General features: G+C 47.4%; 5 protein-coding genes across 5 annotated transcripts; 3 read left to right on the forward strand and 2 right to left on the reverse strand.

Moving 5' to 3' along the window:
* Window positions 1–4299: 4299 nt before the first annotated feature.
* Window positions 4300–6844, reverse strand: LOC123060208 (thylakoid lumenal 17.9 kDa protein, chloroplastic). Its single transcript, XM_044482797.1, has 5 exons — window positions 6575–6844; window positions 5317–6440; window positions 5085–5211; window positions 4922–4991; window positions 4300–4750 (listed from the first exon to the last, which is right to left on the reverse strand). The coding sequence occupies exons 2-5, from the start codon at window positions 5547–5549 to the stop codon at window positions 4509–4511; spliced, it is 672 nt and encodes a 223-aa protein (XP_044338732.1). The 5' UTR covers window positions 5550–6440; window positions 6575–6844; the 3' UTR covers window positions 4300–4508.
* Window positions 6845–9817: 2973 nt separating this feature from the next.
* On the forward strand, window positions 9818–12108 carry LOC123060209 (non-specific phospholipase C6). Its single transcript, XM_044482798.1, has 2 exons — window positions 9818–11187; window positions 11584–12108. The coding sequence occupies exons 1-2, from the start codon at window positions 9894–9896 to the stop codon at window positions 11883–11885; spliced, it is 1596 nt and encodes a 531-aa protein (XP_044338733.1). The 5' UTR covers window positions 9818–9893; the 3' UTR covers window positions 11886–12108.
* A 4877-nt stretch (window positions 12109–16985) lies between these two features.
* On the forward strand, window positions 16986–17649 carry LOC123060210 (uncharacterized). Its single transcript, XM_044482799.1, has one exon. The coding sequence runs from the start codon at window positions 17206–17208 to the stop codon at window positions 17416–17418; it is 213 nt and encodes a 70-aa protein (XP_044338734.1). The 5' UTR covers window positions 16986–17205; the 3' UTR covers window positions 17419–17649.
* A 1119-nt stretch (window positions 17650–18768) lies between these two features.
* LOC123060212 (uncharacterized) lies at window positions 18769–19398 on the forward strand. The gene has a single exon (XM_044482802.1). It carries the CDS (start codon window positions 19054–19056, stop codon window positions 19270–19272), a length of 219 nt encoding a protein of 72 aa, XP_044338737.1. The 5' UTR covers window positions 18769–19053; the 3' UTR covers window positions 19273–19398.
* Window positions 19399–19563: 165 nt separating this feature from the next.
* On the reverse strand, window positions 19564–23758 carry LOC123060211 (uncharacterized). Its single transcript, XM_044482801.1, has 9 exons — window positions 23385–23758; window positions 23188–23275; window positions 22843–23093; window positions 22646–22733; window positions 22069–22547; window positions 21870–21957; window positions 20620–21776; window positions 19972–20076; window positions 19564–19880 (listed from the first exon to the last, which is right to left on the reverse strand). Exons 1-9 carry the CDS (start codon window positions 23661–23663, stop codon window positions 19806–19808), a joined length of 2610 nt encoding a protein of 869 aa, XP_044338736.1. The 5' UTR covers window positions 23664–23758; the 3' UTR covers window positions 19564–19805.
* Between the last annotated feature and the right edge of the window lie 46926 nt (window positions 23759–70684).

Here is a 70684-nt window from a genome sequence, read left to right on the forward strand (position 1 = left end):
CTAAAACCCAAAAATGCGTACAAAAAACACAAAATCTCGAGAGAACGCCCAGCATGCTACATGTGGCAGTGACTTAGAGCGCGCCACATCAAAAGTGACCGTTGTGGGAGCCCCACAACGAGTACTCCTTAGCTAGTTGATCCTGTTGTTCTCCTTCACAATGCCAGCATAAAGGGGAGCCCCTATAGGGCGCCTTCAGCATCGGCTCGAGGGACTGGCGCCTATGCGCCCGCGAATTGGGCCGACCCAGGTCGCCTTGTTTGATTGTCCCGCACGTCGCCCCGTTCGCTCGATCATGGCTGACTTTTGAAAAAATAAGGAAAAATATCAGGAATTAAAAAATGTTCACGAATTTTGAAAGAAAGTTCACAAACTTGAAAAATAGTTCACAAATTTAAAAAAAGTTCATCAAGTTTAAAAAAACTTCATCAATTTGAAAGTGGTTCGTTGGTTTTGAAAAGAAAGTACATTTATTTCGAAAAAAATCATCAAAATTTAAAAAAAATCACCAATTTTGAAAAAAGTTCAAAAACTTCAAAAAAAATTCACAAATTTGAGAAAAAGTTCATCAAATTTGAAAAAAGTTCACCGATTTTTAGAAAAGTTCATCGGATTTGAAAAATGTTCAATAAATAATAAAAAATCCATTGATTTTGAAAAAAATGTTCACCAAATTTTAAAACGTTCATAAAACTTGGTGAAATTGTTTCATCAAATTATAAAAAAGTAATAATAAAAAAAATAAAAGGAAAAAGAAAATAACAAAGAACAAAGGAATGAAAAGGATGTAAATAGTCACATCGGTTTGATTGGTCTAGTTGGTTATTTTAGGTAGCTTGCACGAGGTCGTAGCTTTGAAACTTGCCGGTCTCTCTTTTTTGCACCTTTTCAAAATAGAAAGAAAAGGGAACATGGCCCGGCCTAGCACGGCGCAGCGTGTGCGCCCCTTTGTGTACATTGAAGGGATGGGGGCAGAGGGTACCGTTTAGGATTTGCCAGCAAAAAGAGGAGCTCCTATTGGACGCGCTTTGTGTCAAAATGTCGTCGCCGCGCACAGGGGTGCAGCCTGACTGGGCCGGCCCATAGTGTTGTACCGGTGGTAAGAAAAGAAAGCAAAAAGGGGGGAGGGAAACGCGAACCTGCGACCTATAGATTCAAAGCACATGCTCCCAGCCACTCCACCTGACTAGCATTCCTTGTACTAGCATACAAACGCGCACTTATAATAACTTAGTACAACCGTACAACCAGAATTACACACTGTAGTGAACATCTTAAAAGAAATTGTAGATTTTTTCTGAAAGTGTATATTTTGAAAAAGTTCGACCATTTTTTTCATTTCTAAACATACTTTGTACACAGGAACATATTCTGTACAAAAAAAGTGTATATTTTTTGTACACAATGTTCTGAATCTTGAAGACAAATTTGAAGCACAAACATTTTTTGAATCTTCAGAACAAATTTAGAAATGGAGAACAAATTTGGAAGCGCGAACAATTTTTAAAGCACGGACATTTTTTGAATCTTGAGAACAAATTTTGAAAACTCCCGAACAAATTTGGAAGCGCGAACAATTTTTTAAAGCACAAACATTTTTTTAAACTCGAGAATTTTTTTTGAAATAGAGAACAATTTTGAAAAATCCCGAACAAATTTGGAAGCATAAATTTTTTTTGGAAAATGTGAACAAAACTGGAAGTCCAAACAATTTTTTAAAGCACGAACATTTTTTCAATCTTGAAAACATATTTTGAAATGGAAAGAAATATTTAAAAAACCCGAATAAATTTGGAAGCGCGAACATTTTTTGAATATGTGAACAAAAAATTGAAATTCAGTACATTTTATGAATTTTAGAAGTTTTGTACTTTTTTGTGTAACGAGAACAATTTTTGAATTTTGAGAACATTTTTTGGAAACACGAACAAAATTTAAAATTTTGATTTTTTTAAAGGAAGAGAAGAAAAGGAAAGGAAATAAAAACTAAAATCATAAACATTTTGTAAAACAAAGAACATATTCTGAAAAAAAAGTAAACTTGAAAAAGAAAGTGAAACAAGAAACAAAAAACGAAAAAATGAAAAAGAAACAGAAACGAAAAAAAGAGAAATAAAAAAACAATAGAAAGCCAAAAAAGAACCAGATAAAAACGATGCAGGAAAAAAACCTGGTTCAGGGAACCTTCTGGAAGGTTCCCAAAACCGGTTTGGACGCATTATGTGTGGGCCGGCCCATTTCTGTCGCTCGCTGCGCTGCCCCTGTGCGATCGCTCGACAGTTTGCCGCAGCGAGCGGCGAATAGGATTTTCCAGTAAAAAGTCCTAACCCACGGCCACGGGTGAAAAAGAAGCCTAAAGAGAAGCCATTCTATTTAAATGAGCAATGGGCCTGACAGCACAAAAACGAAGGTTGTCCTGTTGTCAACTAAAAATTAAGAAAACTGGTTGAGCGACCCAACGAAATTCCTAAGACAAGTTTCGAGTTCCTGCATGTGGCGCATAAGCCTAGTTAAACAGATTAATGGAGGAAATAAAAGTATCTATAGCTAAATTCTATATGAAATCAACATCCATCGCCAGTCAGGAGTTCGAAGAGGTCTGGATTATTCATGAAGGCAGGATGTCCAATATAAAGGCTCACAATTTTGTAAAAAAGCACTTTATTGTTATTCATGGCCGATATAACAGACTGCTGCAGCCGGATGACACTACAACTGTACAATATATTATCATGCAATAAAGAGACCATGATTTTTTCTAAAAAAAGAGTTCCTGCTTGTGAGTAGTTTTCTTTAAAACACCCCTTATATTAATTAATTAAACAAAAGGTTATTACAATCATTCATTACAGCATACGCCACGCAGGGCGGGACAGAGTTAACAAGCAACCCATCAGACCTACTAATAAAACCGAACTTAGCAATCTCATGTGCCACCTCATTGGCATGCCGCTTTATTTTTAAAAGCTCAAATTTTGGGACAACTTGGCGATGCACAAAGCCTCTCTCTTCAGGTCAACGAGAGGGGATCTATCAAACTTCTCACTTGCAAGGAAAGAATGAACGAAAGCACAGCCAGTCTCCAAAGTAATAGACTGGTGGAGGGTAATACCGATATAAAGGCCTGCTAGGCAGGCGCGGAGCTCGGCTTCATTGACACTAGTACACCGACAAATAAAATCCCACGAGGAAATGATGATTTCGCCAGTCGAATTTCTAGCAACAACCCCTACACTGGCTACGTTAATGCTCTCCACAAAACTGGCGTTGTGAGTAGTTTGATAATGCTCCGGAGGAACTCAATCCTCTCCTAGCAAACGATGTAACCATTATTGCATGGTAACGATGTGTTTTTTCTTTCTTCCACGTAAATAAAGAAAGTCACTCAAACATTTAGTGTTTCCTTGCCTCTCGTCAGCGCCGCCGCCGACCTGCCTCATCTGTAGATCCCGGCCCTTATCCGCGGGATGACTCATGCTACGTTGTCAGGTGCTTTTTTAGTCTGTTTAGGGTTTGTGTCCTGTCCATGAAGGTGACGCGGTGGGGATTCCCTGAAGATAGAATAAGGTTCTTCCCGTCTAGCCCCCATCCTGGCGGTGCATTTTACGTCGTCGGAGGCAGTTCGTCCGAGGAGCGCATGATAACCGCTACGAAATGGTATGATGTTGAAGATTAACTCTTCGCTTCGGAAGTTATCCGGAGTACCGAAGACCACGTCCAAGTTGACGCTGCCCGAGCATTGTGTCTCAACTCCTGGTATTATTTGGTTAAAGGTGGTAATGGTAGGGCTTGATTCTTGCCGGATCCATATGCATTTTCTTGATGGTGTCGGTGTATATCAAGTTGAGACTGCTACCCCCGTCAATGAGGACTTGTGTTAGGTGAAAGCCGTCCACTATGGGGTTGAGAACCAGGGTGGCGGTGCCTCCGTGACGGATGCTCGTCGGGTGGTCCCTTTGGTCAAAGGTGATCGGAATTTCCGACCACGGTCTGTAGGTTGGCGCTGCTAGCTCTACGGCGTAAACATCTCAAAGCGCGTGTTTCCATTCCTTCCTTGTGACGTGTGTGGCGTCGATCATATTCACGTCTTTGAAAAACCCAAAGGACGATGTTCTCCCCGGTGAGGAAGGGGCGATGATGGTGGTGCATCTCAGGATCACTTTAGTGATTGTAGCGTCGCTAGGTGGCCTACAAACATGAATGTGATTGTTACTTCTCATGCTCTTTATACTGCCATGATGTTTGAGAATAACTCAGAAGTTTTTCTAAAAATAAAATAAAAAATAGAGGGGCATTATGTCAAATGAAAAATTGGAGTTCCAAGTTTCCAAGCATAAAAATCCATAGTAGTACACATCGCGCGGTGGCTATTGGACGACAAATTATCTGAGCCAGTGACCAACTGACCATGATCGATCGATCTACATACATGCACCAATCTCATGCACGCATGCCGTTTGATCTTGAAATGCATCTCACAGTCGGCGCGTGTTACATACATAGCTTAATTATGTAGCAACGTCGTCGACGGAGGATCTTATGTCGGGCGCGTACCAGCCGAGCTCCTGCGCGACGGCGGCGACCCTCTGCTCCTGGCCCCGCGAGTCACCGATGGCGGTGGTGAAGGGGTAGACGAAGGTGACCTTGGTGGCGACGCAGCGGTAGGCCACCACGCCGGCGTCCTTCTTCACAAGGAACTCCATCACGTCCCGGCCGAAGCCGCCGTCCACCTCCGCCTGGATGTAGTGGCCTGCATACACACACATATGAACCCCGCAAAAAGAAAAGGCATACACACACATATGAACTCCATCGCATCTTCATTCTTGAGCTAAGTGTAACGGAATTCAGTACTATGTAGTTTGGTCCAGCTAGCTGACCGGTCAAGAAAGTTGCAACTAATTTAAATCCGAGTGCGTACCGTGGGGAGTTTGCTGATCAATGTTGAAGCTGACATTCTTCTGCGTCTTGAGGATGGCTTGCCGCAACAACTGAATGAATGGGTGGATTGAAATTTTGAATTAGCTTGGAATCAGTCAGTGAAAGACATATGCTACATTCAGCCACGCATGGTGGATGGATACCTGAGCGGCAGCGTCGGCGGAGGTGGACTCCGGGATGATGAGCGGGGAGGCGACGGAGGAGGAGGCGCCGACGGTGGGGTTGGTGCAGACGCACCCGGGATTGGCGGAGGGGCATGTCCGAATCTTCCTGCATCCATCCATCCATCGATCATACTCTACTCATACGCGTGTGGTGACTGGAATGGATAGCAAGAAGAGTGGACGGTCAACTAATCCATGGAAGGTACCTTACCCTTTGGTGTCGAGGCCGAGCTGCAGTGTCCGGGACTGGGAGTAGGGCGTGGAGAAGGGGTTGGCGGCGGCCTGCGCTACTGCAGGAACGACGGCAGCGAGCGTGAGGGGTGAGGTGGACAAGAGCAGTGCTCTCCTGATTGTGGCCGGAGGAGCAGAGGGGGAGGAGGAGGGAGCCGTTGCAGCGGCGGCAGCAATGGAAGAAGAAGAAGACGACGCCAGCGGCGGCCTCATGTCAGTCCAGCTAGCTGAGCTCGCCTCTTGTTTTCTTTTCAAGAAAAGAAAATGTTTTTGTTTGCAACTGCACAATTATCTTGGATCGTGGGCGGATCTTATCTCTCCAGGGTGAAGCTGGTCCACAAGCCACATGTGTATATACTCTAGCGATCTAGTCTCACTAAATGGATCTTTTTTTCTCAGCTCAACTCAGCTCGTCGGATTCGATCGTTCCGGACGGCTGACCGATCGAGCTCGTCACGTGGGATTGGATCGTCGACACGACATGCCGGCGGCCACACTAAGCGATCTACCACTAGCTAGCTAATTCATATATGCAGTGCTTGATAATTGTGTGATCGCAGTTTGGCCAGCACATGCATGCATGTACGCTACCGGACGACCTCCCGTGAGCGATCGAGCTGCCGGCTGGGACATCTGGTTCGTGGCTGGTCTCCGTCGTCTTCCTGCGCACCAAACTGTGGGCTCATACGGCGGTCCGAGGTCGAGCTTTCTAGCTAGGCGGCAATGTGGTTGGATTGAGAGCATCTACAGCCCCATCCTTCAAACTGCCCTTGCTCATCGGTCACGAAAACGCAACTCAATTACACCCCTCAGAAAATCATTATACATGTCCGGACTCTCCAGCATCCCTCAAACTCAGCACATATCTCTCTCTCCATTCGCACGGAACGCTAGCTACTTGCTAGTCCACTTCACTTTCGGTCCACTCCGCTTCGCTTCGATCCAACCGCAGTTCATCTCCGATGATCTTCGGCCTTCTCCGACATGACAGACAGTGGAACCGAGTCCGGCAACTTGGATCCATCGACTGAGACCTCGACCCGTGTGAGGACGGGGAGGAGTTTGCCATCCACATGGATCTCCTCATCATATTGTCAACATATACTATGTACAACAAGTATTCATCTCAAAACAACTCCATGATTTTTTTAAACAAACACAACATCCTACTACTTTGTACAACAAGAACAAGGAGGGGTGGGAGAGTAGAGAAGGAGGGAGGAAGGAGTGCTGACTACCTCATGTTTTAGCTCTGCTCCTCGGCATCGCGCCGGTCATCGGCGTCCGTGGTTGGACAGTTGGGCGAGAGCGTCTGCTTGCGGGAGGGCCTCCTTGTCTGCCGGGACGAGCAACTCGACGGGGGAGCAGAGGCTGGACTGGCGCGGGGGATGGAGGCGGAGGGTCGGCTAGGCGTACGGCGCTTGAGGGCCACAAGCAGCAGCTGCTAGGAACCCTAGCCGTCGGGGTCGGGAGTAGTGGTTTCTCTGCTCGTTTAGAGGCGATTGGCTAGTGGGTTTGCTCATGGTCTTCTAATCATCCCATCGTTTTTCGCTTGGGAGTGGCAAAAGTAGGTAAATACTCCCTCCGTTCCTAAATACTTGTCTTTCTAGGCATTTCAACAAGTGACTACATACGGAGCAAAATGAGTGAATCTACACTCTAAAATATGTCTACATACATCCGTATGTACTAGTCATTTGAAATGTCTAGAAAGACAAGTATTTAGGAACGGAGGGAGTAGTACGCAATTTCTAGAGGACGGCTGAACGGTTCGCTAAGAATCTCGAGAAGTTGAGGTAGATTGGCTGTGAGATTTGCACCACGTGGAAGTTATAGGTTTTACAGAAGCTGATGTCAAAATTTTCCCTTTGGTTAGCTTCTAGCTTTTTGAAAGCCGAAGTTACAAAAATAAGCTCAACCAAACACAGCCTAACTCATGCTTCAAAACTGTACTAACTCATATTTTAAAATTGTACTAACTTGTGCTCCCCCATTTTGAAGCACCACTGTGCTACCATGAAAACACAGTGTACTAAGTTGTGTTCCTACATATTGAAGCAGAATTGTGCTCCCAAGAAGAAACACGCATGTGTTTCGCAAAGTGTGCCAACTTTGTGCTCCCGTGATGCTTCGCTTTTGAAGGAGCACGGTTGTGCTTTCACGCAAAGAATCGGGCGAGGATTTACGGCACGCAAATGCGGGGGCACTCGGGTCCTGGTGGCGTCTTTTTATTTTGACTTTTGATTTTCAAAGTTTTATATCTTAAAAAAAATAAGTTATGTTTTTATATGTGTGTTTCTCGTGACTGACGCTTTGAAATAAGAATCATTTTTAATATATTTTGACGACTTCTAAAAATATATGTTAAGTTTCAATGTTGAAACTTAGTACGAGCGACCGATAAAAATCAATTATTTTGTGTCTACGACTGACAGGAAAAATTACTTAAAATTTATCTCTGCAACTTGTTGAAACTTGGATTTTTAGATGCAAAAAACCATAAGTTTTATCGTTGAAACTTTAAGTTTTTCAAGGGATTTTCTTGTTGAAATCAATTATTCCCATTTTCTCGTTCTTTCGGTCCTCTGCTCGGTTCCTATACATGCAATGCTAGTGCTTGCTCTTCCGATGAAGACCATCCATGCCATGAACAAGATCATCCGAGGATTCTTGTGGTGCGGCAAAGCCCAAGAAAATGGTGGAAACTGCTCTGTTGCATGGGAGACAATCTGCACGCCCAAATGGGCAGGTGGTTTGGGCATACCCGACCTTGCATGGTTGAATGTGGCCTTGGAGGCAAGATAGTCGTGGCTACAGCGAGTGGATCAGCAAAGGCCATCGCGCCACCGGTCTGATAATAGTAGGGGACGGGAATCTAACCCTCTTCTAGGAGGATCATTGCATGGATGGATCCTGTCTTAAGGAAATCGCGCCACCGGTCTATGAGGTAGTCACTCCACGCGCAAGGAAATCAAGATCGCTCAATGATGCCATCTCTTCGAGTGTCTAGGCAACTTATATCAAACCAAACATAGGGCTCGAGGGCCTCTGGCAGTACCTTCATCTATGGCAGAGGGTGCAAGAAGTAACGCTGCAGGAAGGCATGGATGACATCATATCTTGGTCTTGGAAGGGCGACGACAAGTTTTTAGTCCGTTCAGCTTATGCTGTGAAGTTCGTTGGTAGAAAGGTGTCGGCCACAGCGCAATTCACGTGGAAGTCTAAAGCACCATTGCGCTGCTGCTTCTTTCTATGGCTAGCCATGAAGAACAGGTGTTGGACAGTGGACCGCCTGGCGCCGCGAGGCCTACCGCATCCGGATGCATGCTCGTTCTGCAACGAGCAAGTGGAGACTTTGGACAACATCGAATTGACATGGGTCTTCGCAAGGACGGTATGGAGGACCTTGTGCACCACGATCGGCAAACCGTCCTGGACGCCCACGGGGGGCCACGGCACATGACACATTGGCAGGTTGGTGCATGAACAAGCCAAAGAACACGCGCATCATCGTAACCATAGTATTATGGGAGCTTTGGAAGCATCATATTATCGCTTCTCCCTCGCTTGACGGGCTCATTGAGAGGATAGTGGCGGAAAGGAACGACTGGCATCGTGCTGGATTGCTTAAGGGAGACTGGAACGGCGTAGCAGCCAAGCTATTAAGGTGGGCGAGCGGCGAGTAGTCCTAGATTATGTTCTTCTCCGAGTAGACATGGAAGCTTGGCTCATGATAGTTTATATGTACTCCCTCCGTTTTCCTTTACTCCGCGTATAAAATTTGGTCAAAGTCAAACTACACAAAGTTTGACCAACTTTATATCAAAAAATATGAACCTCTCCAATACTAAAACTATATAGTATGAAAATACATTCAATGGGGCATCTGATAATATTTGTTTCATATTATGAATATTGATATTCTTTTAATATATAAAGTTAGTCAAACTTTATAAATCTTGGATTTGACTAAACTTTATATACAGACTAAAAAACCGAAGGGAGTAACATCTATGGTGGATTTGGGTTCTCTACCCATCTTTTTCTATAAAATATGACACCCAAGTTGTGCGTGTTCAAGAAAAAATTTGGATGATTTTTGGAAAGATTTCTTTTTTGAAAAGAATGTTTTTATTTATACACTGGACCCAGCAATATAACTCCGGCATAAATTCACCCCAAACAACAGGGGTCTCGGCCAAACCATAACCATACCTCGCAAGAACATGCGCTACACTATTGCACATATGACGACAATGCTGAAAATGAAAGCACTCGAAAGATATAAAACAGCGACTCCTTGCTTCTCTAATCAGGTCCTCGATCTCTAATAAATCTGAAAGATTTTTTTGTCACACGAGATGAACGGCCGACTACTTACTGACACGGTCGTAGCACGGGAATACGCAGGGCCCAACAGTACATGGGCCCAACATATTAAAGTATTCTAGGAGTGTATACCGCCAAAAGCAGCCAGGCCAGCCCAACTTCCCTTGCTCTCCGTGCTCCGCTCGTCCACTCCCTCACTCACTCACCGCCACCGCCACCGCCGCGGCAATGCCGCCGCCGATGGGAATGCGGGCGCTGCTGATGCTCCTGCTTCTCGCCTTCGCCGCCGGCACGTCCAGTGCCGCACCTAGCGGAGCAAGCCCGATCAAGAACGTGGTGGTGCTGGCGCTGGAGAACCGGTCCTTCGACCACATGCTGGGCTGGATGCGCCGCCTGCTCGGCCTCCCCATCGACGGCCTCACCGGCGCCGAGTGCAACGTCGACCCCACCAACTCCTCCCTCCCGCCCGTCTGCGTCTCCGCCGACGCCTCCCTCGTCGTCCCCGACGACCCCGGCCACTCCTTCGAGGACGTGCTCGACCAGGTCTTCGGCTTCCGCCCCAACTCCACCGCCGGCGCCGCCGACCAGCCGGCTCCCCCCACCATGTCGGGCTTCGTCCGCTCCGCGCTCTCCGTCAACGCCCTGCTCTCCTCCGCCGTCATGCGGGGCTTCACCCCGTCCCTCCTCCCGGCCTTCTCCGCGCTCGCCGCCGACTTCGCCGTCTTCGACCGCTGGTTCTCCTCCCTCCCGGGCCCGACCCAGCCCAACCGCCTCTTCCTCTACTCCGCCACCTCCCACGGCGCCGTCGCCCACGACAAGTGGAACCTCCTCCGCGGCTACCCGCAGCGCACCATCTTCGACTCCCTCGCCGCCGACGGCCGCCGCTTCAACGTCTACTTCAAGACCATCCCCACCACCCTCTTCTACCGCAACCTCCGCACCGTGCGCGCCGCCGCCCAGAGCTTCCACTTCTACGACTCCGCATTCAGGGACCACGCCCGGAGGGGGCGGCTCCCGGCGCTGTCCGTCATCGAGCCCAGGTACTTCGACCTCACCGGCACGCCCGCCGACGACGACCACCCGGCGCACGACGTCGCCAACGGGCAGAGGCTCGTCAAGGACGTGTACGAGACGCTGCGGGCCAGCCCGCAGTGGAACGACACCCTGCTCATCGTCACCTACGACGAGCACGGCGGCTTCTACGACCACGTCGCCACGCCCGTCGCCGGCGTGCCCAGCCCCGACGGCCTCAGGGGCCCCGTCCCCTTCTTCTTCAAGTTCGACCGGCTCGGGGTCAGAGTGCCCACAATGATGGTATCGCCGTGGATCAAGAAGGGGACGGTGGTGGGGCGGCCGCCGAACGGGCCGACGGCGACATCCGAGTACGAGCACTCCTCCATCCCGGCCACCATCAAGAAGATCTTCAACCTCAGATCCGACTTCCTCACGAAAAGGGATGAATGGGCAGGCACATTTGAGCACATCTTCACCCAGCTTGACCAACCAAGGACAGATTGCCCAGGTACTGCTACGGAGGATCTCTCACATGAACACGATGGGGAAATTTTGGCAGATTTATAGTCAGAGTTCACTTAATTTAGAAGAATTATAGTCAGAGCTCACTTAATTTAGCAGAATCATACTAGTTCACATTTCACTTAATTTGGATCCTCTCTACTTAATACTACTGAGGATCTCTCACATGAACACAACGGGGAATTCATTTCAGCAGAATCATAGTCATCACAATTCCACTTATTCAGATGCTCTCTACATAGTTTGAAGCTCAAGAGTATGAATGAAGAATGGAAAATTTGGCAGAACTATAGTCACAATTCACTTAATTTGGATGCTCTCTGCTTAATTTGAAGCTTACAGTATGAATGAAGAAACTTTGTTCTGTTTTCATCCTTTACAGAGACTTTGCCAGAAGTGCCATTTGAGAGAACAACACCAGCGAAAGACCACGGAATTCTCTCGGATTTCCAGCGTGAGCTCGTCGAATTAGCAAGCTTCTTGAACGGCGACTACATGTTGACGAGCTCCGCTCAGGAGACGCAGAAAAAGATGACCGTGAAGCAGGCCGACACGTATGTGAGACGAGCCATCACAGGTTTTCTGCAGGCAAGCAGGCAGGCCAGACGGTTAGGCGCAAATGAGTCTGCAATTGTTACCATGAGGTCATCTTTGACAAGTAAGAGTACCACCTCAAGTCATTAATTAGATAAGTCAAAGGCTTAGCAAGGCTAGCATCTACAATGTTGTGAAATATTAGTATATATATGAAATGCCATGTAACACAGTTATAACCGAATAGGGGGCTGCAAGAACCTTAACTGTATAGCCCCTTTTGCCAATGTAATACTCATTTTTACCTCAAAAATGTAGAGTGCACATCTGGGGATCATTTCCTTGAATTTCGTTATGGAGGAACACATTATTATATAGTATTCATTACCGAGGAACATATTATTATATATATAACAAAAAATTACGGAGGACAATTGTCTTTGACAAATGATTACCTGCGGTGTTTGTTTGTTTTACAGTAGTTTATTGTTCACTGAGACTCATTGGGGGGATGCATAAAATTTATCTTCTTTTTTATTTATTTTAGAGTGGACATTGTTTGGTTTATATGGGCCATAACCCATTGAGCTTCTGATATCTCAACCTCTCTATGGCAAAGCCTATTAAGTAGTCAACATTTCGATCATTATTTGTACTTCTGTGAGCATGATCATCTGAAACACTAGTATAGCAGACACAGAAGAGGGGGAATCAGGAGTAGTAACTAGTTGGTTGACCCAGTGCTGGATGCCTGGATCGGTCAAGTACCTTGTGACATACCTATAACTGAATAGGGGCCTCCGGTAGCCTTCATGATACAGCCCTGTTTGCCAATTTAACTAACTTTTACATTGAAATGTAATGCACATGTGCGGACCATTTGCTTGAATTTTGTTACAGAGGAACATATTATCTCTATAACGATAAATTACGGGGGACATTTGTCTTTGGGAAAATGGTTACCTATGGTGCTTTGCTTTAAATTTGTTGTTCACTGAGAAAGTTAGACAGGCTGGAGGGATGTATGATTTCAAGTTATGGACATAATCAAGCTTAGCTTCTTACTTATTCATTTTTAATTGGCCACGGTTTGGTTCATGTGGATCATAACCCATTGGGCTTCTTATATCACAATGTTTCTTCTGCAAAGCCCAGCTAGTGCAGTGGCAGCTATTGAGGAGGGATCTATTCTGACAAGCATATCTGTTTGTTAATAGAGACCGGATTTCTTCCTCGAACATTTCAGTCGTTTGTTGTGTTTCTGTGGACATGATCATCTGCAACACCTTTGCTGATGCTGGATTCATCTTTGCATCTGTCTTTAAGACTCTGTTTTTGTTTTATCAAGTGATTGTGCTTGTTACTAACCTCATCGTTTAACCTGCAACCAAAACTTTCAGTTATATTTCCATTTTACTTTGTATTCGTGTAAGTCATAGATCACTATCATTGTGTAAAGCAGGGGACCTAGAGTAAGTAATGAAGTTCCTGATAAACCTGGAGTTGAAACAAGGTCCCTTTCATGCTTTTGATTCAGAAAGCAAGCAACCAAAGGCTTCATCATGCATGCATGGTCCATTCAGCACACCACTAGTCCATTCTTGTTTTTGCTTTGGCAGCCGACACAGACATCCCACTTACTCCCTAACCGATGCATATTCTCAGTCTCACCCACGGACACACACCGTGATCTAATCTTGTCAATATGACAGACCTATGAACAGCATGCTTTAACCTGTCAAGCCACGACAAGACAAAGACTTGGCATGAGATTTGCGGGGGTCCGGACTCTTCTGCTACTTCACCATCATCTTTCATGTTCTCGAACGCACGTCTAAATGCATGCCATTTTAATTATGATCATCTTTCATGCTTTTGCTTTTTTGCAAGAGAGGATTCTTATGAAGACAACGCTCAAATCGCCAGTAACTATTGCCTATCGGTGTAACTTGGTAACCCGGAACTTGCTTTTGCTTGCTGTTTATCAGGAACCATTTCTGCGTGGTCAGGAAAGTTAGTAAGACTTGGTGTGCGGCTATTTAGGTGTCCTCTGCCTACCCAGTTCATGGGCCTGCTTAAGTAGTTAGCTGTCCACCAAAACTAACCAATGGTTAACCTAGCTGACCTTCCTTTCTGAAGCCATGTACTCCTACATAGACAACTTTTTTTAGACAAATTCCCCTTACCAACAATAAGTATACTCTTATCAGCTCCTATGCATGCAGTAACCTGCTGAGTTTCCTTTTTCATCAGTCTTACAAACACATTTGAATTCTGCTCTGCATGTTTTATTGTGAGACACAAACATGAATGGCATGACATACTCCCACTGTAAAAAATATATAAGAGCGTTTTTAGATCACTAAAGTAGTGATCTAAACGCTCTTATATTGCTTTACGGAGGGAGTACTAGTTGGCAGTTACTACTGTTAACTACTCCAGCACCAATTATTGATCCATTTAGTTTACTGGACACCAGATTGCTTAGGAACAGAAAATTCCAGCCTTTACAACTGCCTCTTAACTGCTCAAGTGAGAAGTAGTCCATTTTTTGTGCTTATGAAAGACTTGACTCTCCTTGCCCTTGCCTGATGTGGTTAAAGAGGCCATGTTTCTTCCTGGAATGAATGGAATGTGCATGCATGAAAGCTCTGCTGCAACCTCCTTTCCTCCAGCTACTGGCATTGTATGGCCACCATATAGCTCTGCTGCACAAAGAGACCGAGCATCTTCTATTCTATCCAAGGAGGAGGCAGAAGGTAGAGAGGGGAGAAGATGCAGGACTGGTCCTGTTGACACTATCTTTAACTAAAGTGGCATTTTGATTATCAAGGAAATTATCAGTAACTTGGTGGGTAAAATGACATTTTAATTAGCAGTAACTGTTGAGATTTAACAAGGAACTTACAAATAACATGCTTTAACCTGTCAAGTCACGACGAAGATTTGCGGTGGTTTGGAATTTACTAGTGCATGCTTTTAACCATCTTCTTTCATTCTCTCGAACTCGCATCTAATCGCGGGTCATTTTTAGCTACCATCATCTTCCATGCTTTTGCTTTTCACCGAGACACATTTCATATTATCAGTAGCTATTGTCTAATTGTGTGAGTTGGTAACAAGGAACTTGTTGTTGCCAGCTGTTTTATCAGGAATCCTTTTTGTGTGGTCAGGAAATCTTTTTTGTGAGGGTATCTATTTAGGTGTCCTCTTCCTATCCAGTTTATTGGTCTGACTTTGAAGTGCCAGCTTAATTAATTAGGTGCCCTCACCAACCAATGGTTAACCTAGCTGACCTCCCTTTCTGAAGCCATGTATATACCCCTACACAGGCAACTTATTCCCCTTATTAGTGTCTCTTAGCTCCTATGCTTGCAGTAACCTGCTGCCTCCCTTTTCGATCAGTCTATTAAAACATCTGAATTACTGCTGTGTAATGCATGGTATGACAGGAATGAAGTCTGATACTGATAGCAACGGAAAGTTCCACTTTCCTCTCGCGACCGCGTTGCCCCCCCCCCCCCCCCCCCCCCGCGCGCGCGCGGGCGACCGGCCGCGCGCCAGGCCTCCTCCCTCCAGGCCCTCCCTCCCTCCTCCCTTCCCGCCGCCGGCGCCGGCGCCCGCGGCCGGCTTGGCCCGGGGCTGCTGGTGGCGGCGGCCTCCTGGCCCTTCCCCTCCCGGTCGCTCTCCAGTGCGGGCGGAGCTGCTCCGGGGGGTGCGTTTAGGCGGCGGCGGTCTGGCGTGGCGGGGGGTTCCGTGGCGCATGCAGGCGAGCAGCTGGGCGGCGGCGCTGCCGTTGGCGGCGGGGCAGCGCGGCGGCGAGATCTGGCGTCGCCCGCTCGGCCCAGATCTAGGCCCTTCAGGCCCCATCTGGGCCTGGGCGGGCCGGCGGCGGGGATGGTCTCCGGCGTGGCTTCTGGGAGGCGGAGGAGATGCGACGAGCGGCTGGGTGCCGGCGATGACGACGCCGGCCTGCTGCATCGTGGCCGGCGGGGCTTAACGGGCCCGCTTCGGGCCTGGCTGGGCCAGGGGTGGCCCGCCCCGCTGCCGCGTCCAGACGGCTACCGCGACGGTGCCGGAGGCACGGGCCTCCCGCACGATGGCGGTGGAGGTGGTTCCCTCCCGCTCGATGTCGGTGTTGCTGCTCCCGTCGTGGTGAGCTTCTCTCCGGTCCTCTTGGCCTCGTGGTGGTGTTCGTAGTGAGGCGGCGTGGGTGGCGGCGGTACTGCGTTGGCGCATGGTGGTGGGCGACGGTTTGGCAGGTCGGTTCCGTCCGGTTGGGCGGTTGGGGTTGGAATGCGGGAGAAATCCCTGTCGGCTTCGGCCCCGACGCGGTGACACCTGTAGGTGCCACCATTCCTTCCTGGAGGGTGTCGGTGGTATCCACCCCCCACCTCCCTCCGCGTGCCCGGGGAAACCTGAGGACTCGTCCGGGCAGCAGCGTCGTCGGCGTCGCATCCCTTCTTGGAGGTGCTGCTTGGTATGCGGCGGATCGGAGCCTTGGTCTGTGGTGATTTGTGTCCGGTGGGCGCCGCGGTGCCGGGTCATCCGCGCTTTGCCAAGCTGCCGTGGTTGGCATTTGTTTCTTCTTCTTTTTTCTTGGTGTGTTGTGCTGCTCGCCACAGCGTTATCTGTACTCGATGTTGGTTGCTTTGGAATACAAAGCGGGGGAAACCCTTTTTCGGTAATGCATGGTATGTTGTGAGACAGAAACAAGAATCAGTGCTACTACATCTGTTAAATACTCCAACACCAATTATTGATCCTTAATTTATTCTACACCAGATTGGCTAGGAACAGAGAAGCATGAATAGCATGTTTTGTGAGACAGAAAAACATGAATAGCATGAAAAAGCATGAACAGCATGCCATACTTGTTGCTACATCTGCCCAAATATGTACTCCCTCCGTTCCTAAATATAAGTCGTTTTAGAGATTCCAATATAGACTACATACGGAGCAAAATGAGTGAATCTACACTCTTAAATATGTCTATATACATCCGTATGTAGTTCATATTGAAATCTCTAAAAAGGCATATTTAGGAACGGAGGAAGTATCCATTTAATTTATTCTACACCATATAGATTGTTTATGAACAGAAAATTTCCAGCCTTTCTAACTGCCTCCAACCGCCCAAGTGAAAAGCGGTCCATTTTTGGTGCTCATAAAAGGCTCGGCTGCCCTTTGCCTGTTGTGGTTAAAGTAGAGAGGCCGTGTTTCTTCTTCCTGGAATGATGGCATGTGCAGCACGAATGAAAGCTCTGCTCCAACCTCCTCCTCCTCCTCCTCCATCTACTGGTATCCATTGTATGGCCATTATATAGCACTGCACAGAGAGATAGACTGGCTAGCTTAGCTGCTGCTATATAGACAGGCTCCTCCTCTGCAGTGTGTCAGAGCATACCCTGTTCTACCTTAGGAGTCAAGAAGAGTAGAAGGTAGAGAGAGAGAGTGAGGGGGGGAGAAGATGCAGGACTGGGCTGGAGTGTTCATCCCTCTGGTGCTCTTCATCCTGCTGTCGCCGGGGCTGCTGTTCCAGATCCCCGGCAAGTGCCGGATCATCGAGTTCGGCAACTTCCACACCAGCGCCGTCTCCATCATCGTCCACTCCGTCATCTTCTTCAGCTTCGCCGCCATCTTCCTCATCGCCGTCGGGGTGCACATCGACCTCGGCCCCTGAACCGAACTCGGTGTTTCGTGTTTTCAACATCCATCCATCAGCTGAACATGTAGCTGGGCTGGGTTCTCTGAAAGTTTAGGGTCTTTTTTATGTGGGTTCATGCATAATAGTGTCTCTCGCTCGCTCACCGTGTCGATCGGCAATGTCGCCGTGGTGACTGGGGATGAAACTGGTTCTTTGCTTGTAGCTAGATTCACTTACCTCAAGATAAATAAAGCTCTGTTTCTGTGACACTTTTTGTCATTCAGATTGTTTGCATTTCCCTTGTGCCTGAAGCTGCTTCAAGAGAGGACGAAGCAGGTTAGCAGTAGTAGTTACAGTGTCTGTCAGATACAAGGAGTGTTTGGTGTGGAGTCGCGGTAGGATGTGAGTGGTGCGGGAAAGGAACAAATTGGAGAGCATCCATCAAAGTCCCCAGCTGAGGGTGAGTGAATGATTCCTCGTCCTAAAAGAAACGCACAGAGCATTCAGTGAAGAACTGAGCCTGGTTTTCAGAGTGATTAAGAAAGAAATTTGTTCCTAGCTTCTAGCTAAGATTCAGTCACCTCTGAAGATAAATTTAATTTTGCAACCTCCATCCTTGTTCAGATTGTTTGCATTTCTTTTCTCCCTGAAACTGTTTCGGCGCAGCGAGGAAACAAGGTCAGTAGTTACAGTATGTGTCGGGTAAAATGTGCGTAGTTAACAGAGGGTTTGGTGTCGAGTCGCGGTAGCGCGCGCGGTGCTGTGTTGGCTTTTATCTACAAAGCGGGGCGAAAGCCTTCTTTCTGGGTAGTGACTGGTGCAGGAAAGGAACAAAATCCAGCTTATGTGAGTGTGACCTAAAAGGAACAGGAATAAAAACGTCGCTGCTACAGCTTTGGAACTGGTGTGTGTGTGTAAATTGGTCTGGAAGCAATTCAGAGAATGATGCAGAGCTGCTGCTGCTTCAGTGTATCCTTGCATTCAGGCTGCAAGTGATTCAGAGAGTTATTCAGAGAAGGATGCAGAGCTGCTTCAGTGAAGAGCTGAGCCTACTCTTGAGAGAGTGAGAGTGATGATATGGTGGACGGTGTCTGTCTTGGCTACTGTAGCTGGCTGGTGTGCTTGTTGTTAGCCGTGCTGACAAGTGAGCATGCAGGCTGCGTCTTTAAGCTTCTGACAGTGACACATTATCTGCACACGAACACACACATACACCAGTCAAATATACAGTAGTGGTTGGTTAGTAGCAGTAAAAAGATGACATGTTCAGCTGGTGGTGTAGTACACGAGGCTAAGGCAGGATGATGAGAGACACAAGTGATCTTCTTCCGGACTGCAAATAAGTTGTCTAGGTCTCACAGGATGTGGCCTTTGGGGTCTCAGAAGCCGTGATGTGATGGATGGGTTTTGTTTTGTTGCCTAGGTCCACCCAACACTTGAACTCGCCTGCTAGTGACAATTTCTCGCCGGCCGGCCGCCACGCCCTGGACGGCACGGCAGCTCGCCCGATCTGGTCACGCCAGACGCCACACTGTCATCACCGTCGTCGTCATCGTCCGGCCAACATCCTATTTATAGATGGAAACTTAGCTAGGAGAGCAGCACTGGCATAGATACACAGAGCTGTTGATTGACAGAGGGGCGCTCGAGCTCACCGTTGATCGGACGAACATGTCGGGCGACTGGGGCCCGGTGCTGATCGCGACGGCCTTCTTCGTGGTGATGCTGCCGGGGCTGATCTGCGAGATCCCCGGCGGCGGGGGCCGCGGCCGGCCCGAGTTCCACAGCATGCAGACCAACGGCATCGCCATGTTCGTCCACACCGTCATCTTCTTCGCCTTCTGCGCCATCTTCATGGTCGCCGTCGGCGTCCACGTCTACGCCGGCTAAACCTCCCGCACTCCACACACCACCAGCTAGCTAGTAGTGCTAGTGTGAGCAAGAGATCCATCGTGTGTGTTCCATGTTTGTATTTTTTACTCTATTTATAATCTATATGCTCAGGATTGTCTGTCAGTTCATCAACCTGTGATTTATTGAATGGTTGATTTGAGCCATACCCCAAAAAATATCTAGGTGCAATTCAGTAGCACCAGTCAAAGAGGGCTAAAATTGATGAGTGAATTTCATCGACCCAAGAAAAAATATCTCAGAAGGAAAAAAGTTCAAAGACAGACCAGATTGGCATGTTCCAGTTTCACAGCTTTGATTTTAAAAAAAACTTTGATTTACATGCGAACAGACACATCACAACCAGCTTTTGTTCCTTCTTCCTTCAGTGGAACCAACAGAGCTTCCACCTCTCTCTACATAATCTAATCATGAGACAACAATTGCACTGAACTGCGCTGAATTCCCACAAAATCCAGCACTACCACAAACATCCGGCAGCGAATCAATCACCGGCGTCTTCGCAAATGTGGTTATTGCCTCCTGCTGCTGGAAGGAGAAGAGGCCATCTTTCCCTCGACGTACTGAGCGAATTTCACCCTTGGGCCCTGAATCCATTCAAAGACACGATTGTTTAGTTAAACCGACTCCGGCGAGTTCTCATGGCAAACCGTTGCACAAGGTAGGGAGGCCACTCACAGGAATTTTGCAGTGAGAGTTGAGCTCGGCCAGCATCTGCTGCCGACGCTCCTTGGCCACCTCCTCTACCCGCAACGCCCTCTGGCAAGCTTCCATCTGCTCCTGCTGCAGATTTAACAGAAGTGTTTCTTCAGTACTGACATTTTTTAAAACAGAAAATTCAAATATATTGCAAGTTACAGTAATGCTACAGGCAGCTAAATCTTCAGACAGGATTCCCATCCATGATGAGTAAACAGCCAAAATAAATTGTAAGCTGAGAAAGGACAGGTCAGGTTACAGGCATTGCACTCCCAGGTTCTAATTTAGTGTTAAAAGCCAGTTTCCTAATATGTTTTACTAGTATGTGCTCACAAGAGTTGCACACATAAATAGAATACACAAGGAGTGCCATGCAGAGGGCTCATGACAGATATAACCATGATTTGAAAATTGCAGCCAAGTTTAAAAAATGCATGTGGGTGACAACCTGAATTAAGTCTTGGTCCTGGCAATGAATCTTCATTTAGGCAGATGATGATTCATTTAAAACAAGTAGCAAAGCAAAATATACTATTCAGCGTTTCTCTCCTTCGGAGAAAAATGCAAGTGTAGAACTTCATCACAAGGACGAGAAACTGAAAGTGAAGTGCCGGTGAATACACTTACTTTGCCAGAAGATTTCTCCGCCATACTCCTAAGACTTGCCACCTCCTCCAGTAAGTTCACTATTATATCATCTGCCTCTTGCATCTGCTTCCTAGAGAACTCAAAAGCTCTATCAGCACGTAGACGAAACACACTGCAGTCCAAGCACATGCAGATGCCCCTGCACCCCATTGTATGCCTCTTAAGTATTCCCTTCTTTGGAGAAAGTTTCTTCGGAGAAAAGCGCCGCTTCTTCAGAAAAGAGGCGCCGCTGAAAGCGCCACTGCTAGGGGAGGGTATCTTCGGAGAAAGGCGTTGTTGTTCCAAACAAGGAGAACCCAATGGAGACGGTGTGCCCACTTTACTCAGCCCTGATTCAGCATGTGCAACACAACCAGACATTCCCTCTGCTGATAAGGGTGAGCCAATAGAAGGTTCAGAAGGCTTGCAGATCATTCCCACATCAAGCAGTAGGCCACCAAGAGAAGCCACAGAATCATGTCTCTCTGGTGAACCGTGTGGATCAGCTCCACCATCCACCATTACTGTCTTGATAGAACATCCTGACTCTGGGCTCTGGCATTGTTGTGCTAGAGCAAGATCAGCATTGCATTGTAACTTCTTTGAGTCACATGCCTGAGGCTGATCTTCCATCAGAAACTCACCCTTGTCTGATGCTAATCCACTTGACTCATCTCTGTCATTAAGTACAGAATTCTCATCTGATTTTGTTGCCTTTTCTTCAACTATCCTCTCAGCTTCAGCTACATCACTTTCATTAGCAGAGCCATCTGAGACAGCAAGCTGACACTGTCCACCAGCCAGGACATCATTCCTCTCTGATGTTAGCTCACGCTTGTCTGGGGATAATAGGTCTCCATCTGAAGCCAACACTTCTTGTGTGACTTTCTGCACTTCAGCTGTACTGACATCCAGAGAGACTTCTGCAACTGGAACAACAGACTGAAGCTGTACACCCTTCAAAAGATAGTTCTCATCTGTTGATGATATTTCTTCTACAATTCTGTCAAGTTCAGCTTGGTAGCATGCTTCAGGGGAGCCTTCTGAGACAGAAAGATGATTTCCACTAGCCAACACATCATTTTCAGGCAATGCTAATTGCTTCTCTTCCGAGACTGTTTGAAGTTTGGCCATGTCTTCTTTCTGAGAAGAGGTTTCTGGTACAGAAAGACAACAGCACACTATAAGAACAGGCAACTCTAAAATAAGTGTCACAGATCATGAACAGCAAATCACAGCGATGGACTCACCATTCTCCATGAGAAATGGCAGCATCCTCTTGTAGCTAAATGAGCTTCGATGGGGAACAAACTTTGACCTCATGCAGCGGGGAAGGGACTGAAACAGGCAGAAGAATACATGATGTCAATTGTCACAACTATACAGGAAATGCAGTTAACATTGTTTAATTTACACGTGCAAATAAGAGACATGGTCTCAAGAGCTCACCAGCTTGCTGCTTGCAAGATCAGCAGGTACAATCTTGGTTTCCTCTTTCACACTGTCACAGCAATCCTTCACCTCCTGAGTTCCTTCAGCCTTCCCAACAGGCAGGTCTACAGAATCCATAGGAACAGGCTTCTCATCTGATTTTGATGCCTTCTCTTCCACAGTGCTTTCAACTTCAGCTGCATTTCCTTCACCATGAGTGTCTTCTGAAACAGGAAGCTGGTTCTGTCGACCGGGCGGAACAGCATTCACGCCTGATGCTAATTCACCACTCTCTGAAGACAATGGGTCTCCAACTGAAGCTGGCTCTTCTCCTTGTGTGCCTTTCTGCACTTCAGCTGCACTGCCATCCAGCAAAACTTCTGCAGTGGCAGATTGAATCTGTCCACTGGCCTGGACATCAGTCTCATCAGATGTCATTTGCTGCTCTTCTGATAATCTTCTAAACTTGGCCCTGTCTCCTTCCTGAGAGGAGATGTCTGGTACAGAAAGACAATAGGAAACTATCAAAAAGCCGAACTTGAAGAGAACTGCGGCAAGTAGGATCACAATCAGCTGCACGCAGCAGTCGACTCACCGTTCTCCATGAGAAATGGCAACATCCTCTTGTAGCTGAATGAGCTCGGGTGATGAACAAACTTTGACCTCGTGCAGCGGGCAAGAGACTGAAACGAGCAGAAGCACAGATTATCTCACTGCTACGCAGGAAATCTAGTCAACCCTGCTTAATTTACTGACGTAAACAAGAGACGTAGTAGTATCAAGAACACTCACGGGCTTGCTGCTTGCGAGATCGACAGGGGTAGACTTGGTTTCTTCTTTGACACTGTCACGGATCTCCGTGTCTGCTACAGCCTTCACAACAGGCGGCGGCTCCACGGAATCCAGAGGAGCAGCTCCGCCTTGACTCCCACCCACGGGAGGTATCTCATCAGCCAACCCGGAGTCAGATCTGCTGAGCTCCTTGCTTGGGATGGGAACCTTGTTTTCGGAGGGCATGTCCTTGCTGCTTGAGATGTCTGAACCTGTAAAACACATCCGAGGAAATGGGGAATGAAATGCGAGCCCAAGCACACGAACACGGGGGAGGGAAACCAAGTAGAGGGTGGGTGGTGCTACCTTTGTTGGCCATCTGGTTGAGGAAAGGGAGCAGCCGCCGGTAGCCGAAGGAGCCCGGGTCGCGCACGAGCTTGGACCGCGGCAGCATCTGATCCATTCACCAACGAAGCGGGGTGAGATGGGGAGCAGCAGAGAGGTCGAGAGACGCGCAAGGTACGAGACGGATCAAGAAACTAGCGGGGGAGGGGGGGACTGACCGGCTTCCTCTCGCGGTCTTCGGCGGCCGCCACGGGCTCCGGCGGGGTGCTCTGGATCTGGACGGATCCGGGCTTGGCGGCGGCCGCGGCGCATTCGGGGGAGACGTCGAGGGTCGCGGACGCGGGAGGGACGACGCGGCGGAGGCGGAGGTCCTTGACGGACGCGCCGCCGCCGGCGGCGGCACCCCCGTCCCCTTCGACGAGGTGGAGCAGGAGCTTGGCGTGGCGGCGGGAGGTGATGCCGCCGACCGGCGTGGCCGGGATCTGCTGGCTCGGCATGGTGGTGGTGGGGGCGGCGGCGGCGGCTGCGTTCGCGCGCGCCTCTGGCTCGGGAGCTGTCTGGGCGGGATTGGACGATGGGAGTGGGGGAGGGTTTGGGGGGGGGAGAAGAGGACGGGATTCGGCGGCAAAGTTGGGATCTTTTGGCGCCAAAACGGGTTGGAGGCGGGGAAGCGGGGGAGAGGGAGAGGGACAGGCTGGTGAAATTGAATTCTTTCTTTTTACTGAGAAAACCGCGTAGGATTTTCGAAGTTTGAACGGTAAAAATGCGGGGTGCCCCGCGGGAGTTTATTTCTTTCTAAAAAAATAAACGAGATCGTGTTTCTTTCCGGTTTTAGAGGATTTTTTTGTATGATCGAACATCAATTTCAGCTCTTGTTCCTGCATGAAAACTGCCAAAAACGGTGAAATTTAGCGAACGTGCGATGATACCCCTATGAGTGTAATGGGCAAATGTTACCTCGAGTTGTGAGGCGGTTAAGTTGTCGAGATAACTAAGGGCATGTTTGGTTACTTAGGGCATCTCCAATGCCGACCTCCAAAACGGGCACGGTGTTCGTCCACAGACTATCCAAACCAGTCTGCGGACATAGATGCAGGAGCTGGGCATTCAACCATGACTGCATACATTTCAAAGCAAAATTGAACTAAACGGACGAATTCCACACAACTTGGTTGATGTTCACTTAAACTAGACCAAATTCATCACATTTTTCCACTAAATCATAATCGGACTAGGCTTTTTTTAACCTAGTCTAAATAATCGCCGGCCGCAGCGGCGCCCGTTTCTCACGACATGTCTTCCCCATGTTCGGCAAGTTCACCGGTCGGCCGTGAGGCCTCGAAAGTGAAGCTTCGGCGGGAAGGGAAGAGTGGTGGCCCTCCTCAGACCCAAGCCACGACAGCTTCCAGTGTGCTACTCTTCCTCGCCAGTGTCTGCCATGTTGACATCGTCGGACATGGATGTGACGGTCTCATCGTCGTGGCGGCACGACAGACATGGAGCTGACAACGTCCACAATCTCCTCCTCTTCCTCCTCCGTCGCGTCAATGCCCGCAAACAGGGTGTCTTTCTTCGTCCATAGGACACCCAGCTGCCATGGCTCGTGTTGGATCTCACGGGCGGTGGGGTAGGACCGGAGCAGCGCCCTCTGCTCATCCAGGAAGCCCGGATCCTCTGCCACCATGCTCATGATGGAAATGTCATTCACCTGGTCGCGTGTGATTTATTCCTTTGTGAGTCAGTGCTCGTCGAGAAGCTAGAGGTTGTACCTTTGGTCCTCCCGTGCATGTCGAAACGCCGCCTCCCGCTCTTCTGCCATCATGTCGCCTGGCCCAAAGGTAATGTCGGCATGGACCGACAAGGACGATGGCGCCGACTCGTCGGCGGCCGCATCTTCCATTGTATTGTCGGCATCGCTGCCCTCCATAGAGCTTGGCGGCAAGCCATCATGCATCTGGCTGGCTCGGCGGGCCTGCCGGCCGGCCGCATTGTCGAAGAGCCCCTACTTCAGTTCGGCGAATAAGTCATCCCATGGTGCTTCGGAGCTAGAGGAGATTGGGAGCGGATGTGGGATGCGGCTCTTGCGAGGCATGGTGTCGGTGTCAAAAACGGCGGATCTCGGGTAGGGGGTCCCGAACTGTGCGTCTAAGGCGGATGGTAATAGAAGGCAGGGGACATGATGTTTTATCCAGGTTCGGGCCCTCTTGATGGAGGTAAAACCCTACGTCCTGCTTGATTTATTCTTGATAATATGAGTAGTACAAGAGTTGATCTACCACGAGATCAGAGAGGCTAAACCCTAGAAGCTAGCCTATGGTATGATTGTATATTGTCCTACTGACTAAAACCCTCTGGTTTATATAGACACCTGAGGGGGCTAGGGTTACACAAGGTCGGTTACAAAAGGAGGAGATATGCATATCCGTATTGCCTAGCTTGCCTTCCACGCCAAGGAGAGTCCCATCCAGACACGAGACGAAGTCTTCAATCTTGTATCTTCAATATACAACAGTCCGGCCAAAGGATATAATCCGGCTGTCCAGAGACCCCCTAATCCAGGACTCCCTCAGTAGCCCCTGAACCAGGCTTCAATGACGATGGGTCTGGCGCGTAGTGTTGTCTTCGGCATTGCAAGGCGGGTTCCTCCTCCGAATACACCACAGAAGAATTTGAATACAAGGATAGTGTCCGACCCTGTAAAATAAGTTCCACACACCATCGTAGAGAGAATAATATTTCCACAAATCTAATCTGCTGACACGTTTTGGCAGCACGACATCATGCCATGGCCCGGTAATCATTCGAATCGTTTTTCTTTAACCAACCCCTCTCATAACGCGAGGCGGTTTCTTGACACGTCTTGTTAAAGCAGAGATCATGTCCCCCTTATTACGGGATTCTCATCAATACGGGCATGGGTAACCCAACCATGCCCAGGACTCCTAGATATTAGGCAAGTCACAAATGGCCACGAGGAGGACGCTTGATATTCACCCTCTTTATAAAGGGACAAGGCTTTTACTTTTTTCCCTCCCGTGCTCAATCGAATCCTCCCCCGCCTTGAGTTCTAACACCCAAAATCCAGGTCAGGTGCTTCAGACCTTCAATCATGTCCGGATCCAGCCTTCAAGGCCGGTGGATGCCTTCCTCCGTCGCGGAGGAGGATATCAAGAAGTTGAGGGAGGCCAGATACCTGACCGCCAAAATTTCGCATAGGCTACCCGCCTGAGGGCAGGTCATCCCTACTCCCGAACCCAACGAGAGCGTTGTGTTCGTCTCCCGCTTCCTCCGAGGACTAGGCCTCGCTCTGAATCCCTTTGTTAGGGGTCTTATGTTCTATTATGGGTTGGATTTTCATGACCTAGCCCCGGATTCCCTCCTTCACATCTCGTCATTTATTGTCATTTGTGAGGTCTTCCTACGCATTACCCCTCACTTCGGCCTGTGGCTCCAGACCTTTGATGTGAAGCCGAAGATGGTCGAGGGGCAGTATGCAGCGTGCGGAGGTGCTCTAATAAGCAAAATTGTTGGCGCTCCATGGCCGAAGGGTTCCTTTCCAAAGGTGTCCGAATTGTGGCAACGGGAGTGGTTTTACGTCACAGCTCCCCGAAGTGCCAAGTGGGTAGCTGCCCCCACTTTTCGCTCGGGCCCTCCACCATAACTGATGTCATGGATTAGCAGAGGGCTGAGCTGGGGTCCAGCCAAGGACGTGCCCATACTGCAGAGCCGCATCCGAGATCTCTTCGAGGGAGATTTCAGTCTGGTTATGGTAATGCAAGTTATGCTGGTTTGTCGAGTCCAGCCTTGCAAACGTCGGCCCCTCCGCATGTGGGAATTCAACCCGGAAGGACCGCGCACTATTCAGAATTTCCTCGGCCTGACGCACGAGGAGATGTACAAATCGTTCTTCGGACCCCAAATAGAGTGTCCGGACACTACCGAGGACGTGGGCCTGAGCAGCAACTGCACCGCGGCCCAAGTAAGTAATCCCATGGCCGAACACACTGTCTTTTTATTTATCATGACATCATTCTGAAGAATCGCTCTTTGACCAGGACTAGATAACAAAGGCGAAGATGATCCGGTGTTCGGCCCCCCTTCCTGAAGGCTTGGACAATCCGGTGCTGGAAAAGATGCTCGAGCCAGCACCTTGCTCGGTGCCCTCAAAGGAAGATGAAGGGGGAATAAAGAGGGCGAAAGCGGGCCTCCACCGCTACCTATTCCAACCGAGGGAATGAGCGCCTCCGCGAGGGAGGATAACCAAGGGGAAGAATCGGACATTCTCTTGCCCCGGGGAAGGAAGAGGACTACCTCTGAAGATCCGGAAACCAAGATTTCCAAACGGGAGAAGAAATCTCCACTAGAGGGTCCTGCCTCGGAGGGTGCTCTTGCCGCACAATGTCCGTGCGGGGCTCAGCCCTCTAACGAGCTGTAAGTAATCAAAAAGTACTTAATAGTGAAGATATCCTACCTTACTTCTGAGGAAAATAACCAAAGCATTTATCTTGCAGTTCGGATCTTAGCCCTTCTTCAGGGGATCTTCTTCCGGAGATGATGGAGAGCGAAACGCCTCCCCCGGACTCCCCAGCTCAAGAAGCGGGCGACCTTGAAGTATCGTCGCGGAAGGTTTCTCCTGATCCGGCGAGGCCAAAAGGTAATCCTATGGCCACCCGAAGTCCCCAGTATCCGGCTCTTGAAGAGAGCAATCAAAAGACTCTGGCACCATCTGGTATGCGGTCGGACGTACTGAAGGATATGCTAGAGCGAGCGGCTATCTCAGAAGAGCACCGCACGTTGATGAGTACGGTGATTGAAAGGATTTCGTCCGCCGAAAGCGGGTTGCATGAAGCCTTTATGAGTCTACTGGCGGGTTTTGAGGTACGTGAAATGCTGTACATTTTTGACAGTACCACACATATTTAGGTGCGCCCTGTGTAGATAGTAGCCCCTGAGACTCTGGTTGTCGTCAAGAACGGCGGCAAACAGAGGATCGTAGTCCCAAGTAATAACCAGACCACCGTTATGTGCAGGTGGTTGAAGCTCTGGTGGCTAGCCGGACTGATGGGTTTGCCGAACTAAAGCGGCAACTGGATGCGGCAGATGCCGACATCGAGCTTGTTAACAAGCGGTTTGACGAGGCACAGGGTAGGTGATTTTTCTGGTGAATGTCACATAGTAAGAGCAGCATGATGCTAGTATCTTTAATATGTCGTGACTGCAGGTGGAGCTGCCACCGTGGAGACCCTTCGGGCGGAGCTTGCCCGAGCCAAGGAGCAAGTAAGGAGTAGTAATGCGGCCGCTTTAAAGGCGGACGAAGAGTTAAGAGCTGAAAAGGCCGCGCATAGCGAGAGCAAGGAAAAAATGGCCAAGATGGCCAAGATGGCTGTAAAGTTAAAAGACACTGCCGACCATTGCCAGCTTCTTGAAGAAGAAAACCGGGCGAAGGCGACGGACCTGGAAAAGGCCACGATGGCGACCAAAGACACCCGCTCTGCGATGAGGGCGGAGAAGGAGGAGTTGCATCAAGCCGGGGATATCGCGGCTGGGAAACCCTTTATGCTGTGGAGGAAGTTTGGAGATCCTCGGTATGCCCCTCTGGACCGGCTGTGGAGTTCGGCGGACGCATATCTGGACTTGGCGGCGAGTGCTGTCAATGCGGCCGAATACTTCCAAGATCAAACAGATCGTGAAGTGGACAAGCTATTATGGTCACAATTTAACGTTCCAGAGCGTCCGCTTCCATTGACTGATCGGCTTGCCGAATGGGCCGAGCTGAATAGATTGTCCGGACTCGCCATGAGGTCTGTTGTGGATCATCTGTGGCCGGAAAGGCCAAAGCCGAACAACTATTTTAGTTTGGTGCAGCAGTTCCTTGGTGCGGTGCCGCGCATTAATGCGATGAAGAGGTCGGCGTGCATAGAAGGCTCGCGAATGGCCCTTGCCCGTGTCAAAACATACTGGGCGGAGATGGATGCCACCACTGTTGCGGCGCAGGGTTCGGTCATAGGCCGAGTGGCTGCCGAGCACTATTTTGAAGAAGTTCTTGAAGGCGCTCGTTTGATAGAGGCCCAGTGCTCGAAGAATATTATGTTTGAGTGACATGTATTCCCATTGTAGAAACAATGTTTTATTAAATTTATCAAGGCTGTATTTATACTTTTGCCCGAAAGTATTATGATGCCTCATGTGCGGCCGTTTATGTATATATGTATATAACCTGAAAGATTGCAGTCGTCGGCTTCAGCCCCCACGCATATAATGCGGGGGTGTTCACAGAAGACGCGTGTTCACACTTGATCCAACGTCTTGGTCCATTAAGGAGGTGATAGCGTAGCGAACTGGGCAACCGAACTATAATGCTTTAACACTTTCACTTAGCCAGAGGAGTTTGACGGTGGGGCTACTATATAGCCCCTGGTGGCTCTGCACTCATCCGAATTCGGGGTGCGTACATGCCTGGCCGGGAAACGGCCCTTCGTTAAGGCGGAGGAATCCCGAAGATTCTGATAGGTCATCGAGTGGTTGACCAGTCTCACGCTATATCATGACAGCCAGTTTTCGGCTTTCTCTATTAAGGTGCTCGTCCGGATTAACCAGGGCACAACCACAGTAGTTCTCCTGGTGCCGCCTTAGCCGATAGAGTGGAACGTAAGGCAGCAAAACACAGGAGGCGGGCAAACCCAACATTTGACCAAAGACATGACTCGGAGCTGATGCATATAAGGCCAAACTCGCGACGCCGAGCACTCCCTAAGGTATTCGGTCTTTATGGTGTAAACCGGGCCTAAGCAGTGCCCTTTGTAATAAGCCCCTGGTGTCCAGGTACGTGCATTATTCTGACGTGGCCACATGCCAAGACATCAGCATCCTTCTCAATTGTACTGAGAATCCGAGGGATGTGTATCAACAAGAGACAGTAAAAAAGGTTTACACAGGGTCTTAATCTAAAAAGAATCCTTGGAACGGGTCCCTGCTGCACGTCGGCGCCTGTGTCTCCGTTGTGCCGTATCCTGGATGGGTGTAGCACGATGGTCATCTGTAAAAGAGAGGAACTTAGTTGAAAATTTGTCATGCAAAAAGGTAGGTTGTACTAAAGAAAATATGTACAGTTCAAGATGAGTAAAGTTGAGCCTAATTGCCACTTGTTTACGCGCGTTGAGCCCCTTGTATTGTAATAGGGGTATAGCCATCAAACCTGTATCAATTACATATAACTGCACCGGACTCATCTAACCGCGTCTGTGGTCTTAACAACCTGTCAGATGCTTCAGTTGGTGAGGCCGTTTAGTGTGCGGCTGCCAAGGCAGCCGCACGGTCTTCCACGTGCAAAGAGCGCTCAATATTTCCGTTTACTGTAATGATGCCGCGTGGATCGGGCATCTTAAGCATGAGGGAAGCGTAATGCGGTATTGCGTTAAAGCGAGTGAAAGCTTCGCGTCCGAGTAGTGCTTGATAGCCACTTTGGAACGGAGCGATGTGAAAGGTTAAATTTTCGCTGCGGAAGTTATCAGGGAAGCCGAATATAACCTCTAGTAGCAGGGAGCCCGTGCAATGAGCCTCTGGGCCTGGCGTTACTCCTTTAAAGGTAGTATTACTGCGGCATATTTTTGTTGGGTCTATCGCCATTTTGCAGACTGTGTCCTGATATATCAGATTTAAATTGTTGCCGCCGTCCATCAGGACTCGTGTGAAGTGGTATCCATCAATTATTGGATCTAATACCAAGGGAGCCCATCCTGCACGCCGGATACTTGCCGAGTAATCCCGATGGTCGAAGATGATCGGTTGGGACGACCAGTGGCAGAACTCCGCGGTGATAGGTCCTGGGGCATGTTTCTCTAGGGGTGCCGCTTTGTTCCTCCCCTTTATCACATGTAACACGTTGACTGTTTTGACTTCTGGTGGGAATTTCTTCTGTTCCCCAGTGCTTTGCTTGCGAGGCTCGTCCTCGTCTTCGCTTGGTGTATCCTGCCCCTTGTGTTCGGTGTTGTGCTTGTCGGACTGCTTGAAGACCCAACATTCTCTGTGGGTATGATTTGCAAGTTTATTGGGGGTGCTATGGATCTGACATATTTGGTCCAGAATTTTGTTTAGGCTGGACAGTTCGTCTCTGTTGCCTTTGGAGGGCGGCTTTTGCTGACCTGGCCGAGAGCTTCTGAATCCGGCGTTTACCGCCGTGCTCTTCGGGCTATCTTCTTTATTCCAGCGCTTATTTTTGCTGCGTCGTGATTTCCCGTTTCCATCCCTGACTTCGGATGTACTTGGGTCGCTGGTGCTGCATCGAGCTGACCAGCTGTCCTCGCCCGCGCAAAAGCGGGTCATGAGGCTTGTTAATGTTGCCATTGTTCTCGGCTTTTCTTGGCCGAGGTGTGTGGCAAGCCATTCGTCTCGAACGCTATGCTTGATAGCTTCTAAGGCTTCGGCGTACGGACAATCGACTATTTGGTTCTTTTTAGTGAGGTACCTGTTCCAAAGCTTTCGGGCTGACTCTCCGGGTTGTTGAGTTATATGACTTAAATCGTCTGCATCCGGTGGTCGGACATAGGTCCCTTGAAAATTTGCCCGAAAAGCGTCTTCGAGCTCTTCCCAGCTTCCGATGGAGTTTTCGGAGAGGCTTTTAAGCCAGTGCTGAGCTGGCCCTTTGAGCTTGAGGGGTAAGTACTTGATGGCGTGGAGATCATATCCTCGAGCCATATGGATATGGAGGATGTAGTCCTCAATCCAAACCCCAGGGTCTGTTGTTCCGTCGTACGCCTCTCTGTTTACAGGTTTGAATCCCTCTGGAAATTCATGGTCCAGCACCTCATCGGTGAAACATAGGGGGGGTGCGGCACCCCTGTGTTTGGGTGTACCGTGGTGTTCAGATGTTTGTTGTGTTGCATTGCATGCTGGAGCGCGCTTGCGTGGCCCGTATATGGATATGGTTGCGCCGTCCTTTTGATGCGAGCACTCACGTGGATCGCGTACTGGCTTATGTGCGGCGTTGGTTGCCGCTCTATGTTGGCCACGAGGTCGTCTATCCGGCCAGATGGCCGTTTTAATTTTTGGTTGCGGGGGATCTAAGGCCTCCTCATCGAATTCAGGTAGCAACTTTCGCTTCGGGTAGCTCTTGGTGTGGTGATTACTGTCGTACTTCACTGCAGTATTGAGTACTTCACTCCATCTGATTCTGAGTGTGTCTTGCGCAGCCTTGAGCCTTTGCTTCTGCTTTTTCAGACTCCTCGCAGTGGCAACAAACCTTTGATGGGCATTTTGTTGCTCCGGGCGCCTGTCCGATGTGATGTCATCCGGACTGTTATCTTCGACGGAGTCGGGTTGTTTGGTTTGATTCTCCGTGTTGCCGTGGTCGGGTGATGGTTCACCCTGCTCTAACGCTGGGTCTATATTATCGTTGTTTCTGCCGAGGCGGGATTTGGAGCGGCGCTTACGCCGCCACTTTGACTGCTTCTCGAGGGAACAACCCTTCGCTGCGTCCTTCCGTTCCTCCTCGTCGTTTTCTTTGGGTGTGTCCACCATGTATACGTCATATGATGAAGTGGGCATCCAGTGCCTGTGGGCAGTGGTTCCTGTTCGTCTCCTGCATCGTCATCCACACCGTCGATGTCTTCGGAGTCGAAGTCGAGCATGTCGGTCAAATCGTCGACAGTGACTACTAAGTGGGTGGTGGGTGGGCGGCGAATTTCTTCGTCATCCGCATCCCAATCCTGCCGGGCATAGTTCGGCCAGGACTCTCCTGACAAGGAGAGAGACCTTAGTGAGTTCAGTACGTCACCGAAGGGCGAGTGCTGAAAGATATCCGCGGAGGTAAACTCCCTGATCGGCGCCCAGTCGGATTCAATAGGCACGGGCGCAGGCGGTTCAGAGTCCGTGGCCGGGGAAGAATCCATAGTTCGACGTCATGGCTCCCATGAAGGGTAAGGTCAATATTCGTCTCGATCGCCGCTGAGAATAAGGCCTCCGTGGCGGGGTCTATCCACCCGTCCATGGATGGCACAATTGGCTCCGAATTGAGGATCAGAGCGGTTGCTGGTGCGATCTCCTGATCACTGTCCGATGGTAGAGCTAAATCATGCTCATCGTGACCGTGCGGCGCACTCGGCAGGGGCTCGAATCGTCGAAGATCAAGTCTCCGTGGATGTCGGCCGTGTAGTTTAAGCTTCCAAACCTGACCTGGTGGCCAGGGGCGTAACTCTCGATTTGCTCCAAATGGCCAAGCGAGTTGGCCCGCAGTGCGAAGCCGCCGAATACAAAGATCTGTCCGGGGAGAAAAGTCCCACCCTGGACTGCATCACTATCGATGATCGAAGGAGCCATCAAGCCTAACGGCAACGACACAGAGGAACTCTCAATGAAAGCACCAATGTTGGTGTCAAAACCGGCAGATCTCAGGTAGGGGGTCCCGAACTGTGCGTCTAAGGCGGATGGTAACAGGAGGCAGGGGACACGATGATTTACCCAGGTTCGGGCCCTCTTGATGGAGGTAAAACCATATGTCCTGCTTGATTTATTCTTGATAATATGAGTAGTACAAGAGTTGATCTACCACGAGATCGGAGAGGCTAAACCCTAGAAGCTAGCCTATGGTATGATTGTATATTGTCCTACGGACTAAAACCCTCCGGTTTATATAGACATCGGAGGGGGCTAGGGTTACACAAGGTCGGTTACAAAGGAGGAGATATACATATCCGTATTGCCTAGCTTGCCTTCCACGCCAATGAGAGTCCATTCGGACACGAGACAAAGTATTCAATCTTGTATCTTCATTATCCAACAGTCCGGCCAAAGGATATAATCCGGCTGTCCGGAGACCCCCTAATCCAGGACTCCCTCACATGGCCACATATAAAAAACGGGCGCCGGCCAAGCCAAGTGATGGGTTGTTAAATGCCAGCAGGCAGACGGGTGACGTTTGCATGCGGGCGTCGGAGTGGGTTTTTCGGCAACTGTGCTTATTTAATATCGGCAAGCAGACCTACGGGTGGCATGTGCATGCGAAGAGAAGGCGCGTACACCCAGATGCAGAGAGAAGACACATACATCTAGATGTAGGGAGAAGGCGTGTACACTCGAATGCAGAGCAAGCGGCACTCTCAATTGGCACGCCACTTCATTGCCGACTCCAATGAGAGGTCGCGTCCGCTCTGGGCCGGCATGAATGCAGAGCTGTGCTCTGGAGCGGTAATGACCGACGTGAATGTGCGGCAACTGCTTCGAACGAGAAAGGGCACGGATGAGCGAGAGGGTTTTGGTGGTTCAAGCGTGTTCGTCACGTACGTGGTAGCGGTCTGGACGCCCGAAAACCCCCTTGTTTGCCTCCGGTTTGTGGACCGGTCCGCGGACCGATGGCGTGCCATGTTGGATGGAAAAATCGGTCTGAACTGCTCGGTCCAGAGTCCAGACGGATGCGTGCGGTCTGTGGGTCAGCGTTGTGTTGGAAATCGTAATAGAAAACAAAAACAAAATCGTTCTATGAAACTAAACTAGGGTCGCTACAAAGATGTACATACAAGTTTAGATGTGACACAACGAGTTGCAGCGAAAGAAGAGTTGGTGAAGATCGCGTTCTTGAAGTCCCACGTCATATACCGGTGATGTGGCACAACATTTGACACCAGAAGTATACTAATAGTGGTGGCGTCAATTTGTTTGCCATGTCACCAGTAAGTTGCGCATGGTCAAATGATGGGTCCCACCTACAAGTGGCATGCAATAATATTCCAACGCCACCACTAAGTTCCTAGTGATGACGTACCAAATATGCCAACATCATCAATATTTGAAAAAATAGTGTTGGCGTTGATTGCAAATGGCGCGCCACCAATTAAAATTGCGACTAGTCATTTCTCTACTAGTTGGATCTCTCCCTTAGGGAGGCGGCCTAGGAGGTGGGGCCCTCCCCAAACCCTAGCCACACCCTAGTTTGGGGGCAGGACTAAACGGGGGCGCCACCCTATTCATCCTCTAGGCATATGTGGCTGCCCCCTAATAGGCCTTAGCCTATTTGGGCAGCCTATGGAGTCTAGAATAATCTAGGGGGCTCCCGGTATGAGCCCTCTTATATTATTATTATATCCTCCAAAACTTCTGCACCTCTCCATTTATCTGGTTTTCTCCAAATTAAATGCTTTTGGTTTCCCCGAAACACTTTTGGTTCTCTCCTAAAACAATTTTCCTTATCTCAGAAACTTTTTTGGTGCTATTTTGTCATACTCCTAACTCATTTACTAATCATCGGATCAAATGTTCTTAAGTGTGTGACCTTGTAGTTTGGTGAAATATAGATATGACCAAAATACCTTTCGATCAATGATCAATGAAGGAATCATGGACATCCATGACCCCTATACTCACACGATGGTTTGTCGAGTGAACCTGTAGCTGCCATATGCTATTACTTTTGCTTGGCGATACTTTATGAAACCCGAGGTGGAATATATCAGTATCCCCATGAGTCCAACACACGCTCACTATACTAGTCTGCTCGTTATCAATTTTGTTCTTTTTTCTCGTTCTCGTGTTCCAGCATCCTCGTGATCAAGTCACGTTGTGTCTGATCAGACGATGATGGATGTCGTCACACCGAGAGGGCCCTAAGAATACCTCTCCATTGTCCGAGGAGCAAAATCCTAGTCTCGAGCTATATAGTCTCTCATCACACGTTTCCGATGAATCTGTAAGTTGTTGTTTTGATCACCTTGTTATGGATGATGTTAGAACAACCCCAAAGTGCATCATCCAGTATGGGTGGCTCGATGCTCTCATGGTATGGGGAATTATGCATATGTCAACTTCCCATGTTATGAACTCTAGACTTGTGATGATTTCATCTTTTAGTATAGCATACAATCTGGGTCAAATCAACACGAGTGTTGTACCAATATCGTGCACTCAAATGTTGTCAGCGTTACCGTTATGCCCATGATCAGGAAAACATAACCATCATTTAATACATGAGCTAGTCATAGAGGCAAGAATAGGAATCTTTTTTACTGTTTCCACACATGCACATGAGTTTTTCTTTGAATCTTTTGCCATCGCAGGTTTGGGACCCATAGAAGTTATAACATAGAATATAAACAATAATTATAAATAAATAGTACTAAAATATTATTGCCCCTAGGGCATATTTCCAACACATTTGAGATGCTCTTACATCATTTTTGCCTCCTTGCATCAGTGGCCCGGTTCAGCATGGTTGAGCTAATACAGGCTCAAGAACCATGTATTGCATCTAGTTTGGTTGCCCACAAAATCTCAGCCTCTATTAGAGGTGAACCACTAGCAGGCCGTTTGGTTATAAGCATGTGGTACCCGCTTGGTTACATGGACATGCAGTGTCGTAACTTCTTGTTCGAGTGGTGAGATTACCAGCACACACACACCCATAGACAGAGCATGTCAATTCGAATAAGCATTCACACTACATTATAGCTTAAATCTAGATGCTTAAATCGGGTTGTAAGGGAAACTCCAAGGCGTCGATGCATTTGGTATGTGCGTGTCCGTTTGAGTCAAAACCAACGACAACGCCGTCCCAACGCGCCAATGCAAACCCAAATATCATCCTCTTTGGTTGGACCGATGAAAAGATGTGCAATGTTAATTGCGTCTCAGTGGAGCCGATGTGGTTTAGGTCAGAGAGACCGGGTTCAAAGCAGAGGGGAAAAATTGTCAACTCAGCTCACTTGGCAATAAGTTCTCACAAAGATTTTCAATGAATTCGAATAGGATTTGCAATGAATTGACTGGAAGTAAAGAGACTAACCAAGGAAAGAAAATAAAAGCATCTAGATGAAGTTTTTTTGAAAGGGGGAACACACTAGCAAGAATAAAATAGCAAACTAAAGAGACACAAGAGAGCTTCATCTAGAGGTGGGCGACGACTATGTCACCTATGTTAGAGTATATTGACTTAGGAGTAAAGTGAGAATACTTGATCATGGGTCACACTCATCGTTAAGCTTTTGTTTAAGCATTTCAATGTATTCACATCTTCTTGAGTTGCCTTAGATCATGTCTTTGAGTAAAGCCTCTCTAAGGGTGTGAGGACTTACATTTGGTTTTGGTGTAGATTTCCATCATGTAGTTGAACTTGAGGTGGATGCGCATGGAATGAAGTTGGGAGCAATCCTTTTCGTTTGTATCTCATCTTCCTACATGGGTTAGATTTGCAAGGAACAACATGTATATCCAAATTGACAAGAGTGAAGCAAAGAGTCATATATTGTCAAAGGATATATTTGAGTTGTCTTATTCCTTGGGCACACCAAAGGTCTAGATACTTTGTCCAACTTTGTTTGCTCAAGATAGGAGTTTGGGAGCAAACTTTTGGAATAGTTTGTATCTAAGTACCTACAAGGGGTTAGATGCAAGCAATGTATCCAAGATATGGAGTGATAATCATAAGAGAATCATCAAGGATTAGTTATGAAAGCTCATGGCCTTGCATGCATCCAGGTGAGTTTCTAGTTCACGTTGGAAGCATCAATGACATTCAACTCACTTCTCAATTGAAAGAATATCTTCTCATCAAGAGGTTTAGTAAATATATCCGCCCAATTGTTTGTCGATACGAACATGCTTGAGGTCAATGTCACCTTTAGCAACATGATCTCGAATGAAATGGTGACGAACCTCAATATACTTAGTTCGAGAATGTTGTATGTGATTGTATGCAATCTTAATACCACTCTCATTGTCACAAAGTAGTGGAACATGTTTCACATGTATCCCATAATCTTTGAGAGTTTGTGTCATCCATAACAATTGAGCACAACATGATCCGATTGCGATGTATTCCGCTTCGGCAGTGGATAGAGATACCGAGTTTTGTTTCTTGAAAGACCAAGACACAAGAGATCTACCAAAAAATTGACATGAACCCGAAGTGGATTTTCTATCAACCTTGTCTCCGGCATAGTCCGTATCAAAATAGCCAACAAGTCTGAAAGAAGATCCTTTGGGATACCAAATGCCAAAGTTTGGTGTATGTATCAATTATCTCACAATTCTTTTTCACAACCTTGAGATGACAATCTTTTGGTGCCGCTTGGTATCGTGCACACATGCACACACTATCATAATATCGGGACGGGAGGCACATATATATAGCAATGAACCAATCATGGATCGATAAACCTTTTGATCAACGGGTTTGCCATTCTTTGTCAAGTCAAGATGTCCGGTGGTAGGCATGGGAGTTTTCATACCTTTGCTTTCTTGCATGTTAAACTTCTTGAATAAGTCCTTGGTATACTTTGTTTGGGAAACAAATGTACCATCCCTAGTTTGCCTGATTTGCAAACCAAGGAAGAATTTGAGTTCACACATCATAGACATCTCATAATTTTCCGACATCAACCTTCCAAACTTTTCCGACATAAACTTCTACGACAACACATGTATGCCTATCTTGATTCTGTCATAAAATCGTCATGGATGTACATGCATGACATAAAACGTGACCTACTGTGACAAACATGTATCATCATGAAAGTGTTTTTTTGTAGTGCTTGTATTCAATCTTTGTTCCAAAACCTTAGATTGGTACCTGTGAGTTGCTAGTAGTGTTGATTACATCTTGTAGTTGATGGTAGTTGGTTTATTTGGTGGAAGATTATATGTTCAGATCTTTAATGATATTCAATGCCCATCAGATCTTGAACATGAATATGATTTGTGAGTAGTTACTTTTGTTCTTGAGGACATGTGATAAGTCTAGTTATAAGTAATAATGTGACTTTGGTATTCGTTCGATATTTTGATGATATGTATGTTGTTGCTTCCTTTAGTGGTGTCATGTGAACATCGACTACATGACACTACACCATACCTAGGACCACTACTAGGGAAAACCTTATACATGGAGTCTTATCAGTAGTGCGGGTTAAAGAGAGGCGCTACTGCTTTTTATTAGTGTCACAGCCCTAGAACTTGATTGCAAATAGCTGCACAAGCATCCATGCATCATGTCTAAATTTCTATGAAAGTTGAAATGGGGATTGTCGAAACCCTAGCACCAAATGAATTTAACTAGGCTCAGTAAAAAAATATTTTCAGAGATTCCAAATTATCTTTTGAAAATGTTCATGATTTTTGATAAAGGTGAAAACCTCTGCCAAAAATGATGAATATATTTCCAGGACATTCCGGATCTTTGAATTAACTCATATCGTATTTGAATTGGAGCATTTAAATCCTATAAATGTTTTTAAATGCTCTAATAACTCTGAAACTAGTTTTGGGTTGTTGGAAATAATCCAAACACTACCCACAATTATTTTCAGGATTTTACAAAGTGGATTAGTATTTTTACTAATTCAAAACAGAATAAAAGAAATAGAAAACTGAAATAAAAGAGAGAAAAGGAATCGTACCTGGCCTCACCTGTGCAGCCCACCAACCGGCCCAACACTGGGCAAAGCCAGCCCAGCCCACCAGGGGCTCCTCCTGTCGTCTTCCTCCCCTCGCCCCAAAGCTGTCGCTGTCGCCGCGAGAGAGCGCCCGCGCAGGCCGCAGGCTCCAGCTCCTGCTTGCCACCTCCTGCCTCTCCCTTGCGCCTGGAGACGCCCAGAGACCCCTGACCTCTCTCTCCCTCGCCCGCAACCTCTCCCCTCTCCTCTGCTCCCTCCCTCTTGCTCGGACCGAATGCGTTCGTCGCCGCCGTCCAAAGCCACCGCGTCCACAGCCACCTACTCGCCTCTCCGAGTTGTTCCCGAGGTCCGCCGCGACTCCCTCTTCCTCATCACCGACTCACGCGACGCTGGAAGCCCCGCATCGTCTCCCCCGACCTTGTCTTGAAGCTTCGGCCGCCGGAGATCCCCTCGCCGCCCCGCTTCGCTCCGGTTCCTCCCCGAGCTCGCTGTTGGCCTCGTCGCAAACGCAATGAGCTCCTGCCCCTGCTCCCCTTCCCCGCTCCCTCTCTTGCACGCCGTAGCTGCTGCACTGCGCTCACCCATACGCGCCGCCGCCTGCCCTCGTTGCCGGCGTGCTCCCGGCCAACTAATGGACTGGCCGTCGTGCCCAACCTGCTCGCCGTGCTGCGTAGAGCCCGTAGGTGCCACGCTCGCGCCGCTACGGCCACCTTAACCGCATCGCCGCGCACACCCGAACGCCGGCCGCCGCGGCCGAGCTCCTCGCCGTCGTCTCCGGCCGCCCCAGCCCCTACAACCACCACCGTTGGACGCGCCGCATCGCGGCCATTCCAACGAGCCCAACCCCGCCTCCTCTCATCGCCGGAATCGCCCGGACGAGAGCGCCGCCGCATCCTGTTTAGCGCCGGCGGCTAATCGTCGGTTAGCCGACGTGGCCGTCATTAGATTAGGGGCTAACCAACCTCTGGATTAACATTTAGACACTGACAGTGGGACCCACTTAGTTGGGATTACCGGCTAACCAAAATAGTTAGATTAATTAATAAATCCATGGACCCACGCGTCAGCATTGACTTGCTGACGTGGTCGTTGACCTGGTCCCACCTGCCAGCCACACAACACAGCCCTGGGTCACTGACCAGTGGACCCCACTGGTCAGGTTTGAACCTGGTCAGCCGCAGTTGACTTGCTGATGTCATGCTTACTCAATGCTGATGCAGTATTCGTTTTGTGGAATTAAAATAAATTAGAAATGATTTATAAATTTCAGAAAATGCTCTAAACTTCTAAAATTCATAGAAATTCAACCGTAACTCCAAATGAAATAAATTATATATGAAAAATTATCAGAAAAATTCATGGAATCTGTTTATGGCATTTTCATGCATGTTAGAACAACTTATGGCTGCTGATTAGGCCAATTCATATAAATGGAATTTAAACTCTCACATATGGAGTTTGAATTTGAACCTAGGGTTCAAACCAACTCCATTTAACATGTTGCTAGTTGCATTAGCTCAAACCACAGCATATTGACATGTCATGATCATGCATCATATTGTGCATTGCATTGATTGTGTTTCTTTCTCTGTTGCCGGTATTTGTCCCCTCTCGATAGACGTGGTTTCGACGATGAGATCGATGACACCGATGAAGAACTATGTTATCTTCAGGAGTGCCAGGCAAGAAAAACCTCCTTGTTCATTCTGATACAATCCCACTCTCCCGCTCCTGCTCTCTTTTACTGCATTAGGACAACACGATTCCTCTGTTACTTGTTGCGGTAGTTGAACCCCTTATCCTCTGCATGACCTGTCATTGCCACAGTAAATAGATGAAACCCACTAGCATGAGTAGGAGTTGTTTGAGCCTTGATGTGCCTACTCATTCATGCTTGTTTGTCATGCCTGCTACTGCTTAGAGTTGAGTTAGGTCTGATTCATCGGGGATGAATTGGAGGTGTGTAAACATGTCCTACTTGTAACGCCCCATGACCGATGCGCCAGGTGTCTTCGAGTTATTCGTTGCCCTTGCCATGTCATTTGCTTGCGTGTTACATTTTATCATGTCATCATGTGCATTGCATCATCATGTTTTTAAAAAACTTGCATCCATCCGGGTTCCCTAGTTCCATCCGTTGTCCGTTCTGAGCCCAGTCACACTTGCACGTGCCCGCGACACGTCCGAAATATTATTTTATAAGTGGCCGGAAAATGTTCTCGGAATGGGTTGAAAGTTGGCATGCGGTGTTGTTATGTTGTAGGTAGGCCGCCTGCCAAGTTTCATCGCATTCGGAGTTCGTTTGATGCCCCAACGATTAACTATAGCGGCAGTATAGCCGGTCTAACGTCGGACGTTTTCGGTCTCCGGAAACAGTCGCCGGGCCTCTCCTTTTCTCTCTTCTCAGACCTTTGCCTTCTGCACTACCTCTCACCGCCAGGCCCTACCTAACCTCTCTCGTCAGCCCGCGGACCTCCTCCCGCGCGCGTCTGAAATCTGTCCCGGACCCGACCCGGACTGTCGCCATCGTTGTGTCTGGATCATCCCCAAACATCTACAAAACGTCTCCATTTTCTCATTTGGGCTTCCTAACATATTTTTTCCATCTGTCCGATTACGATCGGAGGGACGAGATAGACCCTAGACTAACCTACCCTCTATATAAACCGTGACCAAATCCCTAATTTCTAGGGATCCTCCTAGCTGCCGCCGCCACTCCTCTTGTCTCCTTCCACCTCGGGTTCTTCCCTGATCCAAATCCTCCTCATTTTCTTTACCCAACCAACCAACAAACCGATCCAAAAATCCATCCCCACCAATCGGTTGCCCGAGCCCCGTGCTCCTCCATCCTGCCTTGTCGGCCGACGACCGGCGCCATCGCCGGCGACCACGAGTTAAGCGACCACGCCCTGTCTCCCTGCCTCCCCGTGCTTCTCTCTCACACATCGCTCGGTCCCGTTTTCGCAAGGGAACAGAAGGAAGCTGCCATGGCCTAGGCTCGGCCTCAAGATACCATCGCCACTGTCTTCTACAGCTACTACCAGGCGGCTTTGCCTGTTGGTCGCCCGGCCCTCCTCGACCAGCAGCAACCAGAGCTCGAGCTCCTTCTCCCACGCCCGAAGGCCTCCGCCCGTGCCGGTGCTTGTCGCCGGTGACTGCAGCAGCATCACCTGACCCCTGCCTCTCTTTCTCCCATTTCTCTCCTTCCTCCGCGTGCTCCTCTCTAAGACCCCGGTCTCTCTCGCAGGAACACCAGCGCCTCCAGTTGATGCTCCAGAGCTCCGCCGGCCCTCAAGCTCGTTGCTTCCCCGCGCCACCATTTGGGTACTGCCGAAGATCGTCGCGCCCGTTCCTGACGTCCACGAACATCTTCAGCCTCGCATGGTTCATCCCCGCAAGTTCCGCCTCCTTGCTGCTCGAGTGTCGCCGTTGACTGTCGCCCGCATCGGCGGCCTCTGTTTTTCCTGGTCCAGATCGAGCAGCAGGAGACGCTCATCGTTGTTGACCCGCCAGCGCCAAGGCCCAGCGCGTGCCTAGGGCTGCCTCCTCTCCAGCGCCTCCAAGGCCCAGATAGATCCGGCCTGCCCAGCCTCTTCCACTAACGGGCCAAGCCCAATGTGAGCAACGCTCCAAATTCGGCCCAGCTCTATATTTTTCTGCCTGAACGTTTTTCCTTTTATCCTGATACTACAGATTTGCAGAAAAGTTCCTAGAGTTCGTGCATTTAATAACTCATGAACTGTGCATCGGATTAAAATGATTCAAACATGTTAAATGCTTAGATTTGCATCTAGTTTCATAATATGCAACTTTCATGCATGTTTGAAATGTTTAAAATGCAATTTGTTTAAACTTGCTTAAATGCCATGCTAAAATGATTTAATTCATAACTAAATAACCGTAACTCGGATTTAAATAAACTTTATATGTAAATGGGGTAGAAAAATGCCTAGTTTAACATGGTCTACTCGTTTTGCATGTTTAACAACTCTAAAATTTGTGTTTAGGGCAGAACCGCACCAAATCTAAAATATGCATATGGGGATTTACCGGGTTTGGTGTTTGTTATATCCGGCCCCATTTAAATTGTTTAGATGATATAGTTTTGTTTTGCTTCACCTCTTGCCATGTTTAACAACATTTAATATTGTTGGGTACATAAACGAGATCGAACTAAATAACTTGTTGTGGTGTTTCTTCAATATGCAACTCCGTTGCATAATGAGCTCCAGTTAACTTGTAGGATTGTTTGTGCATTTTGCCATGCCATGCCTCATTAAACCGGACATGCATCATACTTGTTTGCGCATCGTGCCATGCTTGTGTCATGGTTTTTTACTATGTTGTGTGCTTCTTTCCGGTGTTGCTTCTTCGGGTTGGTTCCGGTAACGTCGCGTTTGTGAGGATCCGTTCGACTACGTCCGTTTGTCTTCTTCATGGACTCGTTCTTCTTCCTTGCGGGATTTCAGGCAAGATGACCATACCCTTGAAATCACTTCTATTTTTGCTTGCTAGTTGCTCGCTCTTTTGCTATGCCTATGATGCGATACCTACCACTTGCTTATCATGCCTCCCATATTATTGAACCAAGCCTCTAACCCACCTTGTCCTAGCAAACCGTTGATTGGCTATGTTACCGCTTCGCTTAGCCCCTCTTATAGTGTTGTTAGTTGAAGGTGAAGATTGAAGTTTGTTCCTTGTTGGAACATGGAGATGTTGTTCCTTGTTGGAACATGTTTACTTGTTGGGATATCACAATATATCTTATTTAATTAATGCATCTATATACTTGGTAAAGGGTGGAAGGCTCGGCCTTATGCCTGGTGTTTTGTTCCACTCTTGCCGCCCTAGTTTCTGTCATATCGTTGTTATGTTCCCGGATTTTGCGTTCCTTACGCGGTTGGGTTATAATGGGAACCCCTTGCCAGTTTGCCTTGAACAAAACTCCTCCAGCAATACCCAACCTTGGTTTTACCATTTGCCTCACCACCACCTACTTTTCCCTTGGGAGTCGCTCTCTCGAGGGTCATCTTTATCTTAACCCCCCGGGCTAGTGCTCCTCTGGGTGTTGGTCCGAACTGAGCTGCCTGCGGGGCCACCTTGGGGAAACTTGAGGTTTGGTTTTACTCGTAGCTAGTCTCATCTGAGTGTGCCCTGAGAACGAGATATGTGCAGCTCCTATCGGGATTTGTCGGCACATTCGGGCGGTGTTGCTGGATTTGTTTTAACTTGTCGAAGTTGTCTTGTAGAACCGGGATACCGAGTCTGATCGAAATGTCTCGGGAGAAGGTTTATCCTTTGTTGACTGTGAGAGCTTGTGATGGGCTAAGTTGGGACACCCCTGCAGGGATTTGAACTTTCGAAAGCCGTGCCCGTGGTTATGGGCAGATGGGAATTTGTTAACGTCCGGTTGTAGAAAACCTGAAGTTGACCTTAATTAAAATGCATCAACCGCGTGTGTAACCGTGATGGTCTCTTCTCGGCGGAGTCCGGGAAGTGAACACGGTGTTGGAGTTATGCTTGACGTAGGTTGTTCTAGGATCACTTCTTGATCATAGTTTCTCGACCGTGCTTTGGCTTCTCTTCTCGCTCTCATTTGCGTATGTTAGCCACCATATATGCTAGTCGCTTGCTGCAGCTCCACCTCTTATCTTTACCTTACCCATAAGCTTAAATAGTCTTGATCGCGAGGGTGCGAGATTGCTGAGTCCCCGTGGCTCACAGATATTTCCAAAACCAGCTTGCAGGTGCCGATGAGTCCGAGCAGGTGACGGAACCAAGCTCAGGAGGAGCTCGATGAAGATCTTGTCCTTTGTGTTGTTTCATTCTAATTGATCAGTAGTGGAGCCCAGTTGGGGTCGATCAGGGATCTGTGTAGCATTTGGGGTAGTCTTCTTTTTATTTTGGCTCCATAGTCGGGCCTTGATTGTAACTGGTTGATGTAATGCTTTATTCATGTAATTGTGTGAAGTGGCGATTATAAGCCAACTATGTATCTCTTTCCCTTATGTATTACATGGGTTGTGTGAAGATTACCTCACTTGCGACATTGCTTTCAATGCAGTTATGCCTCTAAGTCGTGCTTCAACACGTGGGAGATATAGCCGCATTGAGGGCGTTACACTACTGTTGAGAGCTAAGTGTGTGAACACGATTTGGTAAAGGTAGCAGTGAGAGGCCATGTGGGAGTACATGGTGGGTTGTCTCATTGAAGCCGTCCTTAGGATCTGAGTTCTGTGTTTGTGATCCATGAAACAGTTACTACCACGCATTGGGCCCGAAACCAATGGACCCTCTCGGCTTCTTGATCATCCTTGTCCTCTGTCCAGGAGTTGCAACTACTTTCTGGTGCTTATAGGATATGTGTTGGCGGCCGTGCGTAGCGCTGACCCTAGGGGTGGGCTATGGTGCGGTAGATACACCGTGGCACGGTGTACCGGGTGCCCGTTTGGTGTCTCGGGAACCCTGTTCACATCGTTCGGGGCCGTATGTGGAAACCTCAGCCGGACTCCCTGTGGATGGAACCTGGATAGGCGATAAACCTGGACTAGAGACTTGAGTGTTTAGGTAGGCCATGGCCGACACCCTCGTTGGGCTTCCGCTTGAAGGTTGCCGAGTACATGTCGTGTAAACGACGGTAAGTGGTGAGAGCGTGTGTGAAGAAGTACACCCCTGCAGGGTTAACATCATCTATTCGAATAGCCGTGTCCGCGGTAATGGACTTCTGGGTTGCCTATAACAGTTCATAGACAAGTGAAAGTGGATACTCTAAAACTCGCAAGATAAGTGTGAGTGCTATGGACTCGCCTTCTCGTAGGGAGACGGGAGCGGATCCATAGTGGTGTATTGAATGGTGAATATGTGGACTCGTGTGCGCCAACTCAAAAGAGTTGCTTGCAATCGTAGTTCAGGTTAGCCACTGAGTCAAAGCTGGCTTGCTGCGGTCAAAGTCCACCACCACCCCTTGTTGATACCGATGCATATGTAGCTAGTTCTGATATAAGTCTTGCTGAGTACCTTTGTACTCACGTTTGCTTAATTTATGTTTTGCAGAGAGACTTCAGTCTTGCTAGTAGTTCCGCGTGGACTTCGACGTTTAGCTTGATACCTCAGCTACGATCTTGTGTCCTTGGTAGGATCTAGTAGATAGTCAGGCTTCTTAGCCTTTTTCATTTGTAGATGTCTGTACTCAGACATGTTAAGCTTCCGCATGTGCTTTGCATTGTATGCTATGATTGTTGGGTCATGAGACCCATGTTTGTAATATCTCGCTCCTTGGAGCCTAATGAATAAATACTTGAGTTGTAGAGTTATGTTGTGATGCCATGTTGTATTTACACATATCGAGCATATTGTGTGTATGATTGAAATGCTTGGTATGTGTGGGATCCGACAATCTAGTTGTTTATCTTTGGCAGCCTCTCTTATGGGGAAATGTAGTCTTGTGCTTCCATGAGCCATAGTAGTCCGCTACAGCCCGGTTCACTGGAGTCCTGCTAGCCCAGCACCACTGCTCATGACACTTGACTGGCCGGCATGTGTTTCACTTTGTTCCTGTGTCTGTCCCTTCGGGGAAATGTCACGCGGTGACCTCCGGAGTCCTGCCTAGCCTGCTACAGCCCGGGTTACCGGAGTCCTGTTAGCCCAGTGCTACAGCCCGGATTCACACGCTGCTGACCGACATGTTCGAAGTTGATTCATGTATGCCTGTCCCCATGGGTTAGTGCCGCTTTGGGTTCACGACTAGCCATGTCGGCCCGGGTTCTCTGTCATATGGATGCTAGCGACACTATCATATACGTGAGCCAAAAGGTGCAAACGGTCCCGGGCCATGTTAAGGCGACACCCGTGGGAATACCATGCGTGAGGCCACAAAGTGATATGAGGTGTTACCGGCTAGATCGATGTGACTTGGAATCGGGGTCCTGACAGCGTTGGTATCAGAGCCTGACTGCCTGTAGGATTACCAAGCCAAACTGGTCAAAGTCGAGTCTAGAAATGCTTTAGTTATGTAAGGGAATTGATTGTGGAAGGGAACGTAAGTCTCTTTTTACTCCTTATACCTCATGCCCTCTGATCTGAGCCATCCTCTTCTTTTCTACGGGAATTAAGAACTAGGCCTTCTCATCTATCTATCAGGATGACGTGTTACTAATCCGTAGACTTATAGGATTGTTGGATTCAATTCTCAGTTTAGTTCCTTTTACCTCCATATGCTCATAGCTGGCCTCAGAACCTTGATATTGTAATGTTGAGTGGTCATGCCACTATTTTGCAGGATGTCTCAAATATTTTGAGCATTCACAACCGTTATGCTGTCTGAGTCATCCCATGTTTCTAAATAGTCTGATGCATTTGCAAATCCCTTCCTCCTATTCCTGATGTCCATTTGGGCCAGATTAATCACACTAATCGGTGAGTTGAGGTACTTTGTTGCCACAACATATATGTTGGAGCTATTACTATGACCCTAGGTATTTTAGGGAGTCACCTAGTGATCTAACCATGTTTTGTATCCCCAGTGTGTGATTCTGTCCATTATTCTCAAAAGCATCCCGTGATGCCATGTAATGGTAGGTATTCTATTCATGGGTTCTTGAACCCGAGATTCACCCTACTTACCTCAGGTTGATAGTGTTTGATAGTTCCTTTAGGATATTAGTAACCTTGCGACAACCCTCGAGGTCCGTGGTATTTCTTCCTTCCAAATACCATGAACCGTTAAGGCAGAAGTTCTTTGAACCAAAATATCACAATCAGAGTACTCTTGAGGAGTTCTCCATTCATAATTGTGATTCTGTCAGTTCTACCTTTCTGCATGGGTTATCCGGAAGAAACCCGTTGAACTTGATTCGACATACTAATCTATGCATCCACAACTCAGGAAGTTATATGTTCCTTTGAGTTGTCCGTCTTTAGTTGTGCATTCGTGTTATCGATGCTTATTTTTCTCGTGGTCCGTCGAGCCGTTCTATTTCAGAATGACTAGGAGAAACAAACTCCAGTACCTCATCCATATCTAGAATTGGATCAAAGCAGTTGTATTCCGCAGATCAAAATGCCAATCCAGCTTTTGATTATGATCTACCCTGAAGTATTGCCCTCTTTATGTCAGGAATATCATAGGAATTGCACAACCTCCTATGAACTCTTGATAAAGTGATATTTCTCGCCATCATCGTTCATTCCTCGGTCCCGTGCTGTCGCAACTAGAATGCCGACAAATGAATCGTGATGTGTGAAATCAATACTCCAAGCAACTCGTTGCTTGGTAGTAAATGGACAATTTCTCATTCTTAGCGTGTTGGTTATTGAACTACCATTCTAAGATTGATCATGCTACCTAGTCCATATTTCCGGGTGCACTCATCGACCAAGGAGTTAGGATTGTGACAATCCCTCGCTCCTTGATCATATCGTCTTGCCTGAAAAGCAAGATTGTTCTCGAGCTTAATAACATATCGGTGGTTCGTGATTTTCCGAAGATCTTCTCGGAAGTATTACCTGGCTGTCACCTGACCGCTATGTTGAGTTTGTGATCAAGTTGGTTTTCTTGTAAGTCACCCCTTCTCCAAGAATCTGTGTTGGATATCCCTGAGTTAGTTGGTTGAGCTAAACAACAATTTGGAGAGTTGGAAGATGGAAGCTTGTCTGACTTAGTTCATGTTAAGGGATATACTGGTGTGTGTGTGTTGAAGATAGATGATATCTTCATCGGCTGATCCCCGTGATCAGTTGTTGAACCTATTGTCTTGTCCAAACCCTGATTTGAGTATGGGCTATCGTCAAATCAAGTTAAAACCAACGATATTCGTAATGGTGTCTTACTCATGGTTGATTCCTCGAGCATACACCGTTACATCTTTTGGTCTAACCAAGGCTATCACCGTGTTCACATGATGGTGGAAGTCCAGTGATATGGAAATTCCGATGAGTTGTTGTTGAGCCCATCAACAACATTTTGTCTCCCCCATGATTCATGTTGAACATCAACCTAGTGTTGGAAACTTTATAAGCAATGCCTTCGTGTTCCATTCATGAAGCTTATGCTTGGATGGAAGAAGTGACTTCCTCGAATTCATGTGCATTTGGTGCAAGTTGCCGCCGTGAGTTCGAGAAAGATTGTTTTTGTTTCCCCTGGCACCATCCCAAGTCAGTTATGCATGTCTGAATGTATTCTATGGTTTGGTAGATTAATTACCTCCACTCCATATGTATTCCCCAGCACACCAAGCCACTGATTGACTTGTTCAAGGCAAAGAAGTCTACGCTTGGGATCTAATCCATGGACTTGCGTAAAGACTTTGAAATCCTTGATGATGGTTCCCCACGTGAACTCGATAGTGTTTTACTATAAGACTACTATGTGGTCATGCTCGTCTTGGATAGCGTGTTCATAGGTTTGTAGCAGAACCAGCTCATGTTTTGGAGCTTGCTATCGCAGTTCATTCCCCGAGAATCTCGCAACGTCATCTCGTCAAATTGTGTTGCAAACCTTCATTTTCCTTTCTAGACTCGATGAGTCTGGAATATCCTGACACCAACCAGATCTGAATCTCAGGCAGATATGATGGTTGGAGCATTTTCCAAGAACTATAATATTGGTCTCTCGATAACCGGTAAAGTGGATGTCGTGGCCAACACATCCAGCCGGAAGACCTATTATTGTAGTATCTCGATTGAAGAAAGTTGGCCACCTTCCCGTGAGGATTTCGTAGGATTTACCTCCGTAGTTAATCCTTACGGATTCTTGTGCTTCTGAAGTCCGATCTTTTACTTGATGTTCTATATATCAAACCATATCTATGATTGGGATACACTAGCACATCAAGGAGAACATTAGAAGCGGAGTGCTATATGTCTCTCGGTCGATCATCCAGATTTTGTTCCCTTGGCCTCGCTAAGGTGAAATCTGAGAAAGTGTTATCTTCCTTTGCATCTGCATCACCCATCACCATTCATCATGGTGGTATGTTGTGTTGCCAGGATCCTTGACACGGATATTGGTAAAACCTTGATGAATATGGAGATGCTCAAGTTCTTGAGGGCATGCGCAAGCACCAGATTTTACCGTTGGCGTTAACTGGGATTTGCTTCCAGTTTCCTCGGTTATGTTACAACCTTTTCAAATAGTGGATTTACTCTCGACTGTTGAGTTCTTCCCCAGTTACCAGAATCATTCCCAACATTTGCATTCTGTTCCCAGCTTGCACCTTAGTAGTTGTTGTTCAGGATCATCCTCAAAAGTGGACTTACCATGGGTCCCATCCATTTCCGATGATAAGAAAAAATCATCCATTGCGTTGTCTTCAATAAGATAGTCCACATCATCCATTCTAGTCGGAGTATGCCATTCTTCGAACTTCTTCAGACGATCGTTTGTGATTGCCTTAGGCTGGTATAGAGACTTTCAATGATCTTTGTATCAAAAGTAATTCTTTTTGCCACTTAAGGGAAAATCCCACAGGTCATCTCCCCTAAGGTGCCCCATTTTGGAATCATGGCAATTATTTCATCGCTATCTTGAAATCATGCACCATCCTTTTCAGCATGGAATTTTTGCCTACCCAATAGAACCTTGTCATCTACCTACTTTTCCATCACTCCTGATCTGTATTTCATGTCTCAGCTCAAGAGATGTTCTAACGTCTCACTCCATGAGTTGATCTTGAGTGCTCGATCTTTGGGGAGATCGTTTCCTGTAGAGTTTCCTTTTGTCGTCATCGTGTTGGATGAAGATCTCGAAAGCAAAGATGTCAAGATCAATAGAAGCAATGAATCAACATCTTCGAGAAGGGAAAGTGGATCATGAGATCGTGTTAGCTTGTGTCCCCTCTTTCTACTTACCTCACGTCTTGAATCTCGGGACGAGATTCTTGTTTAGTGGGGGTGAGTTGTCACAGCCCTAGAACTTGATTACGAATAGTTGCACAAGCATCCATGCATCATGTCTAAATTTCTATGAAAGTTGAAATGGGGATTGTCGAAACCCTAGCACCAAATGAATTTAACTAGGCTCAGTAAAAAAATATTTTCAGAGATTCCAAATTATCTTTTGAAAATGTTCATGATTTTTGATAAAGGTGAAAACCTCTACCAAAAATGATGAATATATTTCCAGGACATTCTGGATCTTTGAATTAACTCATATCGTATTTGAATTGGAGCATTTAAATAATATAAATATTTTTAAATTCTCTAATAACTCTGAAACTAGTTTTGGGTTGTTGGAAATAATCCAAACACTACCCACAATTATTTTCAGGATTTTACAAAGTGGATTAGTATTTTTACTAATTCAAAACAGAATAAAAGAAATAGAAAACTGAAATAAAAGAGAGAAAAGGAATCGTACCTGGCCTCACCTGTGCAGCCCACCAACCGGCCCAACACTGGGCAAAGCCAGCCCAGCCCACCAGGGGCTCCTCCTGTCATCTTCCTCCCCTCGCCCCAAAGCTGCTGCTGTCGCCGCGAGAGAGCGCCCGCATAGGCCGCAGGCTCCAGCTCCTGCTTGGCACCTCCTGCCTCTCCCTCGCGCCTGGAGACGCCCAGAGACCCCTGAACTCTCTCTCACTCGCCCGCAACATCTCCCCTCTCCTCTGCTCCCACCCTCTCGCTCGAACCGAACGTGTCCGTCGCCGCCGTCCAAAGCCACCGCGTCCACAGCCACCTACTCGCCTCTCCGAGCTGTTCCCGAGGTCCGCCGCGACTCCCTCTTCTTCATCACCGACTCACGCGACGCCGGAAGCCCCGCATCGTCTCCCCCGACCTCGTCTTGAAGCTTTGGCCGCCGGAGATCCCCTCGCCGCCCCGCTTCGCTCCGGTTCCTCCCCGAGCTCGCTGTTGGCCTCGTCGCAACCGCAGTGAGCTCCTGCCCCTGCTCCCCTTCCCCGCTCCCTCTCTTGCACGCCGTAGCTGCTGCACTGCGCTCACTCGCATGCGCCTCCGCCTGCCCTCGTCGCCGGCGTGCTCTCGACCAACTAATGGACCAACCATCGTGCCCAATCCGCTCGCCGTGCTGCGTAGAGCCCGTAGGTGCCACGCTTGCGCCGCTACAGCCACCGCAACCGCATCGCCGCGCACACTCGAACGCCGGCCGCCGCGGCCGAGCTCCTCGCCGTCGTCTCCGGTGCCCCAGCCCCTACAACCACCACCGTTGGATGCGCCGCATCGCGGCCTTTCCAACGAGCCCAACCCCGCCTCCTCTCGTCGCCGGAATCGCCCGGACGAGGAGCGCCGCCGCGTCCTGTTTAGCACCGATGGCTAACTGTCGGTTAGCCGACGTGGCCGTCATTAGATTAGGGGCTAACCAACCTCTGGATTAACATTTAGACACTAACAGTGGGACCCACTTAGTTGGGATTACCGGCTAACCAAAATAGTTAGATTAATTAATAAATCTGTGGACCCACGCGTCAGCATTGACTTGCTGACGTGGTCGTTGACCTGGTCCCACCTGCCAGCCACACAACACAGCCCTGGGTCACTGACCACTGGACCCCACTGGTCAGGTTTGACCCTGGTCAGCCACAGTTGACTTGCTGATGTCATGCTTACTCAATGCTGACGCAGTATTCATTTTCTGGAATTAAAATAAATCAGAAATGATTTATAAATTACAGAAAATGCTCTAGACTTCTAAAATTCATAGAAATTCAACCGTAACTCCAAATGAAATAAATTATATATGAAAAATTATCAGAAAAATTCAAGGAATCTGTTTATGGCATTTTCATGCATGTTAGAACAACTTATGGCTGCTGATTAGGCCAATTCATATAAATGGAATTTAAACTCTCACATATGGAGTTTGAATTTGAACCTAGGGTTCAAACCAAATCCATTTAACATGTTGCTAGTTGCATTAGCTCAAACCACAGCATATTGACATGTCATGATCATGCATCGTATTGTGCATTGCATTGATTGTGTTTCTTTCTCTGTTGCCGGTATTTGTCCCCTCTCGATAGACGTGGTTTCGACGATGAGATCGATGACACCGATGAAGAACTATGTTATCTTCAGGAGTGCCAGGCAAGCAAAACCTCCTTGTTCATTCTGATACAATCCCACTCTCCCGCTCCTGCTCTCTTTTACTGCATTAGGACAACATGATTCCTCTGTTACTTGCTGCGGTAGTTGAACCCCTTATCCTCTGCATGACCTGTCATTGCCACAGTAAATAGATGAAACCCACTAGCATGAGTAGGAGTTGTTTGAGCCCTGATGTGCCTACTCATTCATGCTTGTTTGTCATGCTTGCTACTGCTTAGAGTTGAGTCAGGTCTGATTCATCGGAGATGAATCGGAGGTGTGTAAACATGTCCTACTGTTGAGAGCTAAGTGTGTGAACACGATTTGGTAAAGGTAGCGGTGAGAGGCCATGTAGGAGTACATGGTGGGTTGGCTCATTGAAGCCGTCCTTAGGATCTGAGTTCTGTGTTTGTGATCCATGAAACAGTTACTACCACGCATTGGGCCCGAAACCAATGGACCCTCTCGGCTTCTTGATCACCCTTGTCCTCTGTCCACGAGTTGCAACTAGTTTCTGGTGTTTATAGGATATGTGTTGGCGGCCGTGCGTAGCGCTGACCCTAGGGGTGGGCTATGATGCGGTAGATACACCGTGGCACGGTGTACCGGGCGCCCGTTTGGTGTCTCGGGAACCCTGTTCACATCGTTCGGGGCCGTATGTGGAAACCTCGGCCGGACTCCCTACGAATGGAACCTGGATATGCGATAAACCTGGACTAGAGACTTGAGTGTTTAGGTAGGCCATGGCCAACACCCTCGTTGGGCTTTCGCTTGAAGGTTGCCGAGTACATGTCGTGTAAACGGCGGTAAGTGGTGAGAGCGTGTGTGAAGAAGTACACCCCTGCAGGGTTAACATCATCTATTCGAATAGCCGTGTCTGCGGTAATGGACTTCTGGGTTGCCTATAACAGTTCATAGATAAGTGAAAGTGGATACTCTAAAACTCGCAAGATAAGAGTGAGTGCTATGGATGGCCTTCTCGTAGGGAGATGGGAGTGGATCCATAGTGGTGTATTGAATGGTGAATATGTGGACTCGTGTGTGCCACCTCAAAAGAGTTGCTTGCAATCGTAGTTCAGGTTAGCCACTGAGTCAAAGCTGGCTTGCTGCAGTCAAACTCCACCCCCCCCCCTTGTTGATACCGATGCATATGTAGCTAGTTCTGATATAAGTCTTGCTGAGTACCTCTATACTCACGTTTGCTTAATTTATGTTTTGCAGAGAGACTTCATTCTCGCTAGTAGTTCCGCGTGGACTTCGATGTTTAGCTTGATACCTCAGCTACGATCTTGTGTCCTTGGCAGGATCTGGTAGATAGTCAGGCTTCTTAGCCTTTTTCATTTGTAGATGTCTGTACTCAGACATGTTAAGCTTCCGCATGTGCTTTGCATTGTATGCTATGATTGTTGGGTCATGAGACCCATGTTTGTAATTTCTCGCTCCTCGGAGCCTAATGAATAAATACTTGAGTTGTAGAGTTATGTTGTGATGCCATGTTGTATTTACACATATCGAGCATATTGTGTGTATGATTGAAATGCTTGGTATGTGTGGGATCCGACAATCTAGTTGTTTATCTTTGGCAGCCTCTCTTATGGGGAAATGTAGTCTTGTGCTTCCATGAGCCATAGTATTCCGCTACAGCCCGGTTCACCGGAGTCCTGCTAGCTCAACACTACTGCTCATGACACTTGACTGGCCGGCATGTGTTTCACTTCGTTCCTGTGTCTGTCCCTTCGGGGAAATGTCACGTGGTGACCTCCGGAGTCCTGCCTAGCCTGCTACAGCCCGGGTTACCGGAGTCCTGTTAGCCCAGTGCTACAGCCCAGATTCACAAGCTGCTGACCGACATGTTCGAAGTTGATTCATGTATGCCTGTCCCCATGGGTTACTGCCGCTTTGGGTTCACGACTAGCCATGTCGGCCTGGGTTCTCTGTCATATGGATGCTAGCGACACTATCATATACATGAGCCAAAAGGCGCAAATGGTCCCGGGCCATGGTAAGGCGACACCCGTGGGAATACCGTGCGTGAGGCCACAAAGTGATATGAGGTGTTACCGGCTAGATCGATGTGACTTGGAATCGGGGTCCTGACAGTGTTGGTATCAGAGCCTGACTGCCTGTAGGATTACCAAGCCAAACTGGTCGAAGTCGAGTCTAGAAATGCTTTAGTTATGTAAGGGAATTGATTGTGGAAGGGAACGTAAGTCTCTTTTTACTCCTTATACCTCATGCCCTCTGATCTGAGTCATCCTCTTCTTTTCTACGGGAATTAAGAACTAGGCCTTCTCATCTATCTATCAGGATGACGTGTTACTAATCCATAGACTTATAGGATTGTTGGATTCAAGTCTTAGTTCAGTTCCTTTTACCTCTGTATGCTCATAGCTGGCCTCAGAACCTTGATATTGTAATGTTGAGTGGTCATGCCACTATTTTGCAGGATGTCTCAAATATTTTGAGCATTCACAACCGTTATGCTGTCCGAGTCATCCCATGTTTCTAAATAGTCTGATGCATTTGCAAATCCCTTCATCCTGTTCCTGATGTCCATTTGGGCCAGATTAATCACACTAATCGGTGAGTTGAGGTACTTTGTTGCCTCGACATATATGTTGGAGCTATTACTATGACCCTAGGTGTTTTAGGGAGTCACCTAGTGATCTAGCCATGTTTTGTATCCCCAGTGTGTGATTCTGGCCATTATTCTCAAAAGCATCCCGTGATGCCATGTAGTGGTAGGTATTCTATTCATGGGTTCTTGAACCCGAGATTCACCCTACTTACCTCATGTTGATAGTGTTTGATAGTTCCTTTAGGATATTAGTAACCTTGCGACAGCCCTCGAGGTCCGTGGTATTTCTTCCTTCCAAATACCATGAACCGTTAAGGCAGAAGTTCTTTAAACCAAAATATCACAATCAGAGTACTCTTGAGGGGTTCTCCATTCATAATTGTGATTCTGTCAGTTCTACCTTTCTGCATGGGTTATCCGGAAGAAACCTGTTGAACTTGACTCGACATACTAATCCATGCATCCACAACTCAGGAAGTTATATGTTCCTTTGAGTTGTCCCTCTTTAGTTGTGCATTCGTGTTATCGATGCTTATTTTTCTTGTGGTCCGTCGAGCCGTTCTATTTCAGAATGACTAGGAGAAACAAACTCCAGTACCTCATCCATATCTAGAATTGGATCGAAGTAGTTGTATTCCGCAGATCAAAATGCCAATCCAGCTTTTGATTATGATCTACCCTGAAGTATTGCGCTCTTTATGTCAGGAATATCATAGGAATTGCACAACCTCCTATGAACTCTTGATACAGTGATACTTCTCGCCATCATCGTTCATTCCTCGGTTCCGTGCTGTCGCAACCGGAATGCCGACAAATGAATCGTGATGTGTGAAATCAATACGCCGAGCAACTCGTTGCTTGGTAGTAAATGGACAATTTCTCATTCTTAGCGTGTTGGTTATTGAACTACCATTCTAAGATTGATCATGCTACCTAGTCCATATTTCCGGGTGCACTCATCAACCAAGGAGTTAGGATTGTGACAATCCCTCGCTCCTTGATCATATCGTCTTGCCTGAAAAGCAAGATTGTTCTCGAGCTTAATAACATATCGGTGGTTCGTGATTTTCCGAAGATCTTCTCGGAAGTATTACCTGGCTGTCACCTGACCGCTATGTTGAGTTTGTGATCAAGTTGGTTTTCTTATAAATCACCCCTTCTCCAAGAATCTGTGTTGGATATCCCTGAGTTAGTTGGTTGAGCTAAACAACAATTTGGAGAGTTGGAAGATGGAAGCTTGTCTGACTTAGTTCATGTTAAGGGATATCCTGGTGTGTGTGTGTGTGTGTGTGTGTGTTGAAGATAGATGATATCTTCATCGACTGATCCCCGTGATCAGTTGTTGAACCTATTGTCTTGTCCAAACCCTGATTTGAGTATGGGCTATCGTCAAATCAAGTTAAAACCAACGATATTCGTAATGTTGTCTTACTCATGGTTGATTCCTCGAGCATACACCATTACATCTTTTGGTCTAACTAATGCTATCACCGTGTTCACATGATGGTGGAAGTCCATTGATATGGAAATTCCGATGAGTTGTTGTTGAGCCCATCAACAACATTTTGTCTCCCCCATGATTCATGTTGAACATCAACCTAGTGTTGGAAACTTTATAAGCAATGCCTTCGTGTTCCATTCATGAAGCTTATGCTTGGATGGAAGAAGTGACTTCCTCGAATTCATGTGCATTTGGTGCAAGTTGCCGCCGTGAGTTCAAGAAAGATTGTTTTTGTTTCCCCTGGCACCATCCCAAGTCAGTTATGCATGTGTGAATGTATTCTATGGTTTTGTAGATTAATTACCTCCACTCCATATGTATTCCCCAGCACACCAAGCCACTGGTTGACTTGTTCAAGGCAAAGAAGTCTACACTTGGGATCTAATCCATGGACTTGTGTAAAGACTTTGAAATCCTTGATGATGGTTCCCCACCTGAACTCGATAGTGTTTTACTATAAGACTACTACGTGGTCATGCTCGTCTTGGATAGCGTGTTCACAGGTTTGTAGCAGAACCAGCTCATGTTTTGGAACTTGCTATCGCAGTTCATTCCCCGAGAATCTCGCAACGTCATCTCGTCAAATTGTGTTGCAAACCTTCATTTTCCTTTCTAGACGGAATATCCTGACACCAACCAGATCTGAATCTCAGGAAGATATGATGGTTGGAGCATTTTCCAAGAACTATAATATTGGTCTCTCGTTAACCGGTAAAGTGGATGTCGTGGCCAACACTTCCAGCCGGAAGACCTATTATTGTAGTATCTTGATTGAAGAAAGTTGGCCACCTTCCCATGAGGATTTCGTAGGATTTACCTCCGTAGTTAATCCTTACGGATTCTTGTGCTTCCGAAGTCCGATCTTTTACTTGATGTTCTATATATCAAACCATATCTATGATTGGGATACACTAGCACATCAAGGAGAACATTAGAAGCGGAGTGTTATATGTCTCTCAGTCGATCATCCAGATTTTGTTCCCTTGGCCTCGCTAAGGTGAAATCTGAGAAATTGTTATCTTCCTTTGCATCTGCATCACCCATCACCATTCATCATGGTGGTATGTTGTGTTGCCAGGATCCTTGACACGGATATTGGTAAAACCTTGATGAATATGGAGATGCTCAAGTTCTTGAGGGCATGCGCAAGCACCAGATTTTACCGTTGGCGTTAACTGGGATTTGCTTCCAGTTTCCTCGGTTATGTTATAACCTTTTCAAACAGTGGACTCACTCTCGACTGTTGAGTTCTTCCCCAGTTACCAGAATCATTCCCAACATTTGCATTCTGTTCCCAGCTTGCACCTCACTAGTTGTTGTTCAGGATCATCCTCAAAAGTGGACTTACCATGGGTCCCATCCATTTCCGATGATAAGAAAAAATCATCCATTGCGTTGTCTTCAATAAGATAGTCCACATCATCCATTCTAGTTGGAGTATGCCATTCTTCGAACTTCTTCAAACGGTCGTTTGTGATTGCCTTAGGCTGGTATAGAGAGTTTCAATGATCTTTATATCAAAAGTAATTCTTTTTGCCACTTAAGGGAAAATCCCACGGGTCATCTCCCCTAAGGTGCCCCATTTTGGAATCATGGCAATTATTTCATCGCTATCTTGAAATCATGCACCATCCTTTTCAACGTGGAATTTTTGCCTACCTAGTAGAACCTTGTCATCTACCTTCTTTTCCATCACTCCTGATCTGTGTTTCATGTCACAGCTCAAGAGATGTTCTAACGTCTCACTCCATGAGTTGATCTTGAGTGCTCGATCTTCGGGGAGATCGTTTCCTGTAGAGTTTCCTTTTGTCATCATCGTGTTGGATGAAGATCTCGAAAGCAAAGACGTCAAGATCAATAGAAGCAATGAATCAACATCTTCGAGAAGGGAAAGTGGATCATGAGATCGTGTTAGCTTGTGTCCTCTCTTTCTACTTACCTCACGTCTTGAATCTCAGGACGAGATTCTTGTTTAGTGGGGGTGAGTTGTCACACCCCTAGAACTTGATTGCAAATAGTTGCACAAGCATCCATGCATCATGTCTAAATTTCTATGAAAGTTGAAATGGGGATTGTCGAAACCCTAGCACCAAATGAATTTAACTAGGCTCAGTAAAAAAATATTTTCAGAGATTCCAAATTATCTTTTGAAAATGTTCATGATTTTTGATAAAGGTGAAAACCTCTGCCAAAAATGATGAATATATTTCCTCGACATTCTGGATCTTTGAATTAACTCATATCGTATTTGAATTGGAGCATTTAAATCCTATAAATATTTTTAAATGCTCTAATAACTCTGAAACTAGTTTTGGGTTGTTGGAAATAATCCGAACACTACCTACAATTATTTTCAGGATTTTACAAAGTGGATTAGTATTTTTACTAATTCAAAATAGAATAAAAGAAATAGAAAACTGAAATAAAAGAGAGAAAAGGAATCGTACCTGGCCTCACCTGTGCAGCCCATCAACCGGCCCAACACTGGGCAAAGCCAGCCCAGCCCACCAGGGGATCCTCCTGTCATCTTCCTCCCCTCGCCCCAAAGCTGCTGCTATCGCCGCGAGAGAGCGCCCGCGCTGGCCGCAGGCTCCAGCTCCTGCTTGCCACCTCCCGCCTTTCCCTCGTGCCTGGAGACGCCCAGAGACCCCTGACCTCTCTCTCCCTCGCCCGCAACCTCTCCCCTCTCCTCTGCTCCCTCCCTCTCGCTCGAACCGAACGCGTCCATCGCCGCCGTCCAAAGCCACCGCGTCCACAGCCACCTACTCGCCTCTCCGAGCTGTTCCCGAGGTCCGCCGCGACTCCCTCTTCCTCATCACCGACTCACGCGACGCCGGAAGCCCCGCATCGTCTCCCCCAACCTCGTCTTGAAGCTTCGGCCGCCGGAGATCCCCTCGCCGCCCCGCTTCGCTCCGGTTCCTTCCCGAGCTTGCTGTTGGCCTCGTCGCAACCGCACTGAGCTCCTGCCCCTGCTCCCCTTCCCCGCTCCCTCTCTTGCACGCCATAGCTGCTGCACTGCGCTCACTCGTACGCGCTGCCGCCTGCCCTCGTTGCCGGCGTGCTCTTGGCCAACTAATGGACCGACCGTCGTGCCCAACCTGCTCGCCGTGCTGCGTAGAGCCCGTAGGTGCCACGCTCGCGCCGCTACAGCCACCACAACCGCATCGCCGCGCACACCCGAACGCCGGCCGCCGCGGCCGAGCTCCTCGCTGTCGTCTCCGGCCTCCCCAGCCCCTACAACCACCACTGTTGGACGCGCCGCATCGCGGCCGTTCCAACGAGCCCAACCCCGCCTCCTCTCGTCGCCGGAATCGCCCGGACGAGGAGCGCCGCCGCGTCCTGTTTAGCGCCGGCGGCTAATCGTCGGTTAGCCGACGTGGCCGTCATTAGATTAGGGGCTAACCAACCTCTGGATTAACATTTAGACACTAACAGTGGGACCCACTTAGTTGGGATTACCGGCTAACCAAAATAGTTAGATTAATTAATAAATCTGTGGACCCACGCGTCAGCATTGACTTGCTGACATGGCCGTTGACCTGGTCCCACCTGCCAGCCACACAACACAGCCCTGGGTCACTGACCAGTGGACCCCACTGGTCAGGTTTGACCCTGGTCAGCCACAGTTGACTTGCTGACGTCATGCTTACTCAATGCTGACGCGGTATTCGTTTTCTGGAATTAAAATAAATCAGAAATGATTTATAAATTTCAGAAAATGCTCTAAACTTCTAAAATTCATAGAAATTCAACCGTAACTCCAAATGAAATTAATTATATATGAAAAATTATCAAAAAAATTCAAGGAATCTGTTTATGGCATTTTCATGCATGTTAGAACAACTTATGGCTGCTGATTAGGCCAATTCATATAAATGGAATTTAAACTCTCACATATGGAGTTTGAATTTGAACCTAGGGTTCAAACCAACTCCATTTAACATGTTGCTAGTTGCATTAGCTCAAACCACAGCATATTGACATGTCATGATCATGCATCATATTGTGCATTGCATTGATTGTGTTTCTTTCTCTGTTGCTGGTATTTGTCCCCTCTCGATAGATGTGGTTTCGACGATGAGATCGATGACACCGATGAAGAACTATGTTATCTTTAGGAGTGCCAGGCAAGCAAAATCTCCTTGTTCATTCTGATACAATCCCACTCTCCCGCTCCTGCTCTCTTTTACTGCATTAGGACAACACGATTCCTCTGTTACTTGCTGCGGTAGTTGAACCCCTTATCCTCTGCATGACCTGTCATTGCCACAGTAAATAGATGAAACCCACTAGCATGAGTAGGAGTTGTTTGAGCCCTGATGTGCCTACTCATTCATGCTTGTTTGTCATGCCTGCTACTGCTTAGAGTTGAGTCAGGTCTGATTCATCGGGGATGAATCGGAGGTGTGTAAACATGTTCTACTGTTGAGAGCAAAGTGTGTGAACATGATTTGGTAAAGGTAGCGGTGAGAGGCCATGTAGGAGTACATGGTGGGTTGTCTCATTGAAGCCGTCCTTAGGATCTGAGTTCTATGTTTGTGATCCATGAAATAGTTACTACCACGCATTGGGCCCGAAACCAATGGACCCTCTCGGCTTCTTGATCACCCTTGTCCTCTGTCCAGGAGTTGCAACTAGTTTCTGGTGCTTATAGGATATGTGTTGGCGGCCGTGCGTAGCGCTGACCCTAGGGGTGGGCTATGATGCGGTAGATACACCGTGGCACGGTGTACCGGGCGCCCGTTTGGTGTCTCGGGAACCCTGTTCACATCGTTCGGGGCCGTATGTGGAAACCTCGGCCGGACTCCCTGTGGATGGAACCTGGATAGGCGATAAACCTGGACTAGAGACTTGAGTGTTTAAGTAGGCCGTGGCCGACACCCTCGTTGGGCTTCCGCTTGAAGGTTGCCGAGTACATGTCATGTAAACGACGATAAGTGGTGAGAGCGTGTGTGAAGAAGTACACCCCTGCAGGGTTAACATCATCTATTCGAATAGCCGTGTCCGCGGTAATGGGCTTCTGGGTTGCCTATAACAGTTCATAGACAAGTGAAAGTGGATACTCTAAAACTCGCAAGATAAGTGTGAGTGCTATGGATGGCCTTCTCGTACGGAGACGGGAGCGGATCCATAGTGGTGTATTGAATGGTGAATATGTGGACTCGTGTGTGCCACCTCAAAAGAGTTGCTTGCAATCGTAGTTCAGGTTAGCCACTGAGTCAAAGCTGGCTTGCTGCAGTCAAACTCCACCACCCCCCCTTCTTGATACCGATGCATATGTAGCTAGTTCTGATATAAGTCTTGCTGAGTACCTTTGTACTCACGTTTCCTTAATTTATGTTTTGCAGAGAGACTTCAGTATCGCTAGTAGTTCCGCGTGGACTTTGACGTTTAGCTTGATACCTCAGCTACGATCTTGTGTCCTTGGCAGGATCTGGTAGATAGTGAGGCTTCTTAGCCTTTTTAATTTGTAGATGTCTGTACTCAGACATGTTAAGCTTCCGCATGTGCTTTGCATTGTATGCTATGATTGTTGGGTCATGAGACCCATGTTTGTAATATCTCGCTCCTTGGAGCCTAATGAATAAATACTTGAGTTGTAGAGTTATGTTGTGATGCCATGTTGTATTTACACATATCGAGCATATTGTGTGTATGATTGAAATGCTTGGTATGTGTGGGATCCGACAATCTAGTTGTTTATCTTTGGTAGCCTCTCTTATGGGGAAATGTAGTCTTGTGCTTCCATGAGCCATAGTAGTCCGCTACAGCCCGGTTCACCGGAGTCCTGCTAGCCCAGCACTACTGCTCATGACACTTGACTGGCCGGCATGTGTTTCACTTCGTTCGTGTGTCTGTCCCTTCGGGAAAATTTCACGCGGTGACCTCCGGAGTCCTGCCTTGCCTGCTATAGCCCGGGTTACTGGAGTCCTGTTAGCCCAGTGCTACAGCCCGGATTCACACGCTGCTGACCGACATGTTTGAAGTTGATTCATGTATGCCTGTCCCCATGGGTTAGTGCCGCTTTGGGTTCACGACTAGCCATGTCGGCCCGGGTTCTCTGTCATATGGATGCTAGCGACACTATCATATACGTGAGCCAAAAGGCGCAAACGGTCCCGGGCCATGGTAAGGTGACACCCGTGGGAATACCGTGCGTGAGGCCACAAATTGATATGAGGTGTTACCGGCTAGATTGATGTGACTTGGAATCGGGGTCCTGACAATTAGTAGCGCGTTCTAGAGTCAAGTGCTACAAATAGGGGTTTAGTAGTAGCATGTTTGGTTGAACCGTGCCGTTGTTATGGCCAGCCCGGGCCCAGCTGCCCGTCCCCACTTAGCAGTAGTGAAAGTGCAACTAATCCCCGGGTGGTTTTGGTAATTCATAACAACATATAGCTCATTGAACTAATATCCATTCGAGTTATATATTTCAGGAAGTTTAAAGAATGGCATGGCATGGACTAGAGATGTGGACCCCTCAAAATGCTAAGGACATACATTGGCAAAAGCTCAAGACTCTTCATCTCTGTTTTTGTGATCCAAGATCACATTGAGTCCATAGGAAAGCCAATACTACTAAAAGGGGATGAGTTATTGCTTAATGGCTTGCTTGCTCAAATGCTTAGTGATATTGCTCCAAATCCCTCAACCAATTTCTCCATCCAAATATTGTCCAAAACCTAAACTCCAACTCAGCCCCACTGATTCTTTCTACCCGGAGCCACCGAGTTCATATGACATAGCCACAACCAGAAACCTAACAATTCAGTCTCACCGATACGGATATTGGTCTCACCCAGATGGCCTTGCCAGCGCTCTATGACGTGTTGCATTTATTTTGGTCTCAGGGAGTTTATGCAATCGGTCTCACCGAGTTGAGTCAAATGTGCGTAACGTTGGATTTTGTGTGGAGGCTATATATACCCCTCCACCCCCTTCTCCATTTGTGAGAGAGCCATCAAAACGTGCCTACAGTTCCACTACTCATTTTCTAAGAGAGAACCACCTACTCATGTGTTGAGATCAAGACATTCCATTCCTACCACAAGATTCTTGATTTCTAGGCTTCCCCAAGTTGCTTTCCACTCAAATCTTCTTTCCACCATACCCAAATCTGTGAGAGAGAGTTGAGTGTTGCGGAGACTATCATTTGAAGCACAAGATCAAGGAGTTCATCATCAACACACCATCCATTACCTTTTGGAGAATGGTGTCTCCTAGATTGGTTAGGTGTCGCTTGGGAGCCTCCGTCAAGTTGTGGAGTTGAACCAAGAAGTTTGTAAGGGCAAGGAGATCGCCTACTTCGTGAAGCTCTACTCGAGTAAGTCAAGTCCTTTGTGGGCGATGGCCATGGTGGGATAGACAATATTGCTTCTTCGTGGACTCTTTGTGGGTGGAGCCATCCATGGACTCGCACAGTCGTTACCCTTCGTGGGTTGAAGTCTCCATCAAGGTGGACGTACGATAACACTACTTATCGGAACCATGCCAAAAATCTCCGTGTCTCCATTGCGTTTTCCTTCTCCAAATCCTTCCCTTTACCTTCATATGTAATATTTTACTTTTGTTGCTACACTCTTACAATTGCATGTGTAGGTTGATTGCTTGACTTATGCTAGTTGCTAAAATCTACCCATAACTAAAATTAGGAAAGGGATATATTTTTATTTGGTCAAGTAGTCTAATCACACCCCCCCTCTCAACATAATTTCGATCATACAAGTGGTATTAGAGATTTGGTCTCCATTGACCTTGATTTCCATAGCTTTGGTGATCATAGCCTTGCACTACAAAAATATACACTTACGTGATGATACGTGTTTGTCATAGTAGGTCATGTTTTTTTTCATGCATGTACATCCATGGCGATTTTATGACATAATCAAGATAGTCATACCTGTGCTGTCGTAGAAGTGTTCCATGACATTACCAAAATTATCGTCACGGAAGTGTCCACTTCCATGACGATAAATCGCGTGTCATAGAAATGCTTTCGTCAAGGGTGACCGACACGTGGCATCCACCGTAACGGAATGCCGTCAAGCTATCGGGTCCGGTTTGGATCCGATAACCCGTTAACAGCCCCGACCAATGGGGATTTTCCACGTGTAAAATCATCATTGGCTGGAGGAAACACGTGTTGGCTCACCGTTGGGACAGATGTCATCCACTCATTGGACCCATGGCGCCTATGATATGTCGACACGTGGCACGGCCCAAGAGAGGCCCATTCTTGTGAAAAGGCCGGCTCATTTGACTTGGTCAAAAGGTGGCGGGCCGACCCACGGAAAGCCTGTTAACGGTCTGTTCGCATATAGCCCATTTATAGCCCGCTAACCCAGGACCCGTTAGGACCTCTCCGAATTAGGCCCAGTACCGTCATCTGGGCCGTCCAATATGATTCCATCCCATTTAAATTCCGGCCCATGTATGGCCCATGACGTCTTTTAGCCCATATGAGGCCCTTTGTAACTCTTGGCCCATTAACGGTCCGTGGTGAAACTGGCCCGTAATGAACGGTGTATCACTTCATACCCATTAACGGCCCATTATTCCATTGGGCCGTTTCCAGCCCAGGTTATCTTTTGTCCTTCTCAGGGCCCATTTATTCTTGGGCTCATTTCCAGCATTCAGTTACTTACGGCCCGTTACTGTCATTTTCTGCTTGTGGGCCAAATTCAGCCTGTCGTTATAGTCGCCCCGTTTGTGGCCCGTTAATACGTCGAGCCGTTTTCATGTCAAAAAACCCGTTGGGCTGTTTTCCTAGAGTTATCAAATACGACCTATTAACGGCCCATTATTGTCCACGAATACTACATACTACAGCCCATGATTGGCGAAATGATGATACGATCCGTAGAAGGCCCATGGATCGCACGACCCGTAGAAGGCCCATGGATCATACGGCCCGTAGAAGGCCCATGGATTGTACGGCCCATAGAAGGCCCATGGATCATATGGCCCGCAGGAGGCCCATGGTTACAACAGTCCGTGTGTTGCCATGATTATTTTGGCCTAGTTTCCAAGAATAGGTTATTGTGGCCACTAGAAAAACACAGAAAAAGAACTACAGTGACTACAAGCAAACAACTAAACAAGACAATAAGGAAATAAATAAGCAAGCAATTAACGCTAGCCTATTACCGCTATTACACATATTACATCCACTGGGCATCAAAGTTCGCTACCAGTGCAAATATAGGGAACAAAGCAGCATATTACATACACTGGCCGTCAAAATTGGCCACCAGTGCAAATAAACGCGGCAGCAAAACAAGAGCATAACTGAAACAACTTCAGAAGAGCTCAAGAAACGTTATCCTGGGTATCCACCATGCTGGCAATAAGCTTAGCAAGCTTATTAGCTTTGTCCTGTTTGACGCTAAAATCCTCCAACGCTTGCTGTTGCACCAGAAAGTATGCATCTGAATGCTCCAGGGACTTCCGCAGTCCTTCCGCTTCTTGTCACAGCACAGCTGATCGATGTATTTCAGCTTGTAGTTGAGACTCAAGAAACCGAACTGATTCAGACAGTGAGTTTGAATAGCTTGTGCAAGCGGTAGTGGCCAGTAACTCGAACACTAAACCAAGACAGGACTTTGGGGTTGTCTCACTGTCTTCGAGATAGTCTTCCTTAGCTGTTTTATCAGCTTTGTTAGAGACCAACAAGGATGTGTCACTATCCTGAACCTTATCTGCATTACTTCCTTTACCATTGCTTAATAAGGCACTCTTCCCCAATATTCTGTCAGCATTCTAAAAGAAGAAACAAGCAGACACATAACATGTTTAGCATGTACTAGTATATGAAACTCATTTCGGTGAACCAGTTCATTAGTAAGGTGGACATGATTAAACTACCAAGTCTTATATTGCCAAGTACTAGTACATAATAAAAGTATCAAACAAACATATATCTATGTCCTATGGTCACTACATTGTCTTCCCAAATCAAAATAGAGACACGGTTCAAATCATATCAGTTCAAGACAAAGCAGTAGTGAAAGAATACAAAGCGTGGGAAACTACACGGCACAACAAGATTTCAGATGGGTACCACGGGTCTACATGTACAACAACACTATTGGCTCTGTTGTGATGCTAGGAATGTGCATGATATGGGAAGTCAACTGTATACACAATTGAAAGTGAAATCAACAGAGCTATTGATAATATCAAACCTGTTAAAGAAACATGCGTGAACATACCTGCTGTGCCATTGGAGTTTCGATTGGATCCTTCAATTTAAAAATAAGTTTGTATGAGTAAATACAGTGATACAAGAGCAAAGGAGTATGCACGATAGCAATCATAGTTAAAAAAACGCGCCTAAGCGAGCGCTTAAGCGCGCCTAGGCTCTAGGCGTTGGCAAAACGCATTGCGCATAACTACGCTTAATCTATGCATAACTGCGCATAAGCATGCGCTTTGGTCAGTAAAGCGTAAGGCGGTGGCAAAATGCACAATTAACGCCTAGCACTTTTTTGAAATATGATAGCAATGGAATCTTAAATTAGAACAGTTGTTCTTCAGGTTTAGGCACTTGTTCTACATGAACAGAGTATAGTAAGACGCAAGAATATAGTACTTAAAAATAGAAAATGAGCTCATAGACCTTACCACATTCTTGGCTTGGGATCAGTACAGAACAAGGCATTCCCAGTCATCGTCCAGTAAATGTGTCTCAGGAGAACGTAAGGGAATTTGATGAGTTTCTTTGCTAGTGAAGTACGTTTTCTTTAGGTAATTCCAATACTGCCACCAAGCATTCTTGAAGATAGCAGAGGTATTAGCACATGTTACCTCATCCTGAGTTTCCAAATTGGTCCTTCTCTACAGAGAAAAATGGGAAAATTTGTTGTATTATAACCATCATGGAGGTAGGATGTATGGGACAAAGCAAAGTAATTGCCATGAATAACATTAATTACACATAACTCCTGGACAAACACCTGCAACTGGCATTTTCCTTCATCTTGAGTATAATATTTCCAAGATGGGAAGATACGCACATACGATTTAACAACATCGAATGCGATAGATGCTATGCTGGTTGTGCTTCCTCCACAGGAATAGGCATACTAACTAGTGGAGTTGGGGTTCGCCGTGGTAGTACTGGCCCTTTGGGCGCTGGAGCTGCCTTACTAACTTCTCTTGTTTGGGAGCATTGTGGTGGAGATGGTGCTGTGTCAACAGGAACTGGGTTACTATCTTCTAGGGTTGGGGTTAGATTGGGTGAAACTGGTTCTCTGTCCATCGCAGTAGGGGTACAATCTGCGAGAGTTTGGGTTATGTGTGGTAGGCCGGTTCTCGTGCATGTAGAACCGGGGTGCTATCTCCACTAAGAGGTAGCACTGTTTTATTTGAAGACCTGATACGTCCATTTTGCATCATGCTTTTATATTGATATTTATTGCATTATGGGCTGTTATTACACATTATGTCACAATACTTATGCCTATTCTCTCTTATTTTACAAGGTTTACATAAAGAGGGAGAATGCCGTCAGTTGGGATTCTGGGCTGGAAAAGGAGCAAATATTAGAGACCTATTCTGCACAGCTCCAAAAGTTCTGAAACTTCACGGAAGATGTTTTCAGAATATATAAAAAATACCGAGCGCAAGAAGTTCACCAGGGGGGCCACACCCTGCCCACGAGGGTGGGGGGCGCGCCTACCCCTCTGGGCGCGCCCCCTACCTCGTGGGCCCCCTGGTGGCCCTCCGATGGCCATCTTCTTCTATATGGAGTCTTTCGACGAGGAAAAAATCATAAGCCATCTCCTCGGACGAAACTCCGCCGCCACGAGGCGGAACCTTGGCGGATCCAATCTAGGGCTCCGGCAGAGCTGTTCTGCCGGGGAAACTTCCCTCCGGGAGGGGGAAATCATCGCCATCGTCATCACCAATGCTCCTCTCATCGGGAGAGGGCAATCTCCATCAACATCTTCACCAACACCATCTCCTCTCAAAACCCTAGTTCATCTCTTGTATCCAATTCTTGTCTCCAAGTCCGGGATTGGTACTAGTAGGTTGCTAGTAGTGTTAATTACTCCTTGTAGTTGATGCTAGTTGGTTTATTTGGTGGAAGATCATATGTTCAGATCCTATATGCATATTAATACCCCTCTGATTATGAACATGATTATGCTTTGTGAGTAGTTACGTTTGTTCCTGAGGACATGGGAGAAGTCTTGCTATTAGTAGTCATGTGAATTTGGTATTCGTTCGATATTTTGATGAGATGTATGTTGTCTCTCCTCTAGTGGTGTTATGTGAACGTCGACTACATAACACTTCACCATTATTTGGGCCTAGAGGAAGGCATTGGGAAGTAATAAGTAGATGATGGGTTGCTAGAGTGACAGAAGCTTAAACCCTAGTTTATGCGTTGCTTCGTAAGGGGCTGATTTGGATCCATATGTTTCATGCTATGGTTAGGTTTACCTTAATACTTTTGTTGTAGTTGCGGATGCTTGCAATAGAGGTTAATCATAAGTGGGATGCTTGTCCAAGTAAGGACAGTACCCAAGCACCGGTCCACCCACATACCAAATTATCAAAGTACCGAACGTGAATCATATGAACGTGATGAAAACTAGCTTGACGATATTCCCATGTGTCCTCGGGAGCGCTTTTCTCTATATAAGAGTTTGTCCAGGCTTGTCCTTTGCTACAAAAAGGATTGGGCCACCTTGCTGCACTTTATTTACTTTTGTTACTTGTTGCTCGTTACAAATTATCCTATCACAAAACTATATGTTACCACTTATTTTAGTACTTGCAGAGAATACCTTGCTGGAAACCGCTTATCATTTCCTTATGCTCCTCATTGGGTTCGACACTCTTACTTATCGAAAGGACTACGATAGATCCCCTATACTTGCGGGTCATCAAGACTCTTTTCTGGCGCCATTGCCGGGGAGTGAAGCGCCTTTGGTAGGTGGAATTTGGTAAGGAAAATTTATATAGTGTGCTGAAATTTACTGTCACGTGTTACTATGGAAAGTAATCCTCTATGGGGCTTGT

This window comes from Triticum aestivum, chromosome 3A, assembly GCF_018294505.1.
Source record: "Triticum aestivum cultivar Chinese Spring chromosome 3A, IWGSC CS RefSeq v2.1, whole genome shotgun sequence".
Taxonomy (NCBI): Eukaryota; Viridiplantae; Streptophyta; class Magnoliopsida; order Poales; family Poaceae; genus Triticum; species Triticum aestivum.

What these genes read in the sequence shown, in the direction of transcription:
- LOC123060208 (XM_044482797.1), bottom strand. Translation starts at nt 5,549, where the DNA reads ATGAGGCCGCCGCTGGCGTCGTCTTCTTCTTCTTCCATTGCTGCCGCC. An exon ending in CCGCCGACGCTGCCGCTCAG is followed by an intron (nt 4,992 to 5,084) that starts GTATCCATCCAC and finishes CCATTCATTCAG; the next exon opens with TTGTTGCGGCAAGCCATCCT. An exon ending in TGATCAGCAAACTCCCCACG is followed by an intron (nt 4,751 to 4,921) that starts GTACGCACTCGG and finishes GTGTGTATGCAG; the next exon opens with GCCACTACATCCAGGCGGAG.
- LOC123060209 (XM_044482798.1), top strand. Translation starts at nt 9,894, where the DNA reads ATGCCGCCGCCGATGGGAATGCGGGCGCTGCTGATGCTCCTGCTTCTC. An exon ending in ACCAAGGACAGATTGCCCAG is followed by an intron (nt 11,188 to 11,583) that starts GTACTGCTACGG and finishes CATCCTTTACAG; the next exon opens with AGACTTTGCCAGAAGTGCCA.
- LOC123060210 (XM_044482799.1), top strand. Translation starts at nt 17,206, where the DNA reads ATGCAGGACTGGGCTGGAGTGTTCATCCCTCTGGTGCTCTTCATCCTG.
- LOC123060212 (XM_044482802.1), top strand. Translation starts at nt 19,054, where the DNA reads ATGTCGGGCGACTGGGGCCCGGTGCTGATCGCGACGGCCTTCTTCGTG.
- LOC123060211 (XM_044482801.1), bottom strand. Translation starts at nt 23,663, where the DNA reads ATGCCGAGCCAGCAGATCCCGGCCACGCCGGTCGGCGGCATCACCTCC. An exon ending in CAACCAGATGGCCAACAAAG is followed by an intron (nt 23,094 to 23,187) that starts GTAGCACCACCC and finishes TGTGTTTTACAG; the next exon opens with GTTCAGACATCTCAAGCAGC. An exon ending in ACTCTCACTGCAAAATTCCT is followed by an intron (nt 19,881 to 19,971) that starts GTGAGTGGCCTC and finishes GAATGGATTCAG; the next exon opens with GGCCCAAGGGTGAAATTCGC.